Source organism: Coenobita brevimanus, chromosome 14 (genome assembly GCF_032717465.1).
Source record: "Coenobita brevimanus isolate Jiangsu-jjx chromosome 14, ASM3271746v2, whole genome shotgun sequence".
NCBI classification, from domain to species: domain Eukaryota; kingdom Metazoa; phylum Arthropoda; class Malacostraca; order Decapoda; family Coenobitidae; genus Coenobita; species Coenobita brevimanus.
The window spans coordinates 52,944,838-53,016,926 of record NC_136967.1 but is presented as its reverse complement, the minus strand read 5'-3'; the positions used below and the strand labels follow the sequence as shown (position 1 = coordinate 53,016,926).

Here is a 72,089-nt window from a genome sequence, read left to right as displayed (position 1 = left end):
ATCAGATGGAAAGAATATTTTGAAAGCCTGCTGAATGGGAATAGAAAGAACAAAGTGACTGTTAACATGATTGGTTTGGTTGGTGTACAGAGAAGGAATGCAGTGCCAGGAAACATGATACTCGCAGAAGTGAAAAACGCTGTGAAGCAGCTGAAAAAATGGTTACGCAGCTTTTTTTTTTTTTTTTTAATGCGAGGAAGAAGGAACCAAAGGCCATGAGCCCGCAGTAACAGTTCCCTCCAAGAGAAAAACAAAATACAATAGAAAGCCAAATTCAAAATCCGATCATTTTGAGATGCCTGGACACACTGCGTTTGAAAGACTGGAGATCATAGGCAGCAGGAAATACAGACAGAGGGAGACAGTTCCAGAGCTGACCTGTTGCATAAATGAAAGACTGGGAGTAACGGTTAACTCTTGCATTAGAGAGTTGGACAGAAAAGGGATGAGAGTTTGCTGCCAGACGGGTGCTACGCGCCCGTCGTAGAGGTGGAGGAATGCCAGCAGACAGTTAAGAGGAGCAGTGACCATTAAAGTAGCGATACAAAAGAGATAAAGATGCAACAGTGCAACGAAGAGACAGAGGTTGAAGGGAGTCAGTAAGAGGAGAGTTAATGAGACGAAAAGCCTTTGACTCCACCCTATTGAGAAGAGCTGTATGTGGGGAGCCTCCCCACACCTGAGAGTTGTACTCCACACAGGGGCGGATAAAACCCCTGTATAGAGTCAATAATTGTGCAGGGGTAAAGAAAGAGCGGAGTCGGCTTAGCACACCCAATCTCTTGGAAGCAGATTTTACAAGAGATGTAATATGATCTTTCCAAGATAAGTCCCGTGTAAAGGAAACCCCAAGCATGTTCAAGGATGATGCAGGATTAAGCTGAATATTATTAAACATTAGTGGGTATACCTGCGGAAGATTTTGTCGGGTAGATAGGTGTAAGAACTGAGTCTTAGATGCATTAAAAACAACCATATTATTTTTACCCCAGTCAGAGATACGAGCCAAGTCAGACATTAGGTGTGCCATAGCATCATCCCTTGTTTGTTGAAGTAACTGTTGAGATGGGCGTTGTGGGAACCTAATGGAAAGGTGAAGGGTGGAGTCATCAGTGTATGAGTGGATTGGGTTAGATGTACAGCTTAGAAGATCATTGATGAATAAAAGGAAGAGAGTTGGTGATAGGACAGAGCCCTGAGGAACACCACTGTTGATAGATCTAGGAGAAGAACAATGGCCGTCTACAACAGCGGCTATAGAGCGACCAGAAAGGAAGCTAACGATGAAGGCACAGATAGAAGGATAGAAACCGTAGGAGGGCAGTTTGGAAATTAAAGATTTATGCCAGACTCGATCGAAAGCCTTTGAGATGTCAAGTGCAATGGCAAAGCTTTCGCCAAAGTCCCGAAAGGAGGATGACCAGGAGTCTGAAAGGTGGGTGAGATCGCCAGTGGAGTGTCCCTGACGGAGAGAAGGTTGTGATAGGAAAGATGCCTTAAAATTTTTCTATTGAGAATTGACTCGAAAACTTTTGAAATACAGGACGTTAAAGCAATTGGACGATAGTTGGAGGGTTGGGAGTGGTCACCCTTCTTTGGGACTGGCTGAATGAGAGCAAACTTCCAGCAAGAAGGAAAGGTACAAGTTGACAGACAAAGGCGAAAGAGTTTGCCTAGGCAGGGTGTAAGCACAGAAGCACAGTTCTTGAGAACAACAGGAGGGACCCCATCAGGCCCATATGCCTTGTTAGTACTGAGGCCAGTGATGGCAGAAGATACATCAACTGAAGAAATTTTAATATCAGCCATGAGGAAGTCAGAGGGGGGAAGAAATGGAGGAACAGCACCGGAATCGTCTAAGGTGGAATTGGAGGAGAAAATCTGTGCAAAGAGATCTGCTTTATCAGTAGAAGAAATAGCTACAGAACCATCAGAGTAGAAAAGAGGAGGGAAAGATGATGAGGTAAAGTTGTTAGAAAGATTTTTGGCAAGGTGCCAGAAGGACCGGGAAGAATTCGAGTTGGAGAGTTGAGAGCATTTAGTATGGATGAAATTATTTTTAGTAGAGCGAAGAACAGACTTAGCACGATTCTGGGCAGAAATGTAAAGATGATGTGATTCAGGGGTGGGTTGGCTCCGGTACCTTTTGTAGGCCCTCTCCTTGTTGTGGACAGCATTAGAACAAGCGTGATTAAACCAAGGCTTTCTTGCGTTAGTCAAAGGATATGAGAAAGGAATGTATGCTTCCGTGCCCGAGAGAATAACCTCCGTAATGCACAAGGCACACTCAGATGGCTCCCGGCCATGGAAGCAATAATCATTCCAGGGAAAATCAAAGAAGTACTGCCTGAGGGCCTCCCAGTCCGCGGCTCCAAAATGCCACAGACGACATTTCCCTGGAGGGTCCACAGGCCGTACCGGAGTGATAGGACAGGTTAAGGTAATAAGGTTGTGATCGGAGGAGCCCAACAGAGAGAAAAGATTAACAGAGTAAGCAGAAGGATTAATTGTGAGGAAGAGGTCAAGTATGTTGGGGCTCTCTCCAAGGCGGTTAGGGATACGGGTAGGGTGCTGTACAAGCTGCTCTAGGTCATTAAGGATAGAAAAGATGTAGGCTTGTTCACCAGGTGGATCCGTGAAAGGAGAGGAGAGCCAAAGGTGGTGGTGAACATTGAAATCTCCTAGAATGGAGATTTCAGAGAAAGGAGAAATGGATAGAATGTGTTCCATCATAGAAGTAAGATAGTTGAAGAATTTTTGATAATCAGTAGAATTAGGGGATAAGTAAACAGCACAGATATATTTAGTCAGAGAATGACAGGAAAGCCGAAGCCAGAGTGTAGAGAATTCAGAAGAATCGAGTTCAGGAACACGAGAGCAAGATAAGTCGTTGTGTATATATACACAATAGCCACCTTTGGCTTTGAAATGAGTATAGAGAAAGTAGGAGGATACAGAAAAGGGTTTGCTGTCAGTTGCCTCAGACAGCTGAGTCTCCGTTAGAAAAAGAAGGTGAGGTTTAGAGGAGGAGAGGTGGTGCTCAACAGAGCGAAAGTTAGAGGAAAGGCCGCGAATGTTGCAGAAATGAAGAAGAAGAGAGTCAGACAGTGGTTCCAGGCATCTCGAGTCATCACCGGAAGAGGAGCGGATGGTGGGGGCATTTATGGTCCCCCCCACCCCTGGGGACTCCGAGGCTTGGTAAAGAGACGCCATTTTAAATGAATTTTGAATAGAAAGTGTAGTGTGTACTGTGCATGTAGTTTGGTGTAGATAGTTAGAGAAATTTGTACTGGAGAGCATGCTGGCCTACTCTCTGTGTAACTGAGACACTGAAAAAGTTCAGCAAAGGGGGATGGTCAGGAACTAGTCCTGAGGGCTGATGAAACGGGAGCTCCAGCACTCCCTGTCATCAGCTTTCCATCCACCTCGGGAGTACTGCCCTGCTTGACTGGTGCTAGGGTTGATGAGCTGTATGCAGGTATGATTAAGTGCAGTGGGGAGAGTGGAATGAAGTACTTGATGGAGATATGTAAGAAGGCATGGATGAGTGAAACTTTGCAAGCAGGGTGGAAAATGGCAGTGATTGTACCCCTGAACAAAAATAAAGGTGAGGGAAGTGAGTGAATGAATTATCGTGGCATAAGTTTATTGAGTGTGGTAGGGAAGGTATATGGAAGAATTATTATAGAGAAAGTAAGAGAGATATCAAAGTCCTAGTGAGTGATGAACAGGGTGGCTTTAGGAGCGGCAGAGGATGTGTGGATCAAATATTTGCAGTGAGACAGATAGTGGAGAAGGCTTGTGAGAAGAACTGCAAGGTGTTTATGGCATTCATGGATCTGGAAAAATCATACGACAAAGTAAACAGAGGAGGATTGTGGAAGGTTTTGTGCATGTACGGTGTAGATGGTAAACTGCTTGGTGCCGTCATGATGATGGTAGATGTGTAAGAGTACATGGGCATCTAAGCGAATGGTTAAGGATCAGTGTGGGCTGCCTGTGTCGGGTGTACATACTTTTGATTTTAAAACTACTATAATTAATATTAAGCTGTTAATAAAATCTGTTTCCTTTTTATAAGTTCAAATGGATTTATTTCACAGTACCCTGGAGAAAAATATTACGCTTTCAGATAAATAATAAATGCAAGATTAAGATGTGTAAGATTTACTTCATGAAAATGCTGCAGTATGATCAATTGCACTGTGTATTGACATCTCTCTCTCTCTCTCTCTCTCTCTCTCTCTCTCTCTCTCTCTCTCTATTTATATGAGTTCCTTTGAATTATATGTAAAATGTATTACTACCAAAAGCCTGGAATCAATTACTGGTGAGATGTATTGCCGGTAGGAGCGTGAGTTGGCTGGACTTGTCTCAGCCAACACTAGTGACGTAACGTTTTCCATGAAGAGGCCTTGTTTGAGAAGGCCGTGCTTCTTCCCCACCCTCATCGCCCCCTTTTCCTTCTCTCTTCCCACCCCACTTCCCCCTCTTCTTGTCTGCTTAGTTTTCACTAGCGTGTGGGCAGTGGAACACTTGCCAGATGGATCCAATTATATGCTTAGTTTTTACCAGCGTGCAGGCAGTCATTTTGCAAAATATTTTGCACCTCATTGCGCAGCACAGGATGGGTTTTGGAAGTTAAAGTTGCATTGTCAGGTGCGCCAGACGTTTCTCTTCAATTTGGGAAGAGGAAAAATCAATTTTCGAAATTTGAAAAAAAAAAAAAAAATGGTGGCTAGGCCAGCACCTGGGTCCCGACGATTTCTGGACCCACAGCCATTGAGGGGTTTCAATCCCTCACCCAACCCAGGACTTTTGACCGATTTTGATGATAAGCGATAGGCTTCCTGAGTTAATGGATACCTCCTACCTGATTTTTTTTTTTAGAATGACGGGCAAAACTGAGACCTGCAGACAGCCAGCCAGACAGACAGACAGACAGACGAAACTGCCATAGGTAGAGTGTTTGATGGATGGACCAATTGTGTCTGGTTAGCTTTCACCGGCATGTGAGCAATCATTTGGAAAACTTTTTCGTGATTCATTGCAAAGCACTGCCAGGTGAACTAGACATTTCTCTTCAATTTGGTAAGGAAAAAAAGGTTTTCGAAATTTGAAAAAAAAAATGGTGCCAGGACCGGCCACTGGGTCCTGACAATTTCCGGACCCACGGCCATTAAGGGGTTTCAACCCCCCCCCACCCAGCTCAGGAACATAAACCTATTTTGGTAAATAACGGTAGGCTTCCAGGTTTTACGGAGATCTACCCGTTATTTTTTTCAGATGATTGATGCAAAAAGTGTGACCTGTAGAGAACAGACAAACAAACAAACAGACCAGCAGAGACAGACAGATGAAACTGCCATAGGCAGATGAATCCAACTGTATCTGCTTAGTTTTCCCTGGCGTGTAGACAGTTATTTGGCGAAATTTTTTGTGCTTAATTGTGAAGCACAGGATAGATTTAGGAAGCTAAAAGCTGCATTGCCAGGTGCGCCAGATATTTCTCTTCAATTTGGTTAAAAATAAAAATCGATTTACGAAATTTAACTAAATGACGCCTGGGCCGGCCACTGGGTCCCAACGACTTCTGGATCCATAGCCATTGCGGGGTTTCAGCCCCCCACCGAGCCAAAGCCCTTTGACCAATTTTGATGAAAACAATAGGCTTCCAGAGTTTATGGATATATACCTTCTGATTTTATGTTAATATATACCTTCTGAATTTTTGTTAATAGAACGACTGGCGTAAAATATTGACCTATTGAGAGCAGTCAAACAGACAGACAGACAAACATACGGAACTGACCAACATGCTTGCCGGATCTTTCGATTCCATCAAGCAACAAACTTTGGAACTGATCGCTATGTTTGCCAAATCTTTCGATTTCTGCAAGCAACACATATACGGAATTGATCAACATGCCTGCCGAATCTTTTGATTCCATCAAGCAACAAATATTGGAATTGATCAATATGCTTGCCGACTCTTCTGATCCCTGCAAGAAATAAAAGAAAGTTTCAAGATCCGTTCATTCCAAGATGTCAGGATAGACTGCACTTAAAAGACTGGCAGAAGGAAATACAGACCAGTACCAGAGTTGACTTGTTGCTTATATGAAAGGCTTCGGGTATCGGTTAACTCTTGCATTAGAGAGTTGGAGAAGAAAAGAGAGATTTTTTCCCCCAATGCAAGGAAGAAGGGATCAAGGTCAGAAGTCCCCATGAAATTATTAAAAACAAGTTAACAGAGAGGGAATTCAAGATCCGTTCATTTTGAGATGTCTGGACACACTGTGTTTGAAAGACTGGAGATCACAGGCAGTGGGAAATACAGACAGAGGACGACAGTTTCAGACCTGCTGCATACATGAAGGGCTGGGAGGAACAATTAACTCGTGCATTAGGGAGCTTGATAGAAAAGGGATCAGAGTTTGTTGCTAGACGGGTGCTTCACGCTTGCCACAGTGATGGAGGGATGCAAGCACGCAGTTCAAAGCAGTGCCCATAGAAGTAACGATAGAAAAGTGATAAAGTTGCAACAGTGCAGTGAATAGACAGAGGTTGAAGGGAGCCAGTAAGAGTAGAAGAGTTTATGAGAGGAAAAGCCTGCTGCCAGGTAGGTGCTGTGTGCTCACCGTAATTGAGGAGGGATATAAGCAGGCATTTCAGAGAAGTAGTGACAATTATTAGAGTATTGCTAGAAGAGAGATAAAGATGCAGCTATGCAAAGAAGAGAGAAAGGTTAACGGGAATCAGTAATTAATGAGACTAGTTAATACGATACGGTAAGGAAGAGGACAAGAAAGTCCTCATCACCAAAAAAAATAAGAAACTGTCTGATACCAACACAGGTCTAACCTTTTAGCGCTCATAACAGATATAAGGTATTCTGCAAAAGACCTTTACCAGTGGACTTTAAACTGCTGACTCCCATTGACGTATATATATATGTCTGAACGCCTTGTCACTGTAACTCCCGTTGATGTATATAAACACGCCACAATTGCAAGGTCCATCATTTGCAGTTTTCAACTTTGGCGCGTGATTATTGGTACATATACACGGGACACCTTCCTCTACCCAATGCCAGGTGGGGACAATGTCTTACCCCACATGACCTCCCCCGCCTTGCACGCCATTGTCTCGGCAACTCACCCGTTACCAGTGACCTGGCCAGCAAAGACACGTCACACCATGGTACAAAATTTTTGTGAACTGGGTGAGTTGGTAGTGCATTGGTTTGAACATCCAGCTTGTAACTGGAAGAACTGGAGTTCCACTGCCACGACAGTTTGACTTCCTAAACTAGAATGTTTCCCCCTCACCCATGTTGTCACAACAGGGAACATGGTACGTGGATGTGAATTAGACTGTTCCTGAGCATCTTATAAGAGAAGATCTGGGCTTAACAAACTCTGATTGTCTACCTTAATGACTCATGCACTTGACAGAAATAAATCTCTCCCTTCAACAAGAAGGGAAGTGCACATCGCCCCCCCCCTCTCTCTCTCTCTCTCTCTCTCTCTCTCTCTCTCTCTCTCTCTCTCACTGTGTGTGTGTGTGTGTGTGTGTGTGTGTGTGTGTGTGTGTGTGTGTGTGTGTGTGTGAGGGGGAGGGGTGATGTCAGGAGAGGGGTGATGTCAGGAGAAGGAAAAACAGAGAACGAGCAAAAGAAGAAGGAGAGGGGCAAAAGGATGTGGTGAAAATTGTGAAGAAGGAGGAAAAGGAATGGGAAGATGATAATTATGAGGAGAACCAAAGAAAGGAAGATGGAGAGGGGGATCAAAACAAGGGGTCAGAGGAGAGGATGAAAAATGCGACTACGGAACAGAGCAAAAGAGGCAAATGTACGAAGGTGAACAAGAAAACTCAAAGACGAATGGGTGGTATAAACATGACGAGGGGAACCTGCGCTGAGTTCAGTCATAAAGGGAGAGATTAAAAGAGTGAGGAGAAGAGCAGGAGGAGGAAGAAAAGTACAATGGAAGAAGAGGAGGAGGAGACGGGTGAGAAATGGTAGAAAAAGGAAGACCGAGGAGGATACGAGAAGGAAGAGGAAGAGAGAACACAGTGAAGGTGGAGGAAAAGGTTGAGGCTGATATCAGCAAGAGGACAAAAATGTGAAAAAAAAAAAAAAAAAAAACGAAAAGCGAGGAGTTGGAGAAGGAATGGGGAACGAGGAAGACCAAGAACTTATGAAGAAGAAGAGGTAGAGAAAACTGAAGAAGAAGCAGAGGAGGCAAAGAAGGAGGACAACATCAAGAAGGTTGGTTTGCGACTGGTTTCATGACAGGGAAGGGAAAAGCAGATTGTTTGCTGAAGGTAAAAAGACGATGAACAACAGACGAACTAAAAGAAAGGAGAGAAAGGAAAGGACGGGGTTGAGGATGTGAAGGAAAAAGTAATAGATAAAGGACAGCCAAAACTTTCTCTCATGAATGAGTATCGTCCGCAATTACAAAAAAAAAAAAAAAAAAAAAAAAAAAAAAATCAATAATCCTCTGGCAATCAGAGTCATATCATCTTAGCTTTGCCAAAATCTAATCAGTTCAAGCCGCTTACCTCGGGATTCTGCCCGCCAACTTGGATATTATTTGCCCACTTGATTTTGGGGATACTTTGGTAACACACACACACACACACACACACACACACACACACACACACACACACACACACACACACACACACACACACACACACACATGTGGATGCAGGTGACTGCATTATTGCCTCGCTAGGTAGGCAATAGAGTCTAAAGATGAGGAGTAGGAAGAAAAGGAGAGAGTTAAATAGGATGGTGATGTTTAGGAGAAGGAAGAAGAAGAATAACCATACAAAAAAATAAGACGATGGATGATAGCAGAAAGTATGGAGAGGCGTGAGAATTGCAGGCAGATGGGAAAGTAATCAACATCCTGGGCCCCTGTAACCCCATGTTTAAGGAACAGAAGCATATGATGAATAAAGAAGAGAAAAAAGAGGAGGAGGCAGAGTAGAAGAGAAAGCTGATTATATGGACGAGGAAAATAGGAGCCAAAAGAGGAGAATGACAATGACAAGGAAAAGGATAAACAACAGATGTGAGTAGGTGCATGCGCACACGTTGTGTGTGTGTGTGTGTGTGTGTGTGTGTGTGTGTGTGTGTGTGTGTGTGTGTGCAACGATGGTATGCCAGGGGAAGGTAACCAGTTTCCTGTGTTCCTGTTACTCCAAGTTTAGTCATGAAGGAAGGTGGCGGTGGGGTGGAATTTAAAAATATAATTTACATTATAATGAAGTACGTGCTGAGGCAACCAGGTTAAGGCTATTTGCTTTTACTTGCTCTTCCATAATGTTTTTCCGCCATGTCCACCATGATATTAACTCCTTCTGGCCCAGGACATACGAAGTATTGTTAATTATATTCTTCTTCTATACTGACTATTTTGCTTAGCTTAGGAGAGGATGATATTAACTGTTTCTGGCCCTGGACATATTATTTACTCTATTCTTCTTCTCTGCTGACGACTTTGTTCGGCTTAGGAAAGCACTCTGGCAGTGTAGGGGTTAATGAAGATGGTAACGAACACCGCCGGTCTGAAAAGTCTTTCCCAAACTGAATAAAATCACTTGGAAATAGTAAGATTAAACAAAAGTAATTGAACTGAAAGAGTTAAGAAGCACTCAGCCAGTGTGCTGCCTGTTTTCACTGCAGTTACGTAAGTGCTTGATGGTCGAGAAGCTTCAGACACAATAGATGACTGGACAATCTGTAACAATGTTAATTAGTCACATTCCTTGCTGCGACCTCTAGATTATTGGATTCAGTGTGTACATCCATGTCGAATTTAATGAACGCCTTCGTCTTACCGTTGTATTGCGTAATAATGAAAATAATTCAAAATATACTTATGATAATTTCTCTATCGTAACGAAGACATTCTTTGGATGAGAAATAAGAGATAAGTGAAGATTCTGCAATCTTCTTTCCTTGAGCTTTTTGCAAAAACGTATCTTAATTAAATAGGAAATGTAAGATGCTTGTGAATGTAATGTACTTCTGGGAGTAAACAAGAAGCATGCTTCATGAAGACGGGTGTTATCGGTCGGCTTGTAGTTGAGGCAATCAACTTAGGTAGACACCATATCAGAGCAGAAGTGGGTGGTTTGAGAGAGAGAGAGAGAGAGAGAGAGAGAGAGAGAGAGAGAGAGAGAGAGAGAGAGAGAGAGAGAGAGAAGGGTGATAGAGAGGTAACCAAGAATGATGCAAAAAAGACAGAAAAGGTGGATATAAAAGCAACGAAAGTGCAGGGGAGGGGGGGGGGTGGAGTGATGGAGATGTTTTGAGATAAATGGGTAGAGATGTGGGGATACTTGGTGATGTGGACAGGAATGGTGGAGACAAAAACAGTAGTGATGGAAGAACTTGAGTTGCAAACAGTACTGGTGAAGAAAAACAGCATTATTGAAGAAGTAAGAATTTAACCCATAGACTTTGTTTTCATCTGACGCAACGGAGCCACTCCCAAACTCGAGTACATAATCATGTTGCGTGAAATTTGATGAGGCGTTGTAATGAAGTAGCAATGAGACTGTTATGATAATAGTCAAATTTATCCTTCGGTATGTTTACACTTCGTCTTAAACAAAGCTTGCTGTTATTGTTGCAACCCTAGGCATAACTCGTTGTCAACCCAGGGATCAAAGGAGACGGGTGACTTCGACGGTCTCTGTCAGATGTACGAGTAGTTTGTTGACATTATGTTGAAAGACTCTGTGATGTAAAAGCGTGGCGTATGTGTTGAGTAAGTGCGTTGTAATGTGGAAGGCTGCAGTGAAGCTTCAGCAAAGTGGAGTGTTTGTGATTTGTATTTCCGAACTGCAGCATGAAAAAGTGGTGGCCGCACCGCAGTCTGTCTAGGTGTACTCGTATCTTTCTGGTTAGGGAAGGTTCTAAGGGGTGTATGCATGGTAGTGGTTCTTGAAGGATGCAATTTGACTGGAAATTTGGATGCCTATGGTAGCTATGTATTTACGTACTCGTATGTGTTTGTGAATTTTAGTGCTGCAGGGTGGAGGAAGAACGTTGAGAGATACCTTGTGTAGTGTTGGGCAGTTGTACATTTCTTGTTTCTTTCTGGACGGGAGTAATGCCGTCTGAAGCTACGAGAGTGGGATACATCCTGAGCTGAAGCAATGACCTGTGTGCATCTTATATTCATAAAATCTTTGTTAGGGAGTATTATTGTTTGATAATGTTAATGATCTATATTAGTTAATCTGGAGCATCATGTTATTTTTGTCAACGATTTGTTTAGTGTGCTTTGAAGCTTATCCATGATTGTATTGAAAAAGATAGGATCCAATAGGTTATGTGTTAGCAGAGTTGATGGTTCTTATAACGAATTGTTGGTAAAAAATTTCAGGGATTCTTTTTGATGTCCAAGAATAGTGCTTGCGAGTGTCATCAAGGCATCGAATTTACGAGATGCCATTGAATTGCTGTGACGTGTGTTCTGAAGAAAGGTGATGTGAGCAAAGTAACTCCTCAAACTGGGAGTGTCTTTTCAGTGAGAGTGGTTAGGGAAACATGTGAGTGAGTTTGAGTTTCATATCTATCTGGAATGAAGAGGGTAATGGTAGATTTAGTTGGTGAGGCAGTCTTTTTGTGTCGTCTTAGATATTTTTCCAGTGAGTTTAACTACAGCAAGAGATAGGCTGCTGCTTTTTGAAGTTTGAATGCTGTGAAGTTATTGTCAACTCATCAGCATAAAACAGTACTGAAAGTGTTATGGCTCTCAGGTAGTGGAGGAAAAAACTGAATAATGAGAGAGATAGACCTGAACCCTGAGAGACTCTGTTGGCTTGCATTCTTAATTTTTCTCTCCACAAGGAGAAAATGTTTTTGCACCTGTTTGTTTATTGTTTGTTTGCAGGATCACTCAAAAACTAAAGGAGAAATTTGGACCAAATTTTGTGGGTAGATAGCCCATGTCTCAGAGAACAATCAGTTAACTTTTGGAACCGACCAACATCGTATTACAAATTCTGGATCCGGAAAACACTTTTTGCGAAACCCTAATCACTGATGAGAAACTCAAAAAACAGCAGTTTGGAAATTGCGCTGCCTTTGTCGGAGATGCGCTCCACTGAGTGCCCCTATAGCTAACTTTGGTTTTGGTAAAGTACCTGGGCTTGATTACGTGTGAGGAAAATAGCCAGCCATTTTTACCTCGCCCAGGACGGACTCCGGCGAGGTACTGTTTTTGGTCAAGTTTCATTGTTGGTTTCTTTGTTTTTCTTTGTTTCTTTGTTTGTTGGCAACATTATGGAAAAACAGCGAAATGAAATTACATGAAACATTTAGGATATGTGGGCACTGGTCCTCAAAAAAGTGATTAGATTTTGGAGGTAATCAAGTGACCGTTATAGGTCAAAATCAATGTCACGGATTTTAAGAGGGCTATAACTTGAAACCAGTTGAAGAAAGAGATACTATTATCATCATAAAGGAACTCCCATTTGGGCTTTCATTTCGCACCAAGACCTTTGACCTTGAGTGACCTTGAAAGACAAAATCAAGGTCACGGATGTTCAGAGGGCTATAAACAGAAACTGGTTGCACATAGATATTTAGTATTATCAAGGTATAGGAAGTCCCATACAGGTTTTTAATCAGTAGCATGACGTTTGTCCTTAAGTGGCCTTGAGAGGTTAGACTCAAGGTGTACCCCCTCCACAATATGTCTACCCCCCGATGTATATATGTCCCCCCCCAATGCATACATGCCCCCACTAAACTTGCTGACCTAGCACGCTTTCCCAGGGCCCCACGCCTGAACGAAGGCATTATTGCATCAGTTCATAGCAGGCAGCCAAGACGGGCAGACTATTTTACTGTGAGCTCGTAATAAACTCCTTATCTAGCTGTTTGTACACGGAGTTTCTATCACCAAAGTATTGCAAGTTACATTTGGTAGCAGCGGGGTTTCGAACCATCAGATTCTGACCGCCTCCTCCGATTTTTAGTGACACCACAAGATACACAACGTCTCGCATCTCCCAGCCTCGCCCCTCCTCAGTGCCTCTAGTGGTGTAATACCTGGCTGTGCTTTCCGAGTGTATAATTTCTCTCACCAGTGCTCACCTCTCAAACAACCCCACCCACACGCCTTGTTCCTGACCGCAAGTGTCACCGTCGCCGACCTACACACCTGTTGCACCTGTTCCCAGCACCTGTTCCCAGCACCTGTTCCGAACTCATCATAACTCCTGCCCCCACGGTGCCACTTATCACTGTCTGCCCACTGCCTGCCCACCACCATTCTCTGCATTTGCAACTCAACAGCTCTACACCTGCCTTGAACCAACATCTGCCCTCACAACCCACCACCGGCCCCGCCGCCGCCACATCTGGTCTGCATTACCTGAGCCTCCTAGGACCGCCACTCCCTGCTGGTGACTCATCGCGGCGTCTCTTCTCTCCGCCCAGCTGTCTCTCCACTACCGCCCCGCCCCGGCTCAGCTACGCCCAGCCACCTCTGCACATCGTACATCTCGACAATCCCGTCTCTACTGTGTAACTATAGTATCCCTTACCTTTCTATAGCGATTATCCTCGATTTTCTCTATAGATTGGATATTGTAAATATTCCATCTCATTTCCATTACCCCGTTTTCATCTTCACCTACGTTATTTATAATCCATCTCCTCCTTCGCCTTTTATTTAAACCATCCATCCCCGCACCTTCATTCATTTGCACACCTACTCGTGTATTCCATTCTCTCATTGTTATATTATTCATTTCCACCTACGTATCCATCTTCATCCTTTCATCTTCCATTGCTGCATTAAATGCCATACTTTCCACGTCAACCGCTTAACACCAGCCCTCTCGACCCGGAAACATCACCTGATCATACACCGTCTGCTGACTCTAACACAATCACTCATTTACGAAGTGGCAAAGAGTACCACCTCCCTGTACCTGAGACTCCCGTTTCACTTCCCGCAGAATCACTTACTACCCATCCTACACTTGTAAATCCAGATACCTCCTCCTCTACTCCTGCCTCTACACTCCCTTCTTCTTCCTCTACTCCTTTCAAACACCATTTAACTCCTGGTGTCAGGAGACACCATCTCACCTACCCGGGGGAGTATGTACCCCCTCCACAATATGTCTACCCCCCGATGTATATATGTCCCCCCCCCAATGCATACATGCCCCCACTAAACTTGCTGACCTAGCACGCTTTCCCAGGGCCCCAAGCCTGAACGAAGGCATTTTTGCATCAGCTCATAGCAGGCAGCCAAGACGGGCAGACTATTTTACTGTGAGCTCGTAATAAACTCCTTATCTAGCTGTTTGTACACGGAGTTTCTATCACCAAAGTATTGCAAGTTACAAAGGTCACGGATATTCAGGGGGCCATAACTGGAAACTGGCTGAAGACAGAGAGGTATTTACTATTATCAGCCTATAGGAAGTCGCATACTGGTTTTTAATAGGTGCCATGATCTTTGACCTTAAATGACCTTGCAAGGCCAGACTCAAGGTCACGGATATTCAGGGGTCTATAACTCGAAACTGGTAAAAGATTGAGATATTTACTATTATCAAGATATAAGAAGTCTCAAATGGGCTTTCAGTATTTAACAGCAATGAAATAACTACTGTTGGGAAGGGCTTGCTGTGCCTGGCACCACTTGCTTACTGTTTTTTTTTTTTTTCCATGTTTGTATCCAGGATTTTATTAATTAGGATGTGCTTTGGTCCTGTGTCAAAAGAATTACTTATGTCTATAGATTCTGGGATGGTTGTTAATGTTGTTTTATTTTTAATCCATCAAAGTTCAACTCATTTAATTTGGAAAGGCGGGTGGTGGTTGAGTGTTTAGGTCGGAATCCATGTTGAGAGTCGTGAGATATGTGTGCAGGGTGATATTCTTCAATAATAGCTTTTCCATGAATTTGAAATGTATGCAGTGATATTGGTCTATATGATGAGGGATTGTTTGTGGCTTTCCTGGTTTGAGTATGGTGATGATGATTGCTCTTTCCCTTATATCAGCGATATCGGCGACTTGTTTGCAACTCCAGAAGATGAAAACTTACAGCGTGGGCACTTATTGCTATGAGGCCATGATGTTTTAGTTGGATTTTTGAAGTTGGATCATGACCTTCTGTTTGGAGTCTTTGTGTTTTCGATGAGTTGCTGTAGCCTACATATTCTGATGTGAATGAAGCTGGAATTTGTTGCTTCCTTTGATTCTTATTCTTATTATTATTAATATTATTATTATTTTTCTTCTTCTTCTTCTTCTTCTTCTTATTATTATTATTATTATATGTGTGTGTGTGTGATGGAGCAGTTTTGAATATCTGTGTTTTTGTGGCTTATTGATGCACAGTATTTTTTATTTATTTATTTATTTTTTTAGTGTGTCTGCTTGTTTCTGCATGCTGCCATCCACTTTTCACAGCATCAGGCCAGTGAACGACACATCAAGAGTATTATCGCATGTATATTTCACCAGCTGCATTCTGGGTCTTCTCTGTCTATTGTATCCAAAATATCCACAGTCTGACGAAAAGAAATTGAAAATAACAAGGAACATGTAAAGACTGTGTTACAATCACAGCATTACTGGGAAGGCAGTCTATCATAAATACTTTATTAGCAATTGCCTCTGAAATGCAATGCTACATATTTATTAAATCATCTAATTTACTTTTCTATCTACGGAAGCCACATTGTTTGTCGTTTAACAAATTCTTTGAAACTGAAACAGAAAGAAGTCTATTATTATCCATTCATTCCATGACCTTACATAGACAAGAAGTCAATACAATTGGCATAATTGGAGTGAGATGCACAAAAAGACCAGCCTGTTTGGCAACTGGTGTGATGTGTGTAAAGTGCCATGAGTTTGGAAACTTTTGGGACGCCCAAAACTCATTGCGCTATGGTAACAACTTGCTCAGGTGGTCCTGCTTAAAATTCTGGATCATACCGTGCATGATGATTACCTCTGTAGAACTGGTGTCTTTACAGAATTTTAGGGCAATGAGAGATTCATTCATCATAATCTCTTGGTTGTACTGGGAATCTATGTTTTCTGTGGCAATGTCGAATATTTTTATCTCGGTTGAGCGTTTATTGTCTTGAAAATGGTGGACATAATAATGGCTGAGCTACTTACATGGTAACATTCACGTGTAGAGTGGTCACAGGAATGAATGAGCTATTATCATGTAATATTTCAATAGCAGACCAGTCTTTATTCAGTGGGGTATAACGATTCATTGTGGACCTTCTAACTGTTCTCTTTGTCTCAGCTATTGCTTGTTTGTAAATAATAAAATTTTTCTCAGTAATCTGACTTTTAAAAATACTGTACCTCCTACTGTGTTTCCTTAATGCTTGTTGTCAATCAGGCTTCCACCAGTGAGCTTTATGCTTCGCAAGATTTGGAAAAGTCTTAGGAATAGCAGCTTCGGACATGTGAAAAATGTAATCAGTTCCAGTTTGGACTTTCACATGCTTGATCTCACCATATATAGGTAAATCGGCGATCCTTTCAGAATCCCCCAGCCCCTGTATTAAAGTTAAGCTTTGGAAGTGGAAGGTCAAAGAAAAAAAAAACAGCCACCTGTGTAAGAAGGGCAAGTGGGTAAATGATCACTTTCCAAGGAGTCGGCATGAGGATGCCACTAGAAAGTTTAATGCATACCTAGGGAGCCCAGAGACAAATCAATGGGCGAAAAATTACCCGTATGGTCATCTACGGGATTTGCCCCACCGTCATTCAAAGACAGAGGATGGACCGTAGTAATAGGTCGACTATTTGCTTCTTAAGATCGTCAGTCCTCTACCCAACTGATACTGATGGACGTTAAAGTTTCTTAAAACGTACGTATTACCGGGAAATGTTCATGTAAGTCCACTTATAGCATCAATATCGATAGGGCAGTGGGGAAGGCATTAGAGAGAGCAAATAGCCAGATATGTGTTATTAAATTTTCCTATGTATGTGATGCGAAAGATGCGAATGAATGAGTTTGAGTGGATGAGTAAATTGGGAGTGTGTCGTCCTGTCTCGGCTACCTCCCTTTTCTTAGGAGAAACAGCCTAGGTATACAGATATAAATGTGACTGTTTTCAGAGTAGATTTTAAAACTCCTATTTGTGGGCATCATATGTTTTTGTGAATAGCAACATCGTGATCATCATATTTTCTATACAAGTGTAGTGCTTGATCTCCTGTAAACAGACAACATCTTGTCTGTGTAAGAATAACTGATGTCGATATATTGCGTAATTTATTTCCTTGACTCCTACAGTTCCCCTGTAACAGTGAATGGATGGCTGAAGATTTATGAGGGGGCATTGTGTTTAGTTTTTGAATGTCACCCACCCTCAGGCAAGCGACCACCAGGAGACCTATCCCTGTGCTTGCAAGCACATGACAAACTTCCATTACTTCATCAGTAAGGAGGCTTTCAGAATCCCCCAAGGAACAGCTACCTCTTATCTCCATCCTTGGAGCAGGAGGAGGTATGACATGAGGACGTAAAATGGGGAGAAGGAAGGTGAGACTGACTCAACAGACTTGTCAGGATCTTGTTTCAGCCTATCAGAAGTGGAAACAGCAACTTTGGAATAGGATGCAGCAGCATGGATCCCCATAAGAATGTTGGAGCGTACAAAGGAGTATACGTGAGAGTAGAGCGAGTGGGAAGAGTGTTGCGGATAATGTAAGTTTGTGTCTCTACAGTGCACATCGCAAGAGGGGAAAAATTGCCGTCACAAAAGAGACGCATGGTTTGGGGGTTGCGTGAAGCTTTCTCACGTCTTCCTTGCATCGTAAGAGGAAATGCCCTGAGCTGCCTTCACTGTGCAGACCGTCTTCTCTTCCATTCACTTGGGACAATTCTTCATGGAAGTGATGAAGCTCAAGTAACATTCACTCTCGGATATGCAGTTTTTATAGTCATGACGCACAGCCGCCTACTTGCCACGCACTTAGTTTGTAGTCGACAAGACTTGTCACTGTGGCAACAAAACTAGCGACTGGAACAGAGAAGTGGCCTGGGGATATAAGACTTTATGTTAATACTTTCATAACCAATTCTGACATGCATGGGAAGAGAAACCTTTCCAACTGTCAAGACTATCGTCGCAGTCTTTGTTCTCTTGTTCTTCTTGAACTAAATGATGAATCTGGCATTTGTGACATCTTCCTGTGAGCAAGTTCACGTATAATGTCATCCTCTTCCATAACTACGAGGTCCCTACAGGTGATAACACCTTTACAGGAATTCATGGAATGCGGGATCCTCGGCTGCACATCATAACTGTGAAACTTACTTAGTCTTAACAAATCCCTAACCTGGAAAGAAGTGACAGCCTTAATCAAGAGACCTCCACTTGCAAGATTGTTTTATTTTTCAACTTGCCCAGCACAATCATCAATTATTCTCTTGATAATGAAGGAATTGCGACTAGACGGGGAAGTAGACCCTACATGTCAAGGCACAAAGGACGCATTTTCTACACTAATATCATCTGGTTCCCGACTCTGTAGACAGGAACGACTCCTAAATGTGAGTCGTTCCTGGTCGCATTTAGGAGATCGTCAGAGCCACCTCCTTCCCTAAGGAATGGAGGGGCAGGATGGGAGACCGACTGAGTAATTACCTCCCCCTCTCGGGGGAAGCGAGAAAAAGATAAAAAGTGGGAAGAGACAAGATGGAATTGGTACAAAATTTAAGACTTAGATTACTCTCTCAAACCACTCCTGAGAGGCAGCATCTGTGTTATTCAAACATCAGAACGATTGGAAAGGAGGGGAGGGGAGGCAAGTGAGCAAAGTCAAAGTCAGTGCAAAAAGAAGACTTTATTATACCCTAACTAACCGGGATGGGAGGAAAATGAGAACTAATCCTAACGTCACCAGAATGGAGAAATAATAACAATAATGCTGGTGGGGCACCCTCAAAACATTGACGCCCATAGTCTTGAAACTGAGGGCAGGGGTTACCCTTCCCGCACCCCGCTCGAGGTGGAAGCTCACGCCTTCAACCTAAGTGGTAATCTTGAAAGCGGGAGTGCGCACCCCTTCGTGTGGGTAGGCGCGACAAAGAGTTGGTAACACTGATTATTTTTAAAATTCAAAATCTTAAAATAAAAACAATACATATGACAGTTTCTAAGATTCACACACAGTATAATCTATTAATGATTGTAAGTCTTACCTCTTCACTTATTAAAGACTGGCATTTGTTCTTAAGTACTCTGCAGAGGAGTATGCATACAGGATTTGGAGATCCTGTGCCGCAGGAAAAATTCGGTGTCAGACATAGCTTCAAAGAGGTTCATTCGGTCAGTAATAACCCTACGAATACGCCTTAGCTGATCATACCGATTTTGACTACATTTCTGCTCCAAATGCTTGTTTTTGCCATTCATCTCACCCAGAACCCCGAAATCCCACCCCCCAAGACACGGGGTAGGGGTGTTAATATGAAAACCAATCATAAACACCGAAAATAAAAGCCAAATTCGTTCAGATCACACCAAAATACACCAGAAAAATATATTAATCAAAACAAAATAGTGCGGACTTGTAAAAGCTCACCGAACGCAAACATGAGACTTGGTAATTCAAACCAATTGTCTGTTTAGGTAGTACTCAGCCATTCTTTACTGTAGGAATTATTTCACGTACTAATCAAACTAATTATGAAAGTATCATGCACCATATCTGATAAACAGCTTGGCAGAAATATTGAGAAATAAAATGGAAGTGGATATAGTATCTCATCTTTGTTTTCGTCTAGTCGTAAATTAACTATCCCCGGAGAAGTGGAAAGTCTTTTAAAATGATAAAAATATTAAACGCTTATTTTTTCTTTACACGATGTTTTAATCATTAAATTAAAATTCCTATCACACACACCATAGGGTCCTTCAAATTCTACATAGTTTTCTTTGCACAAGGCTGCTATAATATGGCGAAGTGGCATGCGAAGGGGTGCTACGAGACCCCTCGCGGATTCCAGTACTATGCTGTGGTAATCCTCTCCCGTTCACTAGGGAACGCTCTCCCTTTCGTGCTTTAAGACTACCAAGAGATGCGGATAGGGCAAGGTGAACGCTTTCCCACAATTTAAGACTACGGCCTTAAAGAAGAGAGCCATTGAGCACATGTCCACATTATCCACGCCCACGCATGAAAGTCTCCACACAAGGTGTTGTTGTTGTTACTTTTAATTCTCCACCAAAGGCCGAGGGACAAAGTTCATTAAGCCAATTTATTTATTTACTTATTTTATTTTTCTTTCATTACTTTTCTATGTTAAATCACCAGTTAATTTACGTATACATAAATTTTAATACATTTAAACATGAGCTGAGTAAACATACAAAATAATATACTAGCTACAATGATACATACAAGAAACAAAACAAAAAAAGGTGGTGGTTGAGTGGACGCAGTGGTGGTCTGCTGTCCCAGTGGATGCGAGTTCGAATCTTGGCTGCGGTAGAGAATAGTGTAAGGATGGAATGTTGTTAAAGCAGTCTTTATTGATCTACCATAAGACAGCCGATGTGCCGTAAAAGCACATCTGCTGATACCAGTAGGCCTATACCAGCCCTTTGTGAGACAGCCCTAGCATAATATTCAACATAAATTGTGGGTGATAGAGCCAAAATAATGATATGCGGAGGTGTATAATACGCAGGAGGACTGCTCTGCCTCAGCGAACTCGCTGTTATGCCTATACTCAGAGTCGGATACATAAAATAATATATATCCAAACACACACACACACACACACACACACACACACACACACACACACACACACACACACAGACACACACACACACAGACACACACACACACACACACACACACACACACACACACACACACACACACAGTCTACAATCAGTCCCTACATTTATGTTCCACAGTTAGTCGGCACAAACAGACCCACAATCATCAGGAACAATCAGCCCCCGCAGTCAGCTGCAATCTGCCATTTGGTCACCCCTTGTAATTGTCCCCAACATTCCACCCTCACAGCTGGCTCCCATAATTATCTGCTACAAACAACCCTCACAACTATCCCCAAAATCAACACCCAAATCAGTCCCTACAATCAACATCATAACCTCGCACAATCATCTCGCATCATTAGCCCCACAAGAGCCCTTCACAACCAGTACCCATAATCATCTCTCACATCATCCCTTACAATCAGTCCCCACAATCAACCAAGACAATAAGCCCCTACAGTCAGGTCTCACAACCAGCCCTAGTACTTCCAGTCACACGCTCCGGTTCAGCCAAGCACTTACCAACCCACCTCCACAAACCTAAGAAGAGGAGTCGCAAATTACCAAACTATTTAATGACTGTGTCAGGGAAAAGACATATGAGCCTCTGCTGGTGCTTTTTGCATTCCTTCTGTGTAGAAATTTTCAAGCTCTCTTTCGTTGCACGGTACTTTTAAGCTCTTACGGCAAGTGTTATTAACTACTTCACTAGGAGGACCCAGGCACCGTTATTTTTTTCGCGTTAATGTGGACGTAGGTCAAGTACAGATCTATTAACTTGTTCTTTATTCAGGAACTTTCCTAGTCAGCATGATAGCAGCTAAAAGTACATATTGATGTACCTGGATTCAAGAGGTGAGTACCTTCAGCAACAGAACATTATAACAAGGTGCAAAGGGTAGGTTAATAAGTTTGATGGAAGGACCTGTGGAAGGGCAATGAAAATGTTAATGAATTAGATAAGTCAATGTAGGCTATGAATAAATTAGACATGGAATTTGAGCACGGAAATAAACAAAATAAGGATTTGAACTTTGCAAGACATACCTATCAACCAGCCGTTTCACCAGTTCATTACGTGGAAGTCATTTTTATTCTATTCATGCGTGATGGCGATGAGGTAAGTTAAGTTCTGAAACTTTCCTATCACCTGAATAAATCGTCTGAAGAAAGCAGGAATAAAGCATTAAAACGCATCACTGAAATGAAGTGCTTAATGTAGAATGATTATTTCATTATCACAATGCCTTCTAGATTCAAGCAAGGGGGCTTGATTTTACAGAAAATTACGTAACACGTCTACCTACAATTCTCCCATGACAGCCTTCGTAATGTAAGTGGTACATGTTGGACTTCTGTTCCAAAACATGCGGCATCGATCTCAAACAGGGAAAAGTAACGGTTGGGGGACTCGTATTTCATTAGCCTTTTCTTTACCAGGTTTTTCTTTAATTCTTTGTACCTCCAGACTGTCTCTTTTAACTAAGAGAAAATCATGCATTCAAGGGGTTAATGAAGTTATTATCTAGTTTCTCCAGACAAAACAATGTCAGCTAAGCTGAACAAACTCATATGTCTGCTGCAAGAAAAATATAAACACGAAGAGGTAGTATGAATACAGTGTGGAGCCGTAGTATTGTCTCACTCCGCACTGGACTGCAACAAGACATTACAACAACAATATGGTGCTGATAACAAGTGTTATGGAAACAGTGCAAATCCCAAGGACTATGTTGCTCTGCCAGTGAGCAACAGGAAAATAGCTGCTTTAAGACGAAGTATCCGCCAAGCTCAAGGTGGCAGAATTATTGTACCAAACACTATCACCAACACACTTCCATCACTACAGGCATCACAGGTGTACCACCATCATACTTACACCCAAATCGACAGTAGCAGGAGAGTAAGGGAAAATTTATGTCTGATATTTCACCTTTTCGTCTTGTTACATTCCTAAAGTGATTGAGGCTTAGTATGTTTCTCTGCCCATACATGTTCACCTGCTTATGATGTGTCAGGGATATAAGTGACGGGCACACCTTACTGTAATTGTGAAGCAGACGCAGTGAAACAGTACAAAAGCCTTTGTCTCTGTATCACCTCACTTACACTGTGTCGACCTGTGATAACAAGACGATTACCACAACACGGCCACCACCATCCCCATCAGTCAAAACCTGTCACCAACACAATCACAGTTGTACTCAGTCACAAACACCACCAGCAACAGGCAGCCGCATCCACCACCAGCTCTGCCATATCACTAGGCTAGCATCACAAGGCGACCATTACAAAGTCATTACCTCACAGCTACCCAAACTACTGTTACCACCACCATCCTCATCCCACAGGTGCCACTTCCACCAACTTTATCATCATGAGCATTACTGTACTATGACCATTATCACTACAAACACCATCTAATAACCTACCATCAGTAATACCCGAATTATGGCTATCATTTCCATTGCAGCTATCCACCTCACTACCACAAAAAAAATCATCATTATCATCAGACAGCAAAACTGTCACCGCTACCACCACGACAGCTACAGAACTACACAGCCACCCTTGCCTATATACACACCACCACACATCTTTTACTATATAACCACCACTTCTTACAGCCAACACAATAACTACAAAACGCCACCACACATCAGGTACCATTTCCACTGTAACCACCCGTTCACCACCACAACTCATTTCCCTCCTCCCCTCCCTTACCATGTTCCATCCCACTAGTACAACAACAAGACCACCATCACCACAGACAAATCACCACCACTGCCACACAAGACAGCTACAAATTAACCAACACCATCACATAGCCCTCGTTACTACTACGACATATCCATCACCAACATCACTCCTACTACACCAGTCCACCAAAAAGCACCCTTCCCTCCATTCCCTTTAACCACCACCTCCAAGTCGGCACAGATTTAGGTAGATGCGTGGAGGGCGTGCGTCCACCACCCACCCCTATTTTGGGCAGATCAGTGATTGCTTATAATGAAATAACAATGTTATTAACCAAAATGTTTGTAAATATCTTACATTGATGTCTTCATTGAAATTTCCAACTCAAGAGAAGGGGATGGTGATGGAATAAATTCGTAATAAATCAATAAATCAGAATGAAATAAAACTTATGGTCATCCCTCTAGGAATCTGCCATCCCTTTCCCCGGGTTTCCGGCGATAGATCAGGCCCCGCATCATAACTCCACAGCCAGCAGCACCACTACTGCCATCAACACAAATACAGTACAAACATCACTACGGTACCGTTACAAGCAACTGCCACTCGACTTCGGTAACTACCAGCACTGCCACAACCCCTAGCACCCCAAACACCACCCCGTGACAAACTCCATCACCACCGTGGCTACCACAGCCATTACCACATCTCTCACGACCACAAAGTAGCCTACCTCTGTGCTTTCTCCATCGTTACCATAAACCATATAACTATTAGAACAATTACCACGTCCCTTACCACCACACAATCACACCTCTTTCCCCTCGCCCCATTCCCCTTTCCTTCCTCTAACGCACACCACCTCTACCGTCGGGTAGGACAGCTTCCTGTGGCAGTTAGTAATTACCGTAATTAGAGCGGCTTTCATCAGGCGGTGTGGCAGGATCCATGGAGGTTAATTGGCCTTTATTTGACCTTGGGATATTCCTTGTTCATTCATCAGGCTGAGGGATAATGAACCCAGAAATTCGAACCTGTGGGCTAATGAACTCAGAGAATCAAGTTTTAAGCTACTTTACTCAGGGATGTGAACCTGTGAACTGAGCTAATTACGCATCATCCGATAACGGCTGGCCGCAGGAATAGGCCACACTTTCCTCTCCCTAATTATTGCAAATCAAAGGGGCATTTTCTGGCACCTGCTAAAGTGGTTTAATGCGCAGATGAAGACGAGCAAGAAGGGGACGAGATGTAATAACCTGGGTGTTTTAAGGATTTGTTTTGGCTTGGCTGTAATGTTGTCTGGTTCGAATTTGCTTTGCATAAAGAGGATTATTATGCACTGGATCTACTTGATGATAATATCATAGTTAAGTATAAGTACATCCCAATTACGTTGACTGCGAAGGAAGAGGACGAGGTGAAATGCCGCATGGTATTTAGATGGTTCGTTTAGTCTTAGCTAATTGTATATGGATTGAATATTAATTATAAGAAAATAATATATATAAACGGGGGAACTGGTACAAAGGTGGCCTGCAGTCCTAGTAGGCCCAGGTTCGAGTCACCGCTGTGGCAGGGAACAGGTTATGGACTGAAATTCGTAAAGCAGACTTTATTGATCTACCAGAACACCCGCTATGTTGTAAAAATACCCACGCTAATACCAGTACGCCAGTACTGTATGAGACAGACAGACGCATATATGTATGTATGAATGAACACACACACACACACACACACACACACACACACACACACACACACACACACACACACACTATATATATATATATATATATATATATATATATATATATATATATAGATAGATAGATAGATAGATATATAGATAGATAGATAGATAGATAGATAGATATAGATATAGATAGATAGATAGATAGATAGATATGGATATAGATATAGATATATAAATTTATATATAGGTAAAAAGTCTTTGTTACAGGGCAGGGTCAACTTTGACACTTAACCAAATTGAACCAAACATGGTGAATGGGTTAAGCTCCAGGAAATCATGAAGTATTTCGAATTTGAAGGATATTGGGTCAAATGTCAAGACCATGGGAGAGGGACAGGAGTTTGGCCTAAGACCTGTTGTATGGTGCAGGTGCTGCATTCTGTTCGTTCTTGTTATTTAATAGGCTTAACATTTACGTTGCCAACGGCCATGCCACGTTGAGTACACCGCTTCCCGTCCGATCAGCGAAGTTAAGCAACGTTGGGTCTGGTTAGTACTTGGATGGGTGACCGCCTGGGAACACCAGATGCTGTTGGCATCCCTACGTGTCAAGTGGGGTTGGTGGAGGATTAGTGCACCTCCCTGTAAAACAATTAACTCTAAGCCCTTGACCACCCCGTTTGGGATACATGGCGTCTGGCAATGGATGGATGGAACTTTTACATTGATATGGATGCAGTTTGCCGTTTTTTTTCTTTTTTATGCCAGCAGCAGATGTTCCAGTGACGCAGAGAAATCTTAATAGTTGCAGGGCAATGTGACATGAACTGATTATCTTTTTATTTGTATCTCTACACAGCTAAAAAATAATTACATCAGGATAATATTCTCAGCAAATAAGTTATTTTCAAATTCCAGTTCAGTTCCTTGCGGCATTATAGGTCTCCTAGTTCTTTGTCATCTCTCATGCAACTCTTGTGTGTCACGCCCAGAATTATAGAGGTAACATGTTTTTTCAGTACGATAAGTGATATGGGCAGGCGAAATCATTCAGATTAGGAGAGAGTTAACAAATGGGGTGGTTGGATATACTCGTCAGTGATCCCGTAACAATCATGGTCTCTCCTGTCTGAATATAATAATCTGATGGTATCTGGAACAAAAATTTAATCCTCGACTCTGTGATTGTAACATTATAGGTCTGCCAGCTATCTTTGGTCGGTTGACGTTAACCCGACGGAACTGAGACACTGCGTCAACTTGAATCTAAAGAAGTGGTTACATGGAATTTGATGACCCTTAGGTATGATGTAGGGATAAGACTACTTAGATAGTAGTCAAACTGAACTTTAATGTGACTAAACTTGGCCATCAACTGACCTGAAAGAAATTAGGAATCTTCGTCAGGATATAGCAAACGTCTTAATACCACCTGCCATGAAGCCATTGGAAGTGAGTCAGGTGCAAGAAGATAGGTTTCAAATACAAGGTCCTAGTTTGGGTTCCGTTAAACCCGAACGACGTTCTGGATGAATTAAATTATTATAGTGTGCTAAGGGGACCACCGTTCACTTCTCTTAACCATTCTCTCTCTCTTTCTCTCAGTCATGCATTTAGCAGCTCATCTCATATAACTCGAATGACGAGTAGAATGAAAACTACGATAGTACAAAATTATTCCTCTTACAACTTAACTGGTATGGATACTTTTTTTTTTTTGGGGGGGGGAGGGGGACTTAGTTCAAGACCTTTCATGAACGTATCCCGAGATTTTCGCCAACTGATAAACTTTTTTTACTCTGAAATTAAATGGGTAATGTTGTTACCTTCAGACTTTATCAATATGTTGCAGCAATATTTACAGTAATAACAAAGGTGTCTCCCTCGCTCCCATGCAATATATAACTTTCTAAATTATGACGTCTTCATATTTATAGCCATTGTACCATCAGAGGATGTGATTCAGTTTACGACAGACCTCGAGTAATGAATAGGTTAACGGAGGCTATATATAAATCTTATAGTTTGGAGAGTCTCCCTTAAGGCAACAATAGTAGTCGGAAGGTAGCAAGGCTAAAAACAAAGTGACCACAAGTGCCCATGCAAACCTTCAGTTTCTCGGAGAGGTCTGAACCCTTATAGCCAATCGACGCATTTTTTTTATTATTCCTGCCAACTCAAGACAGTTTCATTCACTTAAGAATAAACATTCCGAAGTAGAGGGGTTAGATACAGCATAGCCTTCATTAACTTCGACTGTATTAGGGAAAACAGTTCATAAACAGAATAAAATAGTCAGGCAGTAGCTAGAGCATAATGAAAATGAAGTACCCACGCTGGAGGATTCAACTTGTTCCAACAACAACAACATCAGCAACATAATACTGTTAATATCGATACTGCTCTATCTATTTATCTAGAGCCTTGGCTGTTTGACAATGAGTTGTTTTACCGGGAGGGGCACTAACCCTCAGCCAACCCACTTGTTGACACGTAGGGAACATTTATGAGTTGATTATATGGTTACCACCCAACGACGTAAATGGTTTCCAGGTTTACAGGAAACCATTTGGCTTATCACTCAAATAAAGCCACCTGAAAAGGAATGAGTAATAAAAAGTGACAGGAAAGATGGACGAAACGGGAAGAGAGGGTGGCAGACACAAAAAAAAGAACAATAAAGGTGAATTAAGAAATAGGCAGTACCCCTTCATGTGAATGGATGATGGTCGCCGCTGTGGCGTATATTACACCATAAAGTATTGTACTTCGCATTTCACCTACACAAGTGGTTTCCTTCCCTCGTGGCTTTTCCGCACCTTGTTCTCGTACTTAGCATCGCTACTAGTGCCGCTGCCAGTAGTATTCAATTTCTCATCCCTTCTCATTTGTATTATGGTCCGTCTATTTTATGAAGAGCGTTTGGGCGTTGTCTCTCTTGGGGAGTCCCCGCCCCACAGTGTTGTCATACTTTGTACTGGGCAACTTAATCGGATTAGAAACAGGGTGCTAATGACAACTCTCCCTCCCAGCACACCACTCTCTCCTCTCTCTCTCTCTCTCTCTCTCTGCATATAGAAACTGCATTTTTTATAGATTTATTTCTATAAAAAGTCCATACACTTTTATGAATTTTTAGAATTTGAGGAAAAGCCTCCTGACTGACTGTCTGTCTGTCTGATTGCGCTCTTATTCATTCCCTTTCTCGATGACCTTTTCCCCTACTCTCTGTTTCTGTCTGTCTGTCTGTCTGTCTGTCTGTCTCTCTCTAACATTATTTTTTATTATGACTGTGATTTTCTCCTTAAAGAGTGATGTTTATTTGTGGTTTATAACAGCTTTTGAGGGATCAATTATAAGTCCTTTGTTTGCCTTCTCTTCTAAAAAATACTTATTTACATTATGAATAAGTTCTTTTTCTCTACTGTGGAGCACACGAGAACGAGTAGCGGGAGTAAGAGCATCCATCTCAGGTGGCGGCCAGAGTGGAAATGACCTGGATGAACATGGTCAGTCTACTCTTAAAAGCGTGGCAACGTTGGAAAGCAACGTTGCCAAGTGTTGTGGTATTTATAAAAAGTAATTGTTATTAAAAAAAAAAAAGAGGCATTTATAACACTATATAGCCTTATTAAAGAATTACATATATATATATATATATATATATATATATATATACTGTAAATAAACTTCATTTAATATATATATATATATATATATATATATATACTGTAAATAAACTTCATTTAGAAGTAGTAAATAGCTGACATGAGACAAGAGGTGTACACGTTTGGCAGAGGTGGCCTAGGATATTCCCAAGAGGGACAACGCCCAAACGCTCTTCATAAAATAGACGGACCATAGTGCCGCTACCAATAATATTCGATTTCTCATCCCTCCTCATCTGTACTAGTGCCTCTTCCAATAATATTCAATTTCTCTTCCCTCCTCACCTGTACAAGTGCTGCTACCAATAATATTCAATTTCTCTTCCCTCCTCACCTGTAGTTATGCCTAAACCAATCAAATTTGCCTATTCAGGCGACTTGCTCCGCCTACCTCATTAAGGGCTTAAAACCGAGCGGGCGGTCGCCCTCCTTTTCTCTCTCAACTTCACCCGGCTGACTACCTGCCTTGCTGCCCGCCTATTCTGGTGAATCTGGCCACGTGGTACGACTTTACATACACAATACACGTAAACATATCAGCTCAGCACTCCCGCTCCGCACTAAATTCATTATCATATTTTAGTCTGTAACTATTTATCCGTTTAACCCGCGGCGTCCCGTCGACGTACTTCCACGTCCTCACGTTATGTCACAGCTAATCCCGTCGACGTACTTCAACGTCCTGCAATTGCAAGGTTCATAATTTCCACAATTTTCAAAATTCGCGCGAGATTTTCGATTCGCCCACGTACCCAAGCCTCCCCTACCTGCCGCCAGGCGGGCAGCATCCTAGACCCTGCGTGACCCGCGCTCGCCCTTGTCTCGGTCACTCACCTGCTAGCAGTGATCCAGGTCAGACATGGCGCGGAAAGGTCTCTCAGACGAGGAAATAGCATCTGCCCTGGAAGCCTTCACTGGAGATAGTGATTCTCCACTCGACGATGATGTGGTAGATCGCGATTACGTCCAGCCAGAGGAAGAAATAAGTAGCAGTGATGAGGAGGTCCCTTCGCCCCGAAAAACGCGGTATGTGACATACCATAAGGCAAGGGAAGGCCAGCCTGCTCCTCAACCACGTGCACAGCTATCTCTCCATCCCGAATCTGATGAGGACGAGGATGAGGATGATGAGGATGACGGAGGCTTAGGACGTGATATCGCCGCGTGGTTGGGAAAAGAGAAAATATCACCATGAGGATCAGAAGGTGGGGCGAGACGACATATAAAGTATGGTGAAAGTACTTTGTCTGGGGAAGTGGCCAGTGGTGTGGTGGGATTGCTGGGGGAAAGGGAAAGTGTTGTGGCGGCAGCACGGGTTGAAAGTGAGAGTGGAGTGGGGGTAGTGCGGGGTGAAGGGGCAAGTGGTGTGAGGGAGGCAGCACGAGCACGTGGTGCACGTAGGCCTAGGGGAGAGGAGGTGGAGTCACTCCCCAGCACTTCTTTCGCCCCTGAATATTCCCAAACTTCCTCCCCACAGCCCCAGGATGTGGGGAAAGGAAAGAAAGGGAAGGGAAAGGGTAAAGGAAAAGGGAGAGGGAAGAGAAGTGCGAGTGATGAGAGGCGCCGCTCTCCACCTCCCCAACTTCCCCCACCACCCTCACCTCCCCACCCTGACGAAGGGGACTATGGGGACGTGGCTGGAGACGGTGGTGTCACGTGGAACTGGGAAGATGGGAGTAATTTTACTCCCATCATTCACCCTTTCACTGAGGAGTGGCGGTCAGGTTGCACGGCTCCAGGTGTAAATGCAGGTTCATCAAGGGTGGATTTTTTCAACTTGTTCTTTGGTGAGGCGTTTGTGGGGCGCATAGTTGAACAAACTAATATTTTTTCACAATCACAGCGCCGTGAAAGTGAACGTTTGGGAACCACAGCAGGCATTCCTAACAGTATGACTATCCCGTGACAATTTCAGAGATGTTCCTATTTTTGGCCCTGGTTATCTTGATGGGTGTGGTAAGGAAAAAACAAATTCCTGCCTACTGGACAACTGACCCAATCATCCTCACACCTTTCTTTGGAAAGGTGATGAGTCGTAACCGATTTCAGTATATTCTCGGCCGCCTCCACTTTTTTGATGCAGAAGATCCAGCCAATGCAAATAACACCGATAAAATGAGGAGAATTAGGGATCATTACGGCAAATGTTCCGCTCCTCATTTTATCCCTACAGAGACCTCGTCATAGACGAGAGTCTTGTGTTGTGGAGAGGCAATATTTCCTTTAGGCAGTACATACCCAGCAAGAGACACTGTTTCGGGTTCAAGATCTTTGTTATGTGTGACTGTAAGACTGGTTATGTGCAAGACACAGTCTTGTACACGGGCGCATAGACAGATATAACAGAAGATCGGAGTAGAGGACTCTCTGGGGCCGTGGTGAAGACAATGATAGAAGAGTACCTTCATCGTGGTCATGTGTTGTACCTGGACAACTGGTACACTAGCCCTCTTCTCGCCAGGTTCCTCCGCCAACACGACACCGGAGTCTGTGGTACAGTCAAGAGAAACCGTCGCCATATGGTCAAGATAGGGAGGAAACTTGACAAGAACGAGGTGGTTTTCTTCCAGGCCAATAACATCCTTGCAACCCTGTGGAACCACAACAGGGAAGTTTGCCTCCTATCAACTGTTCACAGCCCCCTGATGCACCGCACAGACTCCGTGGATCACCGTAGCGAGAGGAGGCGCAACGTATGGAAACCAGAGTCTGTACTTGCCTATAATCTGAACATGAGGCAAGTTGATCAGTCAGACTCGATGATTTCAAGTGTTGACTGTGCCAGGACCACGATGAAGTGGTACAAGAAACCCTTTTTCCACTTGCTCGACATCACGGTCCTGAACGCCCACTACCTGCACGCAATGACCACCGGAGTATCCGAGACCTTTGAGGGGTTTATGAGGGAGCTGGCACATAAAATAATCGCCAAGCATGCCCAGGACAGACCCACACACCGCACCCGCACCCCCATGGCTGCTCAGACTCCCCTACGTCTTGCAGGACGCCACTATCCCAGCGCAATCCCTTCCGAACCAAACCGTCGTAAACCCCAGCGTCGCTGCCATGTATGTAAGCACTCGACAGTCAGACCATCCACTCAGAGAAAAGACACAAGATAACGAGTGTGTCGAGTGCAATGTTGCGTTGTGCCTTCAGCCTTGTTTCAAGGAGTATCATAATTTCCTACACTACTGAAACTGTGTGGGAAGGCGAAATGACGCTCATTATAATGGTAAGGCCAGTCAGTAGGTGCTAAGTCAAATATAAAGTTGAAACGGGTGTTATTTTTTCAGAAAAGTAATGTATAAGTTGAGAATTAGTGTAAGTTGAAATAATTGATATCAAAACTACACCCACTGTGTAAATCTGGTCAGTAAACATGTGATAGCAAGGAAATAAAGTGGAAACGGGTGTAATGTTAGCATGAATAAAACATATAAGTTGAACAATAGTGTAAGTTGTAATAATTGATGTCACGAGTACACCCACATTCTGGTCAGTAAGTATGTGATAGGAATTATATACAGTGGAATTTGTTGTAATGTAAGTAGTAAGGTATTTTATAAGTTGAATACTAGTGTAAGATGAAACAAATGATATCGCGATAACACTCCCTGTGTAAGTACGCGCAAATATGACGCTCAGTTCCATCGTAAGTTCTGAAATTGTGATATCAATTATATCAAGTGTAAACATGTGCAATGTTAGTGGAGAATTATTATATAAGTACAAAAATAGGTTGTAAGTTGAAATAGTTGTCATAGCGACTTCACCGTGTGTGTTATTATGCGCTATTATTACACTATATATTTACGTAAGGCCTGAAATAATCTCAAAACAGTTCTATAAAGTTGAAGAGTGTATAATAATATTAGAAAAGTATTATGGAAGTATAAAAAACACAATACGAGTTGAAACAACAGTCACAACGAGTTCACTCACTACGTAAATAAGCGCTAACATTACGCTAAATGTTATCAAAAGGCCTGTGAATACGTAAAAACAGTTCAATAAAATGTAAAATGGTATAATGTTATTGTAGAAGTATTATGTAAGTAAAAAAAATTATATGTATCATGATTTTAGAATGTTAGCGATTCATCGTGACCAAGCTGCCCGATTTTGCTCATTTCGCACGATGGTACAATGCTTATTTCTGCTCTATTTTTGTATAAAATCCAATATACTCTTTTATCACATGTTTTTATGTTTGCAATAAATACATATCTACTGTACTTACTTTCATTGGTTTCCCAGACTTATAATACCATAGAAAACGTTAGAGGCTCAGACCGCCTACGGAGAACACGGGGCCAGGTGGGACCAAGGCATACCTGGTTAGGGTAATTAGGGACCCCGGGGACCAATTTCTTTGCCACTGACCATTGTTTCTGACCAAAAGCGAAAGTTTAAGCAAAAAAAAAAAAAGGTCGAAAAATGGTCGGGATTGGGGGGTACCAGTGGTCAAAAAGTGGTCGGGACGGGGAGGGTTAATTGATCTACATATGCTGTAAATGTAATTGCCTTGTACAACTTTGAAGTCATGCAGTATCTGTATGGTTCCAAGTCAATAATCACTGCCCTGTCTATTTCTTCCCAGCACATTTGTGTTTATCTATGCTTACAATTTGCTTTGGTGTAGCCCCTAGTAAAATATCCCCATAGCTAAAACGCTACAATGGTGACTTCCAGGAGTGTTTTAAGAACTTGGATACCTTAACACATATCCGTCTACCCCTTCCTACATTCACTTATGATATTAACACGTGGTTTACACAAGTTGATGTTGCGTGGCCTTAAGATACCAGTGATGATGACAAATTCAGAGCAATTGTCTCGCCTCTCCCAACTCAAGTAGCTGCCCTTGTGCAGGACGTACTCCTGACACCACCTACAGAACACAAATACAAAACCCTGAAGGAGAGTCTGCTGTGGGCCCTGGGCAAATCAAAGCAAGCACTGTTAATAGAGCTAGATGCAATTCACTCCCAACAGCAGTGCCCCTTGGCCCTCCTTACCCACATTCAAGCCACTCTCATGGCAGCTGGGGCCACCTTATCAGATGACCTTCTCCGACACTGACTCCTCCAGCTCATGCTACCAGACTTCCGACTCCACGCAGCAGCCCTGGGCCCTGGCACGTCCCTTTCTGAGTTCATCGAGAGGGCGGACACTCTTTACGAAACTCAACAGCATTACGCTAACCATCCAGTAAGTGCACACACCTCTTTTCCCCCTGTCATAGCCCCCATTGCTATCCCTAGTGAAACAATGGTGTCAGTGAACAGTGTTGCAAACAAAAATGGTTCCATGTCAGAGCTGTGTCCCTTATTAGCAAATTAAACAAATAGAATAGACAAGCTGGAAAGTAAAATAAAAGGCTTCATCACTCAGTCCCCCAGTGTTGCAAATCATTCACCAGCCCCTCAGTGTTCCAACAGTGCTCCCCCAGTGAACCGTGGTCATAATGCTAATCCCCAAACAGCAAGGGACGATTTCATGTTGTCTACCTATCACAAGCGCTTTGGTATGGAAGCCAGACGATGTGCACCACCCTACATATTCACAGAAAACGCATATGGCGGGAGACAGTCCCAGTAGTGTCTCCCATCACACACACCAAACGCCCCCTCAGTATCAGCACACCCAAAGCCATGACACATTCCACTGGCTCCAGGGAACTTCTATGGGTGAAAGACGCCATCTCTGGCACGAAATACCTTATTGACACTGGAGCCGGATTCAGCATAGTCCCTCCTATCTCTGACCACAATACAGCTCAGCAGCCCACATTTGACCTGATAGCAGCAAACGGCACCCCCATAGCCACGTACGGCACGGAATCCCATCACGTGGCACTTGCCCAATCAGTGTCATTTACTTGGCTGTTCCCTGTCGCAGATGTTAATCAACCCATTATTGGCATCGACTTCTTGGAGGCAAATGACTTGCTAGTGGATACCAGAGGACGGATTCTATATCACAGACCCTCAAACTTGTCCATCAAAGTAACCGGGTGTGCTGGTAATCCTCCACTCATTACACACCTTCTCCAGGAGTTCTCATACGATACCATACTACGCCAGTTTCCCCTGTTGACCTCTCAGACGCCCAACAACGGCCGTACAAACCATGGTGTAGAGCATTGCATCATCACTTCCGGACTGCCCTGTTTCACCTGTCCCAGACATCTTCCCCCAGAACATCATCAGACTGTGGAAAAGGAGTTTCAGGTGATGCTCAACGAGGGCACCATTCGGCCGTCATCAAGCTGCTGGGCATCCCCTCTACACATGGTTCCAAAGGCACAACAGGGTGAGTGGAGAGCAAGTGGGGACTACAGGGCACTAAATGCAATGACAGTTCCCGATAGATACCCCATTCCCCACATCCAGGATTTCCACCATCAACTGCACGGCCATCGTTTATTTTCCAAGATCAGTTTAGTCAGGGCATTCCACCAAATCCCTGTGGCAGAGAAGGATATCCCCAAGACTGCGGTAACCACCCCCTTCGGCTTTTCTGAATACACAAAAATGAATTTCGGCCTCAGAAACGCCGCACAAACGTTTAAGAGATTTATGGACCAGGTTGTCAAGGGGCTAGATTTTGCCCTGGTATACATCAATGACATCCTTATCTCTTCTGATTCCCATGAGCAGCACAAATCACATCTCTAAATGCTGTTCCAATGCCTGCAGGACTTTGGGCTGCGTGAGCACCTGGCAAAGTGTGTCCTCGGTGCAGATGAATTGGATTTCTTGGGCCACAGGGTATCTGCCACATGTATCACGCCCCTCCCGCAGAAGGTGGATGCCATTAAAAACTTTTCATGCCCGGCTACACCACGCAGGCTCAAGGAGTTTGGGGGGATGGTCAGTTATTATCACAGGTTCCTGAGAAACGTCGCATCAACATTAGCCCCCCTTAACGATCTCCCAAAGGGGACAAAAAAGACATCCTCCAAGCCTCTTCAATGGACTGCACAGTCAGACCATGCCTTCACCACCCTCAAAAACCACATTGCCACTGCACCATGCCCAGCATATCACCAGATGCCCCCATCACACTCACCACAGACGCCTCTGCCGAAGCTGTCCTACAACAACAAATCAATGGTGCAAACATGCCTGTCACATTCTTCAGCCAGCGCCTTAACCCTGCCCAGTGCATATACAGTGCCTTCGACAGGGAGGTGCTGGCTATGTATGAGGCAGTCAGACATTTCAGGCACCTTCTGGAAGGTAGAGAATTCACCATCGTCACAGACCATAAACTCTTTATTTACACCATGGCTTAGAAAGGGTAAAATTGGTCTCCTCATGTGGCAAGACAGCTAGCCTTCGTATCAGAGTTTTCCACTAACATCCAGCATATCAGCGGGGACCTGAACAAGGTTGCAGACGCCCTGTCCCATGGAGTTTCAGCTGTCTTCATAGACTGCCCCCACTTGACCATGCAGTCTTGGCCCAGGAGCAGGAGGACGATCAGGATCTCCAAGCTTTGCTGCAGTCCATGACCCCACTTCAGCTGCAACAGTTTGATGTCACCGGCACATCCCGGAAACTATGGTGTTACATATCCTGTGGGACAGCATGGTCCTATATTCCCCAACGATTCCGAAGGCAGGTCTTTAGTCATTACCACGAGATGGCGCACCCATGCATTTGTGGTACGCACAGCTTACTTAGCCAACTAGTGGTATGGCCAGGTATGAGGCGTGACACCACCAACTGGGTCCGAGTGTGCATGGCCTGTCAGTCAGCAAAAGTGCATCGCCACACCAAGACACCACTTCAACTGCTGCCCGCACCAACTCAACATTTCCACATGGTCCACATCGACAGCCTCGGCCCCCCTCCCCGAATCTAGGGTAACTGCTATATCTTAACGTGCATAGATAGAGCGACAAGGTTGGTCGAGACCACGCCCATGCTGGATGCTACGACTGACCATGTGGCATTGCATTTTCTGGCATCCTGGGTCACTCGTTTTGGTGCCCCGCAGGTGATCATCACAGACCAAGCCCCCCAATTCGAATCTTGGGCCTGGCAAGACCTAATGGACTTCCTGGGTGCAAAACGCCACAGAACCTCTGCAAATCACCCTCAAGCAAACGGGATGATTGAGTGCTGCCATCATCACCTGAAGGAAGCACTGAGGGCACTTCCCCACCCAGCGAATTGGGTGGCCGCGCTGCCAATTATCCTCCTAAATTTGAGGGTTACGGAGAAGGAGGACATCGGTAATTCCTTGGTGGGGAAGACTTGAGGCTGCCTGGGCAGTGCACTCTGCAACCAGGCACGCTAGCCCTGGTTTTCCTCCCAGAGCTCCAGCAGGCAATGCAGGCACTACAACCAGTCCCTCCTCATTCTTGCCAGCAGCAGACGCCGTTCATCCCCCACTCCCTACCAGATGCCGAACAGGTCTTTGTGAGGAGGGATCACCACACTTCACTACTCCAAACCCCATACGAAGGCCCATACCCCGTGATCACAAACTCAGACAAAACAGTCACAATATACAAACACGGGAAGTCATCCACAATCTCTGCAGACAGAGTCAAACCGGCCACACCACAACCCAGTCACAGCCAACACCCCACACGTCATCTCCCAACCTTGCCAGCCCACCAACCACACGCACACACCCTACACCTCATACCTCGGCACCAGCACCTACATGCACCACTCACACACACACACACCTCCGATCCCCTTTGTCAATTTATACTCTCCACTTCCTGTCATCACCACTCACCGACTCAGTCATCAAATAGTACAGCAAACTACAACAACTGATGCAAAATCTCCCTCACTACCACCCACACTACCATCCACAAACCCTACCTCGAGCACTAACCCTACAACCACCAACTCACCTTCTCCGTCAACCTCAGAGTGATCCTACCTCCCACCTTACTCTCCCAGCTCCCACCCCTTACCCAGCCCTTATCCCTAACCCACACTCTCCGTCAACATCAGGTGATCCTACCCCACACTCTTTCCCCCCAGCCCCCACCCCTCCCCCTGTCAAAACCTCTCATCCCTCAACACTCGTCGTTCCGGTAATCCCTCCACCACTCACCACAATCCTACAAACTACATCGACAACTACCACATTTACCTACACACAATCAGGCCGTCTCAGCAAACCACCACAATTTAACACTCCATCATAATTTGATACCAAAAACAAGACACTTCATGTCATCACACACCTACATTTCATTCGTACTGTACGGAATATTTTTTGTGTGTGTTCTCCCTCATACAATGGCTCAGTTGTAAAGGCAGGCATAACTCTCAATCATTTGCTCATAATAGTTAAGCACCAGTCAAATTCTCATACAGAGAGTTATGCCCGGCTACTATTTCTTAGTTTATAGTCATCCCCCCCCCCATGTAGTACCATTACTCCATCACACATTCATGCAATGGACTCGTCATTAAAATTCCCCTGTCTATCACAACTGCTATTTGTAATTACCGCATTCAAATCACTTTCAAATTAATGTTCGTTCACTTTGAAAACTGTACATAGATTTTTTTGTACCTTGTGCCCTAATAATATTTTTTTTCTTCCTTTTTTTCTTCCTTATTTTTGCAAAAAACGGAGGGAGGGGAGGGGAAGTGCTGTGGCATATATTACACCACAAAGTATTGAACTTCACATTTCACCTCCACAAGTGGTTTCCTTCCCTCGTGGCTTTTCTGCATTTCACCTACACACATGGTTTCCTTCCCTCGTGGCTTTTTCCACCTTGTTCTTGTACTTAGCATCGCTACTAGTGCCGCTACCAATAGTATTCAATTTCTCATTCCTCCTCATTTGTACTAGTGCCACTACCAATAATAATCGATTTCTCATCCCTCCTTATCTGTACTACTGCCACTTCCAATAATATTCAATTTCTCTTCCCTCCTCACCTGCACAAGTGCCGCTACCAATAATATTCAATTTCTCTTCCCTCCTCACCTGAATAGGCAAATTTGACTGGTTTAGGCAAAACAGTTGTGCCTAAACCAATCAAATTTGCCTATTCAGGCGACCTAGGCGTACCAGTGCTCCGCCTACCTCATTAAGGGGCTTCAAACCGAGCGGGCGATCTAAAGTCGTTCTATTTTATGAAGGCAGTTTGGGTGGGGCGCTCTGGGACCTCACTCTGTTAGCTCTTCTGCCACATCGTCGTCACACACGTGCTCTCTCTCTGTCTCTGTCTCTCTCTCTCTCTCTCTCTCTCTCTCTCTCTCTCTCATACATTAACTACTATTAATTGTGCTTTCTTTATTTTTTCTCTTGTTTTCGACTTTTTTTGCACACCATCCCTAAGGTAAAAGTGTATAGGTGCATTTTTTTTTTTTTTATAGCTTCCATGGTGGGAGACTGACCGAGTATGACCCGCTCACGCAGGGCTGTCCCTCGTGTCACCACCTGACAACGTCGCAAAAGCAACGCTGACAAGTCTTATGAGATTTATACTATACTATAGCTTTTTTATTGAATTACATCTATTCAGAGTGTTTAAAATTCATTAACAAGCAGTTACTAGCTTAAAATAGGAGTGAGAGAGAGAGAGAGAGAGAGAGAGAGAGAGGTGAACACAAATAATTACACGTGTATCGGCGGCGATGTGACAACAGAGCTAACAGTGTGAGGTCTCAGATCGCCCCACCCAAACTGCCTTCATAAAATAGAACGGCTGTAGCTCGCCCTCCTTTTCTTTCTCAACTTCACCCGGCTGACTACCTGCCTTGCTGTCCGCCTCTTCTGGTTAATCTGGCCACGTGGTACGATTTTACATATACAATACACGTGAACATACTGTATATTATCAGCTCAGCATTCCCGCTCCTCACTAAATTCATTGCTCTTATTTTAGTCTGTAACTCTTAATTCGTTTGATAGATCTACATATGCTGTAAATGTAATTGCCTTGTATTACTTTGAAGTCATGCAGTAACTCTGTATTGTTCCAAGTCAATAATCACTGCCCTGTCTATTTCTTCCCAGCACATTTGTGTTTATCTATCCTTACCATTTGCCTTGGTGTAGCCCCTAGTAAAGTATTTCCATAACTAAAACGCTGCGCCGCTACCTACAACAAATGCTAATACTAATTATAAAAATGTTCCTGTTGCTGATGATGAGTTTGATGGATGCCTCATCGACTGCATGAATTATTTACACATCTCTTCTGTTTACAGGCGTAATATAAATACTATCACCATTATTACTGTCTCCCTAAGATTACGACATACAACCGTCGAATACACAATCCAGGTCCTTATTTCCATTCTAGATTTGAATAGTTGTGGTAGGAATAGTGGCCAAGGGACTCTTTAACGACTTAGTGGTTTCCATCTGAAACGCACTGCTGAATTCCATTATTTAAGTGATTCTTGCTTCAAACAAGAAGTGTCAATTTCCCCTTCTTTCTCTTCAAAGAAAGACGATTACACACACACACACACACACACACACACACACACACACACAATTATACACACACAATTATTTATTTATTCAGTTAATTATGATATATTCATGTAATACAAAGAGACAGAGGAATCAAGGAGAAACTGTGTGCACAGGAATACACGGAAGTGAAAGAATTTCACCTTAATACTGAAAGTATTCATTGTGAGAACACAGAAACTTCATACAACCTAGAGGCCCTTAAAACTGTTCCGTCTCTATTCTTACACGAAAAAAACACAGTTAACACAAATCAAGTATATAAACATACATTACCCATCTGAGCTATTCATTGCATTCTGTAACACACAACACAATATGAGTGCTTGATTCATTGTGACCTATGTATTTATCTATCTTTCTATGAATTTATCTATCTATGTATCTTTCTCGTTCTCTCTCTCTCTAATCTTGTGTGTGTGTGTGTGTGTGTGTGTGTGTGTGTGTGTGTGTGTGTGTGTGTAAACATCAAGGCTGAATCAAGTGCATTTAAGCAATTTAATTGCCTATGCAAACGATGTTTACAAGATTTAGGCCCTGTCTGCATGCAGGTATAATGAAGATGCTATTCTAGGCCGGCATAATGCAGGCAGCAAGAGCAGCGTTGCCAGGTGAATTTGCCCAAAATATCGTATTAAACCTGTCGAAATTTTCGTACTTGAGTCTGTATTATCGTACGGTCCTTTCATTCTGGACACTTACAAACAATGCATGCAATGGCCCATACACACACACATATATTTTTTTGCTTATGTGATAATGCATTCATAATTAAGCAAAATGTTGATAATCATATATCAAATGAAAGCTTAGAATCTATTTTGTGATGACACAAACAGAAATTTAAAATTTGATAATGGGTAATCACACAGAAAATATGAAATAAGTCACCAACTCTGGCCAAAAATATGAAATAAATCACCAACTCTGGCCAAAAACATAAAATATACATCTTATATATAACCACAGTACATGCAAAAAAATTATATATATTTGAAAGCAGTGTTGGGAAGATGCTTGTATAATGGTGGTTCTTTACAGCTGTAGATTTTTATGGTGTCTGATATAACACTATGAACAGCATCCTTTGTCACATTTGGGACAGAAGTAACTGGATCGTCATCACTGCCTTCACTTACAGTAAGAGTATCACTGTCACTATCTACTGATTCACTACACACATCATCGGCATCAATTTCTTCATCAGTAGTGCAATCATGGTCCTCTTCAAGCACCTCTAAAGAGTCAGAGACATCGAGCATTATTTCGTCACTGGCAACCATGGTCAACACTGGATGGAGGCTGTCTTATTTCAGTAGATCTTCACACAAAACAGCACTGTCATCTCCATAACTGCTATGAATATTACCCCTGAAACACTCCTTTATCTGTAGACATACATTATTATTTGTTAGTTTACTTATAAACCTCCTAAATATGATGAATTCTAAAGGATATCATGCAGCCACTCACTCCTGGGGTAGCCTAAATATGGCGGACATACAGCTGTCTTTTCTTTATCAAGTATCTGTAAGCTGTCTTATGATTGGTTGGCTGCATCAGCTGGAGGAAACGATGAGCCAGTTGTAGGACTGGACGCATGACAAGTAAACTTGGATCAAAACAAACCCCAGTCTCGGTGATGACCGGAAGACTTGAGTTGGGCCAAAATTATGGCCTTACGGAGTCTACAGGTCGAGCCATTATTTTGGCCTCACAGAGTATAAAGGTTCATTAAAAAATCAAATTATTGTACATCTCCATTGAATTATTGTACAAATTCCTGAATTATCGTATTATCGTACAGGTGGTATTGTACATCGTACAGACGGTCAAATTATCGCATTTGTACGATAATTATGGTACGCCTGGCAACGCTGAGCAGGAGGCGTATTTAACCTGGACGACGAGACGGTATGACTTCCCGTAATATGGCCGGTATTCGACAGTAGATGGTACTGTTGGTTTCGAAGCACATACTTCGTAGCAATTTATTACTTCTATTACACATTCAGTGTCTCTTTGAGGGAATTTATATATTATCAGTACCATCATAACTTGCTTCAGTAACGTCCAAATCAAATGGTGCAATATGCAATACTCGTATGCACCACAAAGGAATATGTATTATGCAATCGCCTAATACACAAAACATACGATCTTTAGCCGTCCAGGAGGTGCAATCAAGAACATATTTTGTGGCACCATAAAGCACACACGAAAGACCTCATTTAACCTGCAGTTGTACGTCCATGGGTCTTATTTACACAGGATCCTGACAAATGCCGATAACAGTTTATTAGTATTGGATATATATTTTTTTTAGTTTCCTTCCACTTTAACTCTAATATGATTGTGAAGTATAAACAAACAATATATGCTAAAAGAATTTTATCAAGGAATCACTGTAAATATTTTCTTGTTGTGTCTTGTGTTGACTAAGGAGTTCGGAAGGCCGCTACTGGATTCTAATACCCTATTCTTAAGTCTTCTGTACATTCATGGATGTGTTGGAGCGATTATTTATGATTTTATTTTTAGTCATACAGCTGTTAGACACTTCATAACCAAACTGTCTTGACCCTGAATTATACGTACTATTATTTGTTTATATTTAAACTACCACTAATAGAGCCACCAAGCACATCACATGCGGATATTTTTAATTATCTTAAGTTGTATATGGAATTGTTTGTTTATATACAGTATAGTTTATTTTCTCCCTTGCAACTAACAAGCGGTACACAGCCAAAATTTCTTGAGCTTCACCTGTGCATGGGACTGTCGTTTGTTTCAGTCTTCATATGCAATGCTACCAGCGTTCTACAGCAATTTAGAATTCTGAGGAATATACTGCTGTTCAGATTTATCTATAGTCAGATGTATTTAAAGGACAGTTAAAACAATATCCAACCTCTTTGTTTTACAAAGTTTCTCCTAAACAAGAAAAATATTGTAGTACTAGCAAAAAAAAAAAAAAAAGAAAGAAAGAAAAAAGAAAACTGGGTGAAAAATCTTACATCCTTCACGAATTCTTCCCCATCTGGCTTAAATGCCTGCTCACATAGGCTTACTGATTCCGCTGCCAGTAATGCTTCTGAGCTAAGATTTAAAGTTTTTTGATCAACTTTGAATAGTAACAATGATCTGTTTTTGCAGTGAGGCCAAGGAAACGAAAGTCCAGAAATTTTCCATGTGTCTTGCTCTTCCTGCAAAATCCAATAATAGCCACGGCAGATCGTAGGTGTGCTTGACTCTGGCCTTATACTTCTTATGTGATTACCTCCAAGCTCCACAGACATGCCTTGACAGCATAGCTCGCAGATTCGGTTCACTAATGTTGACCGAAAAGGGACAATAGAGGTCACAGCGAGGCCACAGTTTGCTTGGTCCGTGGCTTCTACTTACCAGCAAAATATTCTGCCGTCACTGGCAGAGATGTAGGTTAGGTGAGATTAGGTGATGTAAGATAAGCTGAACTGAGATTAGCCGAGGTGCGGTGAAGTTAGGTGCAATGGGGTGAGGATGAGTGAGGTAAGGTTAAGGTTAAGTTAGTGAAGTGAGGCACTGCAGTGAGGTTAGGTTAGTAGGTTAGGGAATGATCGTTTAGATTGAGTTATGTTAGACTGGGCAAGATTATGTGATGTTAGGTTGGTCTAGATTGGGTTATGATGGTTGATGTAGTTTAGAAAAAATATATCATTTTTAGATATAAGTTAATTCCTAACTTTCATTTATCCATCAATCTATCAGTATGTTTATCTATGAATCTATCTACACACACACACACACACACACACACACACACACACACAAAAGCACGCGCGCGCGCGTACGCAGTAAATAAATAAATATATAAATTTTTATATACATATGCAGGTCGGCTGCGCAATAAGTTTCTACAAAGGACAAGCCGGCTGACGTTGCGCCAGAACAGAGGTGTAATGAACGGATGGATTAACGAGGCCCGCTTTGTTTCATTTTGCGGTGGCGAGGACAGAGAGCACTGGGCTATGAGTACACACAAGTGAATAGACAATATGGTCGACATAGGTGGCACATTTACTGTATATGACTATCTCTCGCACATATGTTTATTGGACAGAGGTTGGGAATATTGTGCAGTGCCAAATACACCTGCTAACACTAATATTGCTACATTGTTATGAACATTACGTTCAGTTAATACGTGTGTGTTATGTATATAACCTCCACACATATGACTGGTGAGCAATGGTTAAAGAATATTAGAGCCCGGTACAGCTAGAAGTGGAAATATTGCCATCTCATGACATTTTTAGCATTATGAGTACACTCGTGGACGAGAAATATGGTAAACACTGGTTGTGTCGGAAACATGGCCGCTCGTTCCACAAGTATTGTGGATAAATAATCCTACACCTGATAAAAGAGTATAGTTGTGGGCAAAAAAATTACTATTTTGATTTATTTTTTAACATCACGATGGTATTTGTGGGTGAAAAATGTTGTGACCATACATGGTTTGCAAATACGGCGAGCTCCACATATGTGGTTGCTGAACAGTGGTAGAAAATAACAGACACGAGTTGCAACACAGCCTACAATATATCCGAATACCAACCATTCCTGCATGATGTCATCTCTTTACATTAGCTTGAGCGATAACGTGGAGGATTACTGTTTTGTTCGGTTTCTTTATTTGTTTGCTTGTTTATTTGTGTGTGTGTGTGTGTGTGTGTGTGTGTGTCCTTTTTTGCCTATCTATCTATCTATCTATCTATCTATCTATCTATATCTATCTATCTATATATATATATATTTATATATTTATATATATATATTTATATCTTTATATCTATATATTTATATATAAATATATATATATATATATGCAGTACGTGTATATGTGCATGACTGTTTCTCTTATTGTGTTCTCATTATAACTGTTAGTACTATCTTATTAGTATGCACAACATATGGTACAGTCTCCAGCAAAAGTCGAGCGACCGGCTTCACGAGCAGGTTGGTATATGTGGCACCGCCGCACCCCCAGTTTCACCCTCCCCCCCTTCTCTCGTCCCCATTCATTCGTCTACCATCCACCCTCCCCACATTCAAAGGCAACAGAGTAAGACCTACTCCCATTGTCTCAACCACTCTTCCGTCATCGATTTGTCTTGGGAAATAATGGTTTTGTTAGGATAACGAATAAAAACTCATTACACAGTATTTTACTCCATAGTAATTAATAGACCATGATCTGAATGTAGGGTGATATAAAATCGCAGTATATTTGTATGATAGTGAGCTCTGTAATCATACAATTTATCATTTTGATGGTTGTATCCATTCAGTGTGTAACATTAAACAGTCGGAAGCTATAAGCAGATGTTTGTAGTGGTCGGTGATGTGCTCCTTCCCTTACTCGATGTAATCACTGTTACTTTACAAACTCTAATATAGGTCATTACCATTAGTTACTACTAATACCCCATGTGTGATAATAGCAAAGTGTTGCTGATAAGTAAAACACATGATCAGTATTATCTTGGTTATTGATGTCTTAATACATGATATCGGATAACGTTGGGCAACAGGGACTGGATGACAGCTTGTCTGGTGGTTAAACCGCCTAAGCTGGTCAAGCCGAGGCCATGACGTTGTTGCTGGCATTACCAAAGGTCAGTCAATATTTAACGCCACACACTGCTGCTGACAGTATTATAAGTATCAAGGTCAATTTCATACAGAGGACAGCCAACAATAGAGTGGGCCGCGTGGTGTGCTGACCCCGCGCACACCATACAACCAGGGCCGGATTACTAGGTATTGGCAAATTGGGCAACTGCCTACAAGGCCACGGCCTGTCACAGGCCATCCAGACTTCCAGAGCGGAATAAATATACGCTTCGGGCGTCCAGATAAGTGCCATCATTCATCAGGCCATCAAAAAAGGCCATTATAGACCATGTCAACAGTTCACCGGAAATAACGGAAAAAAGAGATCTATAAGTTGCAGACCAACCGCCTGCGTTGCCTACCAAGCCACAGCATGGTTAAACTAGCACTGCATACAACCAACCCCCTCCACCCCTTGCCTCAGCCACTTATTGCCACTCACTCCAGCGAGAGACTCGCCACCGCCTGATAACAATATCAGGAATATAACTTTGCCTTATATAGTTATAACTGCAATAGGGTGTAATTTGCGATTCACACGTTTATAACACGACGTATTTCGAAAAAGGTAACCAATAACTAAATTGGCCGAATGGATGATCTGCATAGTAACCAAACTTGTCTCGATTGCGGCTTACGCTAATCAACATTATCGTGCCATACAACAGATAATTCAGTTTATTCGTTTTCAGCGACAATGTTTTCAACAAAGGTTTGACGAGTTACAGTTCACACTGGTCAGTGTTACTTATAGCAACGTAATAGACGTAACGGTCAGGTTAAATTGATGATTATTTGTTCTTCAACTTGTGTCCCATGTCTGTTACAACTTTCCTCGATCTCTGTGTGACCATGGTATTTCCCATTAACTATCGTCAGCCGAAACGTCAGCTGCCTCAGAGAGGGAAGGATGTTAAAATGGACAAACGGTTTTGGTTACGCAAATATTTAATATGGAAAACTAACTGACTACCGGTATATTTAAGAACACATTTTAAAATGATATGAAATAATGGAGTCAGACATTGGATTTATATGATAATAGAATGTTGTGGGTAACTGGGGGAGTGACAAGGTAACCCTGTCAAGACCATACAACAAATACAAGAACTCAACACTCAGATAAACAGTAAAATATCAGAACAGTAAACACTAAACTGGAAAAATTACCTCCAAACACTTGACCACAAAACAAACATCAGCAAACTTTACAAAACACTAAACAGCATCACACTTTTCAACAGCAACACCACACATGCTGCCATCACAACAACAGACACCATACCCTCAAACAAACAACAAGCAAACACTCTCATCAATCACTTTTCACAAGTCAGCCATCTAACCCCCCATCCCGAAGACCGACGTATCATCAGATGTAAGAGACAGTTCCCCACAGACCCAGACTACGCACCTTTCACTTACAACCAGACGAAGCACATCATTAACAACCTCAAGCACTTATCTGTCCTGTGGACCAGACAACAAAAGCAACATTCACCTTAAACACCTACGACCACAAGGCATACAAGCACTCACTAACATATCAAACTACAGCTACTCACACAACATAATACCCAACATCTGGAAGCATGGCAGTATCATCACTATCCCTAAACCCAGCAAAAGACCCCACGTTACCCTCCTCACATCGCCCCATCACACTCCTCTGCACCCCCTCTAAAGTCACCGAACGACTGATACTACAACTAGTCACACCTCACATTCCCCTAGCCCAGTCACAACATTGCTTTAGGCCACTACACTCCACAAACACCCTTCTTACAGACCTTACACAGAGAGTTTTCGATGTCATAAATTCAGCCAGGCCACCACACAAAACACTCCTAATCACAGCAGACATTAGGAAAGCTTTTGATGCCATCCCCCTCCACAACCTCACAAACAAAATACTCAACACAGACATGCACAATAACACAAAAAGATGGCTGGCAAACTACTTAGCAGGCAGTTGTGCACATGTAACATTTGCCGGTCAGTCTTCTAACATCAGAAACTTCACAAACGGCGTCCCCCAAGGATCTGTTTTGTCCCCTACACTCTTTAATCTATACATGCACGACATACCCACACCCCACACACCACAGATACACATAGCTTCCTATGCAGATGATAAAACACTTACATGTACACACCAAAACGCAAACACAGCTGCATACATCATTCAACCTTACCTCAACACACTACACGAATGGTTCACCACAAACAGGCTCAAAATAGCCCCAGCCAAATCTACAGTGACTCTTCTCACAAACTGGACAGCAAAACACAGTCACATCCCACACCTCACCATAAACAACACTCCCCTACCACACACACACACACACACACACACACACACACACACACACACACACACACACACACAAAATCCTTGGTGTAACATACAATACATCAATGTCATTTAAACAACACATCACAAACATTAAAAATAAAATAACACCAAGACTCAATGCTTTGAGGTCACTTGCTCATACAACATTCGGACACAACAAAGAAACCACCACCACAGTATACAAACAATACATATGTTCAGTGATGAATTATGCAAACCCTGCCTGGGCTTCTAACCTCACCAAAACACACTACAACACTCTACAGATCATACAGAACAAGGCCCTAAAAATAATCACAGGCTGCACAGCTACTGCACCCACAGACCACCTACATCAAGAAACCAAAGTCCTCAAAGTCAAGGATCACCTAGATATGAGAGGCACCCAGTTTCTTGCAGCAGCCTCCACAAACCCACAACATCCACTACAGTACATGGCAGCACACCACCCACACCAAGGAACATCAAAACAACACCCAACACACGATACCATACACAAATACTGTCATCTCTCCCCCCTCGCCCACCTCAGACCAGCTTCCAGAAGCATATCCACACTCAGATCACTCGCCGTTCCATTCAGTTACTTAAAGACAACACACAGCTGCATGCACGGCCTCGTGACATCCACCCTTCTGAATCCTATCTTCCTCGTGAGGACAGGGTCCACCTGGCCAGGCTGAGATGTGGGCACCATCCAGCCCTCTTAAGCTACCAGAAGAGGCTGGATGACTTCGTCGCTGATGCCTGTCCACGATGCAACACAGCACCCCATACTGTTGAGCACATTGTGGAAGACTGCAATGCACACAATCACCTGCACCAATAACACAACATACACTCTTTGAGAGGTCTGTGGGAAAGCCCGGTCTCGGCCGTGACCTTCCTAAGGGACTCGGGGCTGTTCGGCCAGACTGCCTAGGGAACAACTACTACTACTACACCGAGTAGGACCAGCCATCACCTTTGCTATCACCCTGTTCCAGCTGCCCTACAGTAACATGTGGTATAGTGACAGTAGTGAAAGTTTACTAGAGATCTGATGTTCTAGCTACATTCAAATTAATGTATTATAATCCGCGATTGCACTGCATATCTAATTGAATAAAACGTAGAAAATAAGGTCTTACTGTGTACTGATCATTACATGCTTATTTGCCATATCGTCAAACTACAGTATTAATGTCGCTATTATATGGCGCAGTGGACAATATTGTAATGCACACTTCATGGTGATAATAAAGACGTGTTTATGAGCATTGGTGGAAAACACACACACACACACACACACACACACACACACACACACACACACACACACTATCCATCCTGGGCAGAGCCGTCGTCCCAGGGCCCATTTCCCACTCCCCATGCCTCCACCACAACGTGTGACGGCCAGCTACCCCCCGCCCCACACACCACCGACCACTACAAACATCTACTTTTAGCTTCCGACTGTTTAATGTTACACACTGACTGGATACAACCGTCAAAATGATAAATTGTATCATTACAGAGCTCACTATCATACGAATATATTACTATTTCTCCCTGAGTTCAGATCGTGGTGTATAACTGTACTATGGAACACTGTGTAATGTATTTTTATTCGTTATCACAAAACCATTATTTCCCAAGACAAATGGATGACGGAAGAGTGGTTGAGACACTGCGACAAGGCCTTACTCTGTTGCCCTTGAATGTGGGAAGGGTGGAGGGTAGACGAATGAATGGGAACGAAGGAGGGGGGGGGGGGACTGGGGGTGCGGCGGTGTCACATATACCAACCTGCTCGTCGAGCCGGTCGCTCGACTTTTGCAGGAGACTATACATATATGACGCATATGCTGGACATACAAGTAAGATAGTAGTTTGTAGTGTATACAGTTGGGCATACAAATGAGTTTGTTGTAATGTCACTGAAAACATTTTGTTCCAATTTTAGCCAAGTTAATGGAATTGTTGAGAGTTAGCCAGGGGATTAGCTAATATCACTGCAGATATTATGTTAAACAATGGCTCGGGGACCTACCGGGCTGCGAACCACTTGTCCAAATGCGAGCAATTTCTGAACCGTGCTTCGTGATAGAGCAAGCTCTTTGTGGTCTTACTGGGCAGCAAAGCACTTGCCCAGATAAGATGAGTTTCTCAACAGCTACCACCACCACCACCATCATCATAACAGCTAGCAGCATCACCACGACTACACCTACCACCATCGGCATCATACCTGCCACCACCACCACCACCATCACAGCAACCAACACAACCACCACAGCTAAGACCAGTACTATCCTCATCACAGCTACCATCACCGCCAACACCACAGCTACCACCATTTTCTGCTGAATAAAATCGCCTGTTTGTGGCATCAGTGAAATACTAAATATCGGACTATAATGTGCAACCCTCCCCCTCTCCTCTCTCTGAAGTGATGAATAAAACTCCACAGAACTGTCCCTCTGCATTTTTCCACGTACACGACATATACCCCCAATGGAAACAAGTATTAGGGGCCACAACATCCCTTCAGAAAATTTCAATCGACGTGAAACTGAAACTGGCCCATCTTAGACCTAATTCCAACCATCCTACCAAGTTTCATGAACATCTTTTTTCCAGTTTCAGATGCGACACACACACACACATACACACACACACACACACACATATATATATAACTATATATATATATATATATATATATATATATATATATATATATATATATATATATATATATATATATATATATATACCACACTCGTGTGCGCCCAGTACTGAAGTATAATAGGTTCATGGTGGCGACAAGCAATCACACACCACAAAACCAGCCAGGAGACAGGGCGTGTATGCTGGGCAATCCCCAGGCCCTGTCTTTCCCCCTTACTGTTTTTTTAATCATCCCATACCCCACTGACCGGGCTAATATATGGCCTGGCCTGCACTATAGGTGCAGGGAACCTTCAAACGAACGAACGAACGACAAGCAATCTTAATCCAATTTACTTCAACTTGTGGAAGGGTTCAAGGAAAGACTGAAATGAAGAGACTGAATTTTCACTGTGGTTAGGAAAAGGCCAGGGGCATGAAGCACGGTCAAGTCACATGGCAAGCTTAGCTTAATCAGTTCTTACCTGATCTAAGGCGATCATCTTCATATTTGAAAAAAAAAATGAAAATTTTGAAAATGCTGAGAAAATTCCATGAAGTTCTGGCATCCTTCTTCTGTCTCTGTGCGAAGTGATATCATCTTCGGAAATGTGAAAGTGTTTTAAAATTGCGTTTTTGTATATCCATATCAAGAGCTCAAGTACAAAATCAGCGCTCCTACACGCGTCATGATATAGCTTTGTGCAAAATTTACATAGCAATACTTTGTGTGTGTGTGTGTGTGTGTGTGTGGTGTGTGTGTGTGTGTGTGTGTGTGTGTGTGTGTGTGTGTGTGTGTAGATAATTCGTCGACTAAATACTCCTTCTTTCGACATCTGGCATGTTTTTTAGTCTCAGGTGTGCCTGTGTACTCATGAGGGTTGCCATTTGGTGGTTTTCAGTATCAATTCTGGGCCAATTTGGTAATGAGAAAATCATGTGGTAATGAATCAGCATGATTCATTGCCAAACAGAGTTTTTACAGAGGATGAAGGGAGTGGATTGTATGTTTTCTTTGCATAATCTGCTAGCCTACATAGCGTGAAAATAAGGTGAATGATCATTTCCATTTATAGATATAATTAGTTAAGAAAAAATGCTTGCTTCAAGAATTTGTTAATGAAATTACCAAATCTGATAGTGAAATTAATTAGTTTACCATATAGCAAGCCAAATTATATGCATTACTTTAGGAACCTGTTAATTTCTTATAGCTAGTGAGGTTCTTTCATTCTTGAAAAAAAAGAAAAACTTTGTCAAACTATAATTAGCATGCAATAAAGATATTCTTCGAGTTTGGCAGGTTTCCCAGTGTAGAATGAGGTCAAGAATTTGCCAGAATATGACAGGTAGTCTTCAGCCGAGGTTGTGGATTGTATAATATGCAACATACATCGCCGAGAGAAAAGTGATGGAAAACCTCCTAACTCCATATGTATTATGTTCTTTAATGTCGTACCCAGTAGCAGTGTTTGCTGATATTTCATTGTTGAACAACAGACGATCTCGAGTCTGTTTAGTGAGGCTCTTTGAGGGTTCAGGGCCATCATTAGTGGCCTCATGACTAGGGGACTCTCATTGGCGGGAAAATGGTCAGTAACAGTAAGTAAAGAAATAAAAACGATGTTCTCGAAGTGAAAAAGTAAGTTAGGTGTAATATGCCAGGAAAAAGCCCTCCAAATGAGAGCATAGCTGGGCCGACAATGGCAGGCAGGGAAGGGCAGCAAAGGCAGGGAAGGGCCGTGATGAGGGCAGGCAAGCACAGCTGATGGTCGTGGAGAGCAGGGCGGGACGTGCAGAGGTGGACAGAGGCACGGCGCCGAGTGGAAGGCGCCGACAAAGAACGCAGGTGGAAAACGCCCCGCCGCTGCTCTCAACCCCCTTGCCTTGGTGGAAAAGGGCCGTAAGCACTCGCCCAGCCCCGTAGCAAATGGAGACCGAGGAGGGAGGCCCGGACACGGTCGCAGGGAGGGCAGGCCCTGGTCCAGGTGGGCGGAGGGAGAAAAGGACGTCTCGACATCCTGGCGGACAGGTCCTAGGCCGTCGCCCTCCTGGTGGAAGGAACAGGCCAATTCTCCTCGGTGATGCTAGAGGGGCTGGTCCCGCCGGGAACAGCGGTGGAGGTGTTGCCTCGGCGAGAGGTGGGCTGCGAGTGTTGTGTGGTAGGAGTAAGTTCGGGTTAGATTTAGTTAGGTTGGATTCTGTTGCGATGGTTAGACTGGGTTGAGGATGACTGGGTTGAGTTGGGTTAAATAAAGTTAGCCTAGATTAGATTGGACTGGATTAGATTAAATTAAATTATGATAGGGTAGTAGCAGTAGTTGTTCCCTAGGCAGTCTGGCCGAACAGCCCCGAGTCCCTTAGGAAGGCCATGGCCGAGACCGGGCTTTCCCACAGAGCTCTCAAAGAATGTATGTTGTGTTGTTGGCGTAGGTGATTGTATGGAATGCAGTCTTCCATAATGTGCTTAATAGTATGGGGTGCTGTGTTGCATCCTGGACAGGCATCGGCGACGGAGTCACCCAGCCTCTTCTGGTAGCTAAAGAGGACTGGATGGTGCCCACATCTCAGCCTGGCCAGGTGGACCCTGTCCTCACGGGGAAGATAGGATTCAGATGGGTGGATGTCAGGAGGCCGTGCATGCGGCTGTGTGTTGTCTTTAAGTGATCTGAGTGTGGATGTGCTTCTGGAAGCTGGTCTGAGGTGGGCGAGGGGGAAGAGATGACAGTATTTGTGTATGATATCGTGTGCTGGGTGTTGTTTTGATGGTCCTTGGTGTGGGTGATGTGCTGCCATGTACTGTAGTGGATGTTGTGAGTTTGTGGAGGCTGCAGCAAGGAACTGGGTGCCTCTCATGTCTAGGTGATCCTTGACTTTGAGGACTTTGGTTTTTTGATGTAGGTGGTCTGTGGGTGTAGTAGCTGTGCAGCCTGTGATTATATTTAAGTCCTTGTTCTGTATGGTCTGTAGAGTGTTGTAGTGTGTTTTGGTGAGGTTAGAAGCCCAGTCAGGGCTTGCATAATTCATCACTGAACGTATGTATTGTTTGTATACTATGGTGGTGGTTTCTTTGTTGTGTCCGAATGTTGTATGGGCAAGTGACCTCAAAGCATTGAGTCTTGGTGTTATTTTATTTTTAATGTTTGTGATGTGTTGTTTAAATGACATTGATGTATTGTATGTTACACCAAGGATTTTGGGTGTGTGTGTGTGTGTGTGGTAAGGGAGTGTTGTTTATGGGAGGTGTGGGATGTGACTGTGTTCTGCTGTCCAGTTTGTGAGAAGGGTCACATGTAGATTTGGCTGGGCCTATTTTAAGCCTGTTTGTGATGAACCATTCGTGTAGTGTGTTGAGGTAAGGTTGAATGATGTGTGCAGCTGTGTTTGCGTTTTGGTGTGTACATGTAAGTGTTATATCACCTGCATAGGAAGCTATGTGTATCTGTGGTGTGTGGGTACGTCGTGCATGTATAGGTTAAAGAGTGTAGGGGACAAAACAGATCCTTGGGGGACGCCGTTTGTGAAGTTTCTGATGTTAGAAGACTGACCGGCAAATGTTACGTGTGCACATCTGCCTGCTAAATAGTTTGCCAGCCATCTTTTTGTGTTATTGTGCATGTTTGTGTTGAGTATTTTGTTTGTGAGGTTGTGGCGGGGGATGGCATCAAAGGCTTTGCTAATGTCTAGTGTGACTAGGTTTGTTCTGTGTGGTGGCCTAGCTGAATTTATGACATCGAAAACTCTCTGTGTAAGGTCTGTAAGAAGGGTGTTTGTGGAGTGTAGTGGCCTAAAGCAATGTTGTGACTGGGCTAGGGGAATGTGAGGTGTGACTAGTTTTAGTATCAGTCGTTCAGTGACTTTAGAGGGGGTGCAGAGGAGTGTGATGGGGCGATGTGAGGAGGGTAGAATGGGGTCTTTGTTGGGTTTCGGGATGGTGATGATATTGCCATGCTTCCAGATGTTGGGTATTATGTTGTGTGAGTAGCTGTAGTTTGATATGTTGGTGAGTGCTTGTATGCCTTGTGGTCCTAGGTGTTTAAGGTGAATGTTGCTTATGTTGTCTGGTCCACAGGCAGATGAGTGCTTGAGGTTGTTAATGATGTGCTTCGTCTGGTTGTAAGTGAAAGTTGCATAGTGTGGGTCTGTGGGGAACTGTGTCTTACGTCTGATGATACGTCGGTCTTCGGGATGTGGGGTTAGTTGGCTGACTTGTGAAAAGTGATTGATGAGAGTGTTTGCTTGTTGTTTGTTTGAGGGTATGGTGTCTGTTGTTGTGATGGCAGCGTGTGATTGTGTGGTGTTGCTGTTGGAAAGTGTGATGCTGTTTAGTGTTTTGTAGAGTTTGCTGATGTTTGTTTTGTGGTCAAGTGTTTGGAGGTAATTTTTCCAGTTTAGTGTTTGCTGTTCTGATATTTTATTGTTTATCTGAGTGTTGAGTTCTTGTATTTGTTGTATGGTGTCTTGTGTATGGGGTGTTGGGGAGTGTCGCAGTGTGTCCCGTTGTCTGATAAGGCCTTGAATTTCTGGTGCGAAGTTGGGGTTGTGTCTCTTTCTGTTGCCTCTAGGGATGTGTCTTTTGTCTGCATTTTGTATAATTGTATTGAAAGTGTGCACAGCGGTGTTGATGTTTGTGATGGGTGTACTGTTTACTGTTTCGAAATGTTGTTCTGTTTCATTTACAAAGGCCTCCCAGTTGGCTCTCTTATAATTAGTGTATGTGTGTCTGTGGCCAGCTGGGGTGATTCTGGTTTTGGTAGTGATGATGATTGGGAGGTGATCCGAGCCTAGGGTTTTGACCACTCTCCATGATGTAGTGGGGGCGAGGTTTGGGGAGCAGAAGGTGATGTCTGGAGATGATGGGAGGAAGAGGGCTTGGTGTGGGATATGGGTATGTTGGTCTAGATTGTTTAGTATGAAAAGATGGTCTGTCTGGGATAGTAGTACCAGCCCTCTGTCTGTGTCAGGGTTGTTGACATGCCATGATAGGGTAGGTTGCGATAGGTTACGTTTGGTTAGATTAGTCGCCATACTGTAAGTGGCGTAGGGTGAATGTTTCATATTACTTCTTTCTTAGCGATTTGCTTTTCATGTTGCACCACAGTATTCATTGACATGCTCCTCATGTCGCTTTAATATATACGTGCTTTCGAATCAGTAACGTACAGATAAACACTGCTGAATAAATCGCTTAGGAAGAGAGAGAAAAATATTCAAAACCACCTACAATACGACCCTAGGTTAGGTTAAGTTGGCTATGTTCTGTGTTGTTTTGACCTGATATTTTAGGTTAGGCTGGGATGGTTTGTGTGATAGCTTTAGTCAGGAGTAACAAAATCAGATAGTTTTCAGGTCAATTGAATGTGATGGAGTTTTAATTAAGGCTGTTCATTGGTTAGTGCAACACTGAGGAGCGTTGTAAATCTGCAGGTCTTATTTTAACACATTTATATTTGTAAATTGTTTGCAATATAAGCAGCCAGTTCAAAGACCTGGTGGTTTAGTGACTGAATCGTTCCAGTCTGAGTGACGCCCTTGTACAGTCACTCATAAAAGAAGTGGTACACTCTACCACTTCTTTTGTGAGTGACTGTACAAGGGCGTCACTCGACTGGGTCATTTCAATCACTAAACCAGAAGGTGGCTATCATTTAGAATAAATTAATTTGCTTTGTACGCTTTAAAACTCTCAATTGTGGTGATGACCTTTATAATGCTAGTTAGATGCATCTTACTCTACTCCACACTCTCCCACTTTCCTCTTACACTTTTAATGCACTCCCACCTTTCTGCCTTTCTCTCACACTCTTTCCCACTCCACCCCTCATTCTCCCCTACACGTCTGCCTATGAACTTCCCGTGGTTACGTTATGCGTTACAAACTGTTTTCGCCAATCCCATCATCATTTTACTTCTCTTTCTTGGTGGTAGGTGGTGGCGACCATCATCCACTCGCCTCACGCAGAGCTGCCTACTTCTTCCTTCATATTTATTCTTTTCCCATGTCTGCTATCCTCTCCTGCATTTTCACCCGTCGTTACTGGCACTTTCTCTCCACTTCAGGCGCCTTTACAGTGAGTGACAAGCCTAATGATTCCCTCTAGCTCAGGAAACCATTGACAGATCTGGGTGGTAAACATAATTATAACCCAATAACGTAGCAGTGTGGAATCTACTATGGTGCCCTTGTTAACTGGGTGGAGAGACCAATGCGACGTCTATCCGGAAACCAATTTCCACTCTCTTCTCCGCGCCTCGCCACAGCAAGGCGCGGAGAAGAGTGCTGTCTAGTACAAGGGACATCAGTTCTCAGCACGGAACGGCCCTGCAGGAGCAGTTGCTTTCCTACGGTTGATGGCTTTACCTGGCCTGACACACCAGGGGTACTCAACAACAACTCCTCTTTCCAGTTTTCATCTCTGTCTGTCTGTCTGTCTGTCTGTCTCTCTCTCTCTCTCTCTCTCTCTCTCTCTCTCTCTCTCTCTCTCTCTCTCCAGCCTTCCCCTACCTTTCATATGCATTTCTCTTCATGAAGATATAGCGACATCCTCTCTCACTTTCTTACTGTATTTTGCAGAGTTTGTATTCCTTAGTCTTTCTCATCGTTTTAATGCTTACTCCATTTTTCAGAGATTTCTCTCCCTGACATTTTATATATGCTTTGGCCTTTTCTAATCCCTCTCTTTTGTAATATTTTCTCGTTCTCACTTTCCATTTCTTTGATATTCTTACTGTTATTCTTTCACTTTCCTCTCCTTTTCTTACTCTCACGTTTATTTTTATTCTTATATTATCATTTTCTTACTTTTCATATCCTCACCTTCAGTCATTCTCTCACTTTAATTTTTTCCCGTTCATTCAACCTCTTATCGTCTTTCTCGCACAGTTTTCTTCCTCTTACGTGTATTTATTAACCTCCTTATCTCGATGACGTCTCTTTTCATATTCGCCACTGACAGACGATATTATTCTATATTCTTGAGACTTTTCAGGATGGAAGACTTTACTATGGCGTTCACTGACTTACCACTACGAGGGTATCTCTCCTAAGCTAAATAAAATCGTTTGGTGAAGCAAATTAAAATATATACATAAGAGTTACTCACGTTCTACAATTTTTTCTTTAAGTGAGTAATTTCGTCTGATAGTGGCTGAAATAAAGGAGAAAAGAGCACGGTGTGTTGAAAGAGCCACTAAGATGATTTCGATGCTAGAGAGTGTGGCCTTAATTCTTTATCATACAAGGCTTACACTTACCACGATGATAGTCTGTCTGTCTGTCTGTCTGTCTGTCTGTCTGTCTGTCTGTCTGTCTGTCTGTCTGTCTCTCTCTCTCTCTCTCTCTCTCTCTCTCTCTCTCTCTCGTTCACATTCCCCTTACCCTTTCGAGCAGTAATCACTCTCATCGCCTCCAGCACTTCACTTCTTCCCCTCTCTTTCCATTCTCACCTTCTCGCTCTCTGTCCCTCTCCCCTCGCACTCTATCTCTCCCCTCTTACTTTCGTTACACTCAGTCATACTTTAACACATTCTCGCTCAAACATTCGTGCTGCCATATGAAAGTCCCCTCCTCTCTCTCTCTCTCTCTCTCTCTCTCTCTCTCTCTCTCTCTCTCTCTCTCTCTCTCTCTCTCTCTCTCTCTCTCTCTCTCTCTCTCTCTCTCTCTCTCTCCTATTCTATCAATCGGCCTACATGTCTGTGCTTAGAGTGTGTGTGTGTCAAAGGCCACCAGATGTCAGGATTATGTGGCCTTTATCTATTTGTTATAGAGAGTGAAGGTGTAATATCTTGTCTGGTTAATTGATAAGACTCAGAGAGACAATAAACGTTGTATTTGTAGGGGAACGTCAGGGTAGGTCGTCTCTGTCCGGTTATCATCTTAGCATTATAAGCGGAATGAGGTGATGAAATAAGAGCTGCTGCCCAAAATTTCCAGTAATTTCAACAAAGGGAGCCAGCCGTTTGCAATTTTGCCTTCTGCCGTTAGGAGGAGTCAGCAGCACCCCTTGTGAGTCAGTGTGGCCCCAGCCGTGTCTGTAGGGCTGGCGTGTTGTTGAGCTATGCTTACTATTGTAACGTGGTGTGTAGGTAGTTTGGTGGTTTTGCAATAGTGCAGCAATGTCAAGTCGATGATTATCGTTTTCTTCGATATCCAAGGGATTCTTTACAAGGAATTCGCCCCACCCAGTCAGTCTGTCTGCAGAGAGTTGTACTGTGACGTTTTCCAGCGTCTGAGGGAGAACATCCGCCGCAAACGTCCAGAACAGTGGAAGAATAAAGACTGTGTCCTGCATCATGACAATGCCCCTGCCCACACATCAATTGTTTTCCGGCAGTTCCTGGCTTCCACTAACGCAGTAGTCATTCCCCATTCGCCTGACCTTGCCCCCTGCTACTTCTTCCTGTTTCACAAGCTGAAATTATGACTGAAAGGCAGTCAATTTGACTCGACTGAGGAGATCCAGACAGAATCGTAGGAGGTGCTCAAGACCAGCACGCCTGAAGCCTTCCAGGGATGCATGGACTCGTGGAAAAAAACACTGGGACCACTGTATGCATGCCCAAGGGGACTACTTCGAAGGCGACAGTGAGAACTAGGAGGTAAGGTAACTTATTTTCCTACAATATTCATATTATTGGAACTTTTGGGTAGCACCGCAGTAGATTGGGATCGATGAAGTTTTATTGTGAGACAGTTGCTTGACTAAAAGTTAAATGCTTGACGTGACCCGTGTTTGGTTAGTAGCTGTTTGTGCTTACCAACGCCTTCACACTCTCTCTCTGGCTCCTACTCTCCTTGTCCTTCTTTCTTCCCTGGCTGTCTCTGGTGTCGATCTCTCTGGTTTTCTCACTGGCTCTTCTCCATGTGATTTCGGACTTAAATCGCCCTCTGACTTCCGGCTAAAGTGTGCGGGCATACGTGTGCGTAAGTATGTGCGTGTGTGTGTCTCGGTCACGCTTCCGGCACCTGATCAGAGGTGTCTGGCATTATTGATTAATCTAGGCTGGGGGATGTGTAATTGTCTTTTCCTGGAGAACGCAGACATAGCTACCTGTCTTACATATTGTTATCTATTGCTGTAGAGTTACATAGTTACATATTACATATTAATGTCTACATATCGCTCGGTCAAGCCAAAGTGTCATACCCACGATGTCTATCTATATTATAATTTTACAAAGCATATAGTAACATAGTACACTGATATGAATATAGTGAACAAACATACATCGTATTCAGTGACATAATAACATTGTAAAAAAATAATATATAGTAGTGATGTATTGCAGTAGCATAACTGTGTATGTGTAATAGACAAATGCATATATTTTAACAATGGTAATATGATAGTAGTACAATGGCAATTGTCAAGTTTACAGTAGTCAGTTGTATCAAGAATCAGCCATATGTAATGTACTTGCTATTTATATGCATATACAGTATGTGAGATATAATAATATTGTTATATATAATATATAACTATATGAGTTTAACTGTATTATATGCACTGTTTTATATGTGACCCAATATTTCCTTCTTTTCCTCTTTTTTTGTATACTTGTATTTAAATTATATTTACATTATTTAAATAATATACAAATGTACAACTTTCATTCAGGCTTTTTTACTTGAATGTTTACTGCTCTTCACCCCATGAATAATGATTCTAAGTCTGCAATCCTAACTTGCATTCTGTGCGTAGGCAACAGTAATATAGCAAATATGATTGAGATGATTATAAAGACAACTAGAGCTCGGCTATACACATAAAAGGGATTGAACATACGGTACTCATACTATAGTCCTCCCAGGGCTTCATTGTTTGATCAACTGCAAGGTTTCAAACTTAGGTGATGTCAGCTTAATATGTGAACTCATGTTTAAATCCATCTTTGGCAGTGGTTGGAAGTGCTTATGAGTGTGACTGAGGATGACATTTTGTTTTTTTGTAGCTAAGCAGGACAAAGATGGTGTAAGCAGAGCACAAAAATCAGGTGCCATGTACTGACCTGATGCTGACGTATGAGATGGCGTATCTGGACAAATTACAGAAACTGTGGTGTCATGAGTGAAGTAGAAAAACTGTGAATGACCGATGCGTTGATGATGGGTGAGTTTATGTGCAGCAAATATGAAGTTGCAGTGCTGATGAATGTCATGGTTTCTTATGATAACCATTTCACAAGGGACTGTTCCAGCTGGCTGAAACGTGAAGATATATGCAGGACAAAGGTGAAAAGTATTTAATGATGTGTGACATTTACGTTCAATTGTTGATTCACTAGCGAAAGTGACAGAGTCCTGCTTCTTGAAGACCATGATGAGTTCCGTGTTAGTGTTGATGGTGACCAGTATGTCATCTTTCTTAGAAGGGGAAGGGTATATTTGATAGATTGTGAACAGATAGTTAGTTATGAATGGTACAGAAACTACTATTGATGTCGTTGTGAAAGTTGCTTCTATCTATCTATGTATAGCCCGACGCCCTAATCCCGCAAAGGGTGGCCGCAGACAAAACGCCTCCAAGTCGGTCTAGCAAATGTTCTCCTACATCATTGTTATGTCGCATTTGACTACCCTCCCCCCAACTCACTCCTTCCTCCCTCATATACCTCTCCACTCCACCCCTCCACCTCATCCTCGGTCTACCCCTCCCTCTCCCTCCCTCCACCTCACCTACATACACCCTCTTAGTCAGTCTTTCATTCTCCATTCTCGCCACATGTCCAAACCACCTCAGTTTATTTCTCCTAATCTTCTCAACCACATCCACATCCACCCTACAACGTTCTTTCACTTCTTCATTCGTCAACCTGTCCCTCCATGTCACTCCACATGCTCCTCTCAAGTAACTCATTTCCACTGCTCTCACTCTTGACTTGTTCCCCTCTTGCAAGGTCCACGCCTCGCTTCCATACGTCAGGGTAGGGATCACAATACTATCATGCAGTGACTTCTTAACTTCCATATTCACCTCCCTATTTCTCATCACTGCTTTCAGTGAACCAACAACCTTCCTTCCCTGCTGTACCCTTTCAAGCACTTCATCCCCCAAAGTTCCATCCTTACCCATCACACTACCCAAGTACTTGAATGCACTCACACTCTCCATATCCTCACCATCCAACCTCACTGTACATTCTGTGACTTCATTCCTCTCAAAGACCATAACTTTACTTTTGTTTACATTAACTTTCAGCTTCCTCCTCCTACACACTGTCCCAAATTCATTCACCGAACCTTGCAACTCCCATTCATCTTCACTCAACAATACTGTATCATCAGCAAACAGCAACACCGGAATCTTCCAAATCTCACCCTCATTCATTAGAGCCACCCCTACATCCACTGCCCTACCCTGCACCTCCTTTGCAACCCCATCCATGTATATATTAAACAGCCATGGAAACATCACACAACCCTGTTTCAGTTCCACATTGAGATCAAAGAACTCACTCAGCTCACCATCCACTCGCACCATAGCCCTAGCTCCTTCGTACATACTCTTCACAGCATTCAACAATTTCCCCTCCACTCCATATATTCTTAATACCTTCCACATACCTTGCCTATCTATTCTGTCATAAGCTTTCTCCAAGTCCATGAAGGCAGCATACACTTTCTTTCCCTTCTCTAGATACTTCTCCACTAAACATATTAGAACAAATATCTGATCTACACACCCTTTTCCCTTCCTAAATCCCCCTTGTTCTTCTCCAACTAGCTCCTCTGTCATATGCCTAACCCTGTCAATGAGTATTCTACCATATATTTTACCAGTCACACTAAGAAGACAAATACCCCTATGGTTTCCACATACTTCTCTCTCCCCTTTTCCTTTATATGAAGGTACAATTATACCTGATTTCCAGTCCTCTGGAACCCTTCCCTCTTCCCAAGCCAATCTACACAACTTCCAAATCCGCCCCACAACAATCTCACCCCCATACCTCAGCATTTCACCACACACTCCATCAATTCCTGGGGCCTTCCCCAACTTGATCTTCTTCATTGCTTCCACTACTTCCGTCCTACTGATCTCTTCCTCCCTCCTCTCATCTCTTTTTCTCCCAGCCATTCCCCAACCACTTATACATGCACTGCTGTCACTCTCTACATTCAACAAATCCTCAAAGTGCTCCTTCCATCTCCTCAATTTCTCTCTCTTCTCCACCAACAATCTATTATTCCTATCTTTCACTCCCCTACTATTTCCCCTTTCACACTGCCTTACTTTCTTTACCTCCTTCCAAAACAATTTCTTACTCTCCCTCCATTTCACACTCATATTCCTCCCAAACTCTTCATCCACTTGCTTCCAAGTATGGTAATATAGCATGAGATTCCTTTCCTCAAACAACAGGTTTAAACCATGTTTATGTACGCCTTGACTGATTATTTGGCGTAAATCGTGCATTGGCAGCAAGTCAGTGGTGATCTAGCCATTACCAGCGCTGGCAATACCTTTCATGAAAGCTTGATAACGAGCCCTTGTATTGTCTAAATGAAGTATTATGTCAATATGTTACATGACCACTGAAAAGTGTTGGAAAAGTGTCATATTCCCTTCCAGTGCATTCATTTTCTCCACACTTTCTTGAGTTGTTTGTTCTACCATTCTGAGTTTCTGCACGATCGTCATTATTGCAGTGTTCTGTGTATCAGCTAGCTTCTGCTGATATGTCAAGATTTGAGCTATTCAGTTAAACTTGTTATGTATTTATTTAAGATCTTTTTCTGTAGCCAGTCCAAAAATTTTACCTGTCATTGCTGCACCTAGATCGAACAAACCGCGTTTGTCACGTGTATGTGTGATGTCGTTTGTGTCCCTAAGTGTCTCAGTCCCACGCGATGGGATATCCTGGATCATGATGAGCATGAGGGTTTTTTGCTTGTTCCAGTTTCCCTCTGTCAACTTATGAATTCAGTCACTTCCTTCGTGTGATGAGCTTCTGACGAACGTCCTCTAATCATTGCTAACAAAATCCTCAGTGGTCTAGCAAATGTTCTCCTACATCATTGTCATGTCGCTGATAGTATCCAAACTAATTTCATTACTCATTGCATCTTGTCCAATTGTCGTCGAGGCTGTTGGGGCGATGAGGCACCCTTGCCTTAATACATATTGAGGGTGCAAGTGAGCCGATCCTCTTGCTTTATACAGGAGAATCCATGGAATAAGTCTCTTCATCGTTCCCTACCGAGAAAATAGCTTTATTAAGTAGCTAATTCAGTCATGCTGAGGAAGATGATAGTGATGATGGGCATTATAAACTGGACCTGGAGAACAATAACTCTGCTCTACATTGTTCGATGTTTCACCTATAGAAGGAATATATATCGGTTCCTAGATCATGTAAATACTGCATTGTGGCATTAAGTGTAACAGTCGCACCAATCTTTTTTGTTTTGTATGCAACCGTAATTTTTTACAGTATGTATTAATTTCTTCTTGTTTATTGTCATCGTATGTGCTAGGTTGTTCGCTGTATCCGACGTTTCATAATTGCTGGCTAAATTCCTTGAGATCCTTTTCAAATGATCATTATGAATTTTTCTTTGCCACTTGACAGCCACTTAATTACTACTTTGTTGGTTGTTTTCTTAATGACTCTGTATGGGCCTTCAAATTTTGGTGGCGGTTTATTGTCTCTAGTGTGGGTGATGCCATAGACCAAGTCGACTATATTAATAATTGTTTCTTTTGTCTTTTTGTTAAATGACTCTGTCATTTCTTCCTTTGATCTCGTTAATTGTTTCTTCATTTTTGTGTGGATCTCTTGGAACTCTCGTAAACGAAGTTTAGGGAAATCGTCAGAATAGTATATTGGCAATTTTTTACGTTCTAGGATCTCTTGTGGTAAAAGCTTGTCTGTCCCGGAGATAAAGAAATGGGGAGTGTCTCCTATAGACCTGTTTATTGCACAGTTAATTGGCGCTTCCACTCTACCAATCCAAGCATCCCAGCTTTCGTAATTTCATTGAGAATGTGTCGTAGTACGTCCAACACTCTTCTGTTCTGTCTCTCAGCCCATCCATTGAACGCTGGATGACATGCCAAGACATTAACCTTTTTTTTTTATATTGTATTGTTTACATAGTTCTTGTAAGATTTCAGAATTAAATTCACCTCCGGTATCACTTATTAGTACCCTTGGTATGGTGAGTCTACAGATAACATTATCTATAATTACCCGTGCGATTGTTTCTGCTGTCTTATCCTTAATTGGACTAAAATCACATACTTTGAGAAATTATATGGAGCCACGAAGAGATAATGATTATTATTATTAGATAAGGGTAACTTAAGTAAGTCACCCGCAACAAAATCCCACGGTTGATGTGGTACGGCATATGTGCCTAATTTTTGCTAATGCCGGTGCTTTACTGAATATACCGAAATAATACTAAGCACTATCTCTCATTAATAAGCACATATTGCTGATGAGTGTTGCCTAATTATACTTATAAAACACGTATTTTATGTGTGTTCCAAATGTATAATTGTGTATCACTTATGTATAGGAAAGAATAAGATTTGATGATTATATAAGTTTGGAAAAATGAATGCAATAAAGGATTTTATGTGTAGGTCAGATAAATAGCCTACTGGGAAGAACAAAAGTAAAAGTACGTTCAACTCACTGATGTCAGCAGATATGCATTGCACTGGCTCCTGTCGTCAGCAGATGTCGTCATCAGCTGGGTGGGAAGGTCTGTAGGCAGGGAGGTAGGCATAGGAGGATGGCAGAATTGTGTTGACAGGCACTTGGCCTGATTGACGTGTTATACTGAAGTCATCTTGACTTGTCAACACTCAATGTCGTCGCTGCGGGGTCAACATTGCTCGCTTGTTGTGGTGGTGAAGGTGTTGGTGAAGGTGAGAGGACGAATGGTGCAGAGAGGGAGCCTGGTGGGAGGTGGTGATGAACAGTGGTGGAGATAGTGGTGTCATGCACGGGTTGTCGCTTCCCCAGTCACAACACTTGGTCAGCTCCTCCTCGCTCTCTGCTTGCTTGTTACTGCTTGTAGTTTCTCACTTGGTTTGTAGTTTTGTTCTCACTATATTCACTTCTATTTTGTTTGGTCGTCGAGTTGGGTCGAAGCTAAGTAGTTTGACTGTTGCTTGTAGAGCAACCGTAGATTGTTTTGGCTGTGAAGCTGATTCTTAATTTGTTAGTTGGTTATTGATAGAGACGCTAATCGGCTTCGTTTACCGCTTGCATATAGACTTGAGGCGTAGATTGATTGTAGTCGGTTCATTTTTACTGCTTACCATCCACTTCAAAGGCCAAGAAATGTCAGGATTATGTGGTCTTTATCTATTTGTTAAAGAGAGTGGGGGTGTATTATCTTTGGTTGATTGAAGAGACCCAGGAAGAGAGAGAATAAAAGTTGTATTTGTAGGGGAATGTCAGGGTAGGTCGCCTCTGTCCCGTTATGATCTTCACATCATAAGCGAAATCAGGCGATGAAATAGGCAGACTGGGGTCGATGGAGTTTTATTGTGAGACAGTTGCTTGACTAAAAGTTAAAGAGTTTGACATGACCCGTGTTGGGTTAGCAGCAGTTTGTGCTTGCCAACGCCTTCCCGTTCCCTAGCTCCTACGCTCCTTGTCCTTCCTTCTTCCCTGGCTGTCTTTGGTGTCGATTTCTGGTTCTCTCACTGATTCTCTTACATGTGATTTCGGACTTAAATCGCTCTCGGTCTTCCGGCTGAAGTGTGTGGGCACACGTGTGCATCCGTATGTGCGTGTGTGTGTGTGTGTCGTTCAAGTTTCCGGCACCTGATCAGAGGTGTATGGCATTCCTGATTAGTCTAGGCTAGGGGATGTGTACTTGTTTCTTCCTGGAGAACTCAGACATAACTATCTGTCTTACATATTGTTGCCTATAGCTATATAGTTACATACCGTAGTTACATAGTTCAATGAGTGTGTGTGTGTGTGTGTGTGTGTGTGTGTGTGTGTGTGTGTGTGTGTGTGTGTTCTTACGTAATTGTTCTTTCCTAATTGTATCTTTACTGGAATGAGTCAAGCTAATACTGTCCCGTGTCTTGAACCATTTTTATCATACATGTCTTTAATTTGATGAATAGTTTTGGCACACACTATTTCATTTGGTAGTGCGCTGATCAATTGCTCTATTTGGGAATATATATATATATATATATATATATATATATATATATATATATATATATATATATATATATATATATATATATATATATATCATCATCATCATCAGCGATAACAAGTCCACTGCTGAACAAAGGCTTCCCCCAACCTTCTCCACGAATTCCTTGACTGAGTCAATCTTTGACACATTTTTCTTGCAAAATTCTCTACCTCATTTCTCCACCTCCTCTCCGCCTCTTTCTGCTACGCTTACAATCTCTTGGTGTGTGTGTATACGGTATATATATATATATATATATATATATATATATATATATATATATAAAAGGGATCAGGCAATCTGAATAGCCTTCATTACTTCCAGTTGTCATCATTCAATATGAAACATGTTCTCTTAGCACAACCATCATATTTACACGAAAGTTTCCGCTAGCCCTGCCTGCGCCACTTTTTCTGCTCTACTCCGACACTCAGAAAAGCGTCGTTAGACGCACCCAAAAAAGTGTAGTTTCAATCTGGACCAACAGAGAAACACAAAGAAAATCCGTCGTTTTGCAATTTTAACTTTTCGCAAAAAGTTTGCAACTGAAATGTGCACATCTATTGTCACCGTAAAGTGTTACGACCTAAACGCTGTTTAGAGTGTTCGGTACGCACCACCCTCAATTTCCAAGAGAGCAGACATATTGTACATACAGAGTGACAAACACTCTCTTTAATATATACGAATATTCACTCCTACCGCTACCATACACTTCAGTACGAAATATAGGTGAATATGAAACGGATAAAATTCGATAAATAAAATAGTATAAAGCAGTTAATTTAGGGAGTCTATTTTTTCGCTGAAGTTGTCCTGGATCCTTATTTGTGTGATTGCCTGTGTGCTCGTATGTTTTTCGTCACTCATACAGCTGTCAAATGCTTCACAAGAAAACAGTTATTATTTTAGGGAGAAAACTACAAAAAAAGATCATATATAAAACATAACTATTAATATAGACTTGTTTTGCGATGAAAGCTATTGGTATCCTATATTAATACAGTTCCCATGGACATTCCACACCAAGTTAAGAGGAGTGTGAAGAGAGTCGGAAAGGACTTAAGAGGAATGGAAGTGGCTCACTTTTCTCATTTGTCTTACCTACCCATGGGGCGCGAGTTAATTTAACTCAAGAATTTCTCAATGCCAATTTGCATGCATAAATACAGAACGTTTCAAACTTTATAAATTGTTTACCCAGTATAAATCTTCAAGAATTTTATTTTCTCGATGTGTACTACATAATTCTCTCCTCATTATTAAACATGGCAGGTAGTTTTACTCACAGCTTTTTTTTTTTTTAATGCAAGAAAGAAAGAACTAAAGACCAGGAGCCCGCAAACCGTTCCTTCCAAGAAAAAAAAAAAAATACAAATGAGAGCCAAATTCAAGATCCGTTCATTTCGAGATGCCTGGACACACTGCATTTGGAAGACTGGAGATCATAGGAAGTAGGAAATACAGAAAGAGAGAGGCAGTTCCAGAGTTGACCTGTTCCATAAATGAAGGACTGGGAGTAACGGTTAACTCTTGCATTAGAGAGCTGGACAGAAAAGGGATGATTTTTTGTTTTCTTATGTGAGGAAGAAGGAACCAAAGACAACGAGCCCGCAAACTGTTCCTTCCAAGAGAAAAACAAAGTACAAGAGAGAGCCAAATTCAAGATCCATTCATTTCGAGATGCCTGGACACACTGCGTGTGAAAGACTGGAGATCATAGGAAGCAGGAAATACAGACAGAGGGAGACAGTTACAGAGTTGACCTGTTGCATAAATGAAGGGCTGGGAGTAACGGTTAACTCTTGCATTAGACTCTAGAGAGTTGGACAGAAAAGGGGTGTGAGTTTGTTGCTAGACGGGTGCTATGCGCCCGTTGTAGAAGTGGAGGAATGCATGCAGACAGTTCAGAGGAACAGTGACCATTGAAGTAGCGATAGAAAAGAGATAAAGATGCAACACTGCGGTGAAGAGACAGAGGTTGAAGGGAGTCAGTAAGAGGGGGAGAGTTAATGAGACGAAAAGCCTTCGACTCCACGCTATTGAGAAGAGCTGTATGTGGGGAGCCTCCCCACACATGAGAGTTGTACTCCACACAGGGACAGATAAAACCCTTGTATAGAGTCAACAATTGTGCAGGGCCAAAGAAGGAACGGAGTCGGCTTAGCACACCCAATTGCTTGGAAGCAGATTTTACAAAAGATGTAATATGATCTTTCCAAGACAAGTCCCGAGCAAATGAAACCCCAAGCATGTTCAACGATGATGCAGGATTAAGTTGAGTATTATTAAACGTAAGTGGGTATACTTGTGGAAGATTTTGTCGGGTTGATAGGTGCAAAAACTGAGTCTTTGGTGCAATAAAAAATATTATTTTTACCCCAGTCAGAGATACGAGCCAAGTCAGACATTAGGTGTGCCATAGCCTCATCCCTTGCCAGGTGAAGTAACTGCTGAGATGGACGTTGAAGGAATCGAATGGAAAGGTGAAGGGTGGAGTCATCAGCGTATGAGTGGATAGGGTTAGATATACAACTTAGAAGGTCATTGATGAATAAAAGGAAGTGAGTTGGTGATAGGACAGAGCCCTGAGGAACACCATTGTTAATAGATCTAGGAGAAGAACGATAGCCGTCTACAACAGCGGCTATAGAACAACCAGAAAGGAAGCTAGAGATGAAGGCAGAGATAGAAGGATAAAAACCGTAAGAGGGCAGTTTGGAAAGTAAAGATTTATGCCAGACTCGATCAAAAGCCTTTGAGATGTCAAGTGCAATGGCAAAGCTTTCGCCAAAGTCCCGAAAGGAGGATGACCAGGAGTCTGAAAGGTAGGTGAGAAGATCTCCTGTGGAGCGTCCCTGACGGAACCCATACTGACGATCAGAAAGAAGGTTGTGATAGGAAAGATGCTTTAAAATTTTTCTGTTAAAAATAGACTCAAAAACTTTTGAGATACAGGATGTTAAAGCAATTGGACGATAGTTTTGTTGCTAGACGGGTGCTATGCACCCGTCTTAGAGGTGGAGGGATGCAAGCAGACGGTTCAAAAGAGCAGCGACCATTGAAGTAGTGATAGAAAAGAGATAAAGAGGCAACAGTGCAGCAAAGACACAGAGGTTGAAGGGAGCCAGTAAGAGTGGGAGAGTAAATGAGATGAAAAGCCTTTGACTCCACCCTATTGAGAAGAGCTGCATGTGGGGAGCCTCCCAAACATGAGAGTTGTACTCTATACTGGGGCGAATAACACCCGTGTGTAAAGTCAACAACTGTGCAAGGGTGAAGAAGGTACGGAATCGGCTTAACGCACCTAATCTCTTGGATGCAGATTTTACAAGAGATGCAATATGATATTTCCAAGATAAGTCCCGAGTGAATGAAACCCCAAGCATGTTCAAGGGTGATGCAGGATTGAGCTGGATATTATTAAACATTAGAGAGTACTCTTGTGGAAGACTGTCTCGGGTGGATAGGTGTAAAAACTGAGTTTTTGATGCATTAAAAACAATAAGATTATTTTTACCCCAGTCAGAGATACGAGGTAAGTCAGACATTAAGTGTGCTATAGCCTCATCCCTTGTTTGTTGAAGTAACTGCTGAGATGGACGTTGTGAGAACCGAATGGAAAGGTGAAGGGTGGAATCATCAGCATACGAGCGGATTGGATTACAATAGATGTACAGCTTAGAAGGTCATTGATGAATAAAAGGAAGAGGGTTGGTGACAGGCCAGAGCCCTGAGGAACACCACTGTTGATAGATCTAGGAGAAGAACGATGGCCGTCAACAACAGCGGCTATAGGACGACCAGAAAGGAAGCTATAGATGAAGGCACAGATAGAAGGATAGAAACCGTAAGAGGACAGTTTGGAAATTAAAGATTTATGCCAGACTTGATGGAAAGCATCTGTGATGTCAAGTGCAATAGCAAAGCTTTCACCAAAGTCCCGAAAGGAGGATGACCAGAAGTCTGAAAGTTAGGTGAGAAGATCGCCAGTGAAGCGTCCCAGATGGAACCCATACTGACTATCAGAAAGAAGGTTGTTATAGGAAAGATATTTTAAAATTTTTATTTTAAGAATTGACTCGAACACATTTGAGACACAGGATTTTAAAGCAATTGGACTATAGTTAGAGGGTTGGGAATGGTCACCCTTCTTTAGGACTGGCTAAATGAGAGCAAAGTTCCAGCAAGAAGCAAAGCTACAAGTTGAAAGACAAAGGCGAAAGAGTTTGTCTAGGCAGGGTGTAAGCACAGAATCACAGTTCTTGAGGACAACAGGAGGGACTCCATCAGGCCCACATGCCTTGTTAGTATTAAGGCCAGTGATTGCAGAAAATACATTAGCCGAAGAAATTTTAATGTCAGGCATGAGGAAGTCAGAGGGGGGAAGTGACGGAGGAACAGCACCGGAATCGTCTGAGGTGGAATTGGAGGAGAAAGTCTGAGCAAAGAGATCTGCATTATCAGTAGAAGAAATAGCTACAAAGCCATCAGAGTAGAAAAGAGGAGGGAAGGATGCTGAGGTAAAGTTGTTAGAATGGTTTTTGGCAAGATGTCAGAAGAAGTGGGAAGAATTCGAGTTGGATAGTTGAGGGCATTTAGTACGGATGAAATTATTTTTAGCAGAGCGAAGAACAGACTTGGCACAATTCTAACAGAAGCATAAATAAGATGTGATTCAGGGGTTGGTTGGCTCTGGTTCTTTTGAAAGGCCCTCTCCCTGTTGCAGACAGCATTAGAACAAGCGTGGTTAAACTAAGGCTTTCTTGAATTAGTCAAAGGATATGAGACGGGGCTGTATGCTTCCATGCCCCATATAATAACCTCCGTAATGCACAAAGCACACTC

At 42.7% G+C, this 72,089-nt stretch overlaps 1 protein-coding gene and 1 non-coding gene across 2 annotated transcripts; both read left to right on the top strand.

The window, feature by feature from the left end:
* The first annotated feature begins 25,722 nt into the window (after positions 1–25,722).
* LOC145390487 (5S ribosomal RNA) lies at positions 25,723–25,841 on the top strand. The gene has a single exon (XR_013895645.1). It is a non-coding gene; the product is annotated as a 5S ribosomal RNA (ribosomal RNA).
* An 11,005-nt stretch (positions 25,842–36,846) lies between these two features.
* On the top strand, positions 36,847–37,185 carry LOC145390400 (uncharacterized). Its single transcript, XM_080265334.1, has one exon. It carries the CDS (start codon positions 36,847–36,849, stop codon positions 37,183–37,185), a length of 339 nt encoding a protein of 112 aa, XP_080121460.1.
* Positions 37,186–72,089: the final 34,904 nt, after the last annotated feature.

What these genes read in the sequence shown, in the direction of transcription:
- LOC145390400 (XM_080265334.1), top strand. Translation starts at nt 36,847, where the DNA reads ATGCTGGATGCTACGACTGACCATGTGGCATTGCATTTTCTGGCATCC.